Here is a 71,179-nt window from a genome sequence, read left to right as displayed (position 1 = left end):
TGTGAGTCTGAGGTTTTCCTCTGCTACTCCTCAGCCTCTCGTGCTTTCTGTTTGTTCATCTCTTTCCTCTCTTGTAGCTGAGACAGGCTGTCTAGACATTGCAGATGTGGACAGATGTTGGGTCTGTAATTTATAACAACGGCCTCCAGAAGGCAATTCCAATTTGTTTCGGTAAGGCTTTGAGTTACAGGCAGAAAAAATATCCTGTAAATACCGTTGACTTACATGGTAACTACACCAAGGGTTTACTTAGTGAACAATCACTAACTATAGCATAATTACGCATCCCTGCAGATTACTGGGGAATTTAGTGTCACTGAGCAGGCAATGACCACCAAATCGAAGTCCTGGCTGTGGGAAGGGCTGGAAAATAAGGGAATTGACACACACTTAGTAGGAATTTATTTCTATTTCTTCAAATTATCAATTATCCTCTGTCCTGAGGATCCTTTCAACCTTATCTGTGCCATAGATAACCCCTGACTATCATACCAAACTGCAGGCAAGTGCATGCTGGTCATAGTTTTCAACTGATATAGGTTTAGTATCTGGGGTACTCACAAAACCCTCAGACAAGCATGAGGCTAGCGATTAACTTCCCTGTTATTGTAATGAGCTCCACAGTCAGCAGCAGGGCTGAAGGGCACTGAGCCATCTTCACTTTGTCCTGGTGACCGATGGTTCAACAGCTGTCCAGGCCAACAGTGAAGCCGACTGGACCACCCACATTGTGAAGTCTACTCTGGTTGCTCTAGTTGGAAATGAAAAGGCATGGTTTTAGAATACTTTCTGAAGAATTTCAGGTTGCTTTTTACTCCCACCTGGGGTGAAGTGAGTGTGTCAGGGGGGGTGGGCAGGCCGCTGCCAAGGCTTATCATATGCAAATAAGTTAAGTAGTCTAACCTTGATCACAATGCTGGCATCAGAAGTCACATGTGCACTGGGGGTCTGTCATTCTTGAGAATTCTGACCAGCTGGTCCCTTTGGGATTAGGGGATCAGGATTGGCTGGCAGCTGGGAGCTCCGGCTTCTCTGGATGTATAGGGTTGCAGCTGAAATAGCCATCAAGGTATCATTTGTTTCTGGCTGGGTGTTGGGGGAATGAAGGTGGGAATAAGGGAGGGGTAGAGAAATGTGGAAATCAAATGAACACATTGGCAGTGTTGTATACCAATACTTAATCCATGGCCAACCTCTTTCAGTTGATTTGTTTCATATAATCTCCCCCTCCCCTCTCACCTGCCCAGAGACGATCAAATAAAACTTAAGCTTAATACACTTCTAGTCACAGACCCCTCGGTTTCCACAGACCCTGAAATGGATGCCTCCTGCCTCTTTAAGAACAGATATTGCCTAAAGAATCCCAATTCTTTTCAACTGTTTTCTGGATTCTCTCTTTCTTCCTAACATGTTTATGGCATGTTTGGTAGCCACCCAACTAGAGTGATATCTTGCCCTCACCTAAAGAAGTGGTCTACTTTTCTGTGTTAGTAGAACTTCGGCACCAAGTGCTGGGAGGGAAAGCTACTAAGTCAAAGGAAGAGAGGTAAGATTATAACCAAAAGCCCACTGCCTTGGCAAACACTGGCCACAGTGACCTCCATCCTCCCAGGAGGAAAGATGTCATCTGCAAAGGATGAGTTAGAAAGCAATCTGTGCCTTCCAAGTTTAAAGTTTTCAGCCTGGGCTGCATGGTGACTTTAAAGCCATTTTGGGAGACAGTGAAACTATGTCTCAAATGAACTAACAAACAGAAAAGCTCTGGACCTGTGGATGTAGCACTGTCAGTAAAGTGGTTACTTATTACCCTGCAGATATGAAGAGTTCCATCCTCAACATCTGCATGAGCCAGATGTGTTGGCACATACCTGTAACCTTAGCACTGAGGAGGTAGGAGCAGGAAGGTAAGAATTCAAGGTTATCCTAAGTTATGTAACAAGTACAAAGCCAGCTTTCTATATAGGAGATTCTATTTAAAAATAGAATACCATTTAAAAATTAGTATTTGCTGGTTGGAAAGACGGCTCAGCGGTTAAGAGCACTGACTGATCTTCCTGAGGTCCTGAGTTCAATTCCCAGCAACCACATGGCCTCTCACAACCATCCGTGATGGAATCTAATGCCCTCTTCTGGTGTGTCTAAAGACAGTAACAGTGTAGTCCTATACATAAAATAAGTAAATAAATCTATTTTTAAAAAATTAGTATTAGAGCCTGGTGATGGTGGTGCACACTTTTAATCCCAGTACTTGAGAGGCAGAGGCAGGGGGATCTCCAGGCTTGAGGCCAGCCTGGGCTACAGAGTAAGTTCCAAGACAGCCAGGATTACACAAAGAAACTCTGTCTCCTCCTATGCCCTACCCCACAAAAAATTACCACCAACAACAAAAATTAGTATTTGATCCAGGCATGATAGCACATGCACTGTAATCTTAGCACTTAGTAGGCAGATCCAGGAACATCACAAATTCAAGGACAGCCTAGGATACATAGCGTAACCCTGCCCTCCTCACAAGCAAAGCACTTTAAGGTTTGGAAAGCAGTATTGAGATTCCTGGGGCACGTTTTTATGGAGATATGGAGACTTTGGAAAATACAAATGCATACTGCCTTCCAGGGACCTGTGAGATGTGGGTGGTAATAGCAGGGCACCTTCAAACTCCAGAGATGCTTCTGAGGGCACCAAGCCTCATACAGCTTTCTGGTACAGTGGATGTGGTACTTACAGCCCTGTGGGTGGAAGGAAGGATGCTCTCTGGTTAGGAAGGATGAATGAATGATAACGATGTAAATGGTGGACGAGACTAGAGAGGTTATTGTGTGTTAGGTGTAGATTGTCTCCTTGGTGGTTCATCTATATACATTAGTTCCTTAAAAAAAAAAATGTACCCACTGCTAGACAGCAGAGCTATCCTCAGAGTGAGAGGAAGCACACCCCCACAATCCCACTGTGTCTTCTGTGAGCATTAGCTGGAAGGTCAGGTACAGTTTTCAGGTATGAAAGATAGAAGTGAGTGGGAAAGGAAGCTGCAGGGGAGTGACTCCATAGATGTCTGCAGGGAATGAGGTTCAAGGTGCAGACTTGGATGCTGCAACTCGAGTGGAAATATCACTGGACTAGGAGAGACTTAAAGCAAGGATGGACTAGGGCTGGAGAAGATGGCTCAGAGGGTAAGAGCAGTGGCTGCTCTCCCAAAAGACCTGGGTTCAATTCCCAACACCCACATGGCAACTCACAGCTGTCTGTAACTCCAGTTCCAGTGGATCCAATACCTTCATATAGACAAACAGGCTGGCAAAAAACCAATGCATATTTAAAAATTTAAGAGGATAGGATGAATTTCCTCACATATATAAATAGGTACATGAACATATATGGACATATATGAACATGCATACCTATGTAGCACCTGGTACTTTTTAAAAAAAAGATTTATTCTTTTATTTTATGTATCTGAGTTCAATGTCTTCAGGCACATCAGAAGAGGGCACCAGATCCCATTACAGATGGTTGTGAGCCACAATGTGGTTGCTAGGAATTGAACTCAGGACCTCAGGAAGAACAGTCAGTGCTCTTTAACCTCTGAGCCATCTCTCCAGCACATCACCTGGTACTTAAAAGTATCTGAACTACTGAGGAAAGACCAGATATCTGAACAACAAGGAATTATTTCAGGAGCTGCTCCCACATCACAATCTTCTGCAGGCCTCTTCATCAGCTAATCCAAGCCTGGGTTGTTGGAGGGAGAGGGGTGGGACAGGATGAGAAAGAGCTTACCTTTTGCAGTGGGTTTAATCATGTCTAAGGCAGGCCTGATACCTTCAATGCCACTTGTCTGTCTGAGAAGGTCTAGAGCAGTAGATACCCAGATTCAGAACTGAACATTACGTATTTTTCTAATACTGATCCCAAGGATTCCAAACTATTTGGAATATACTAAAAGACCGGGAGCTTTGGAGCCAGGATGCCTAGGTTCAAATCCTATCATTTTCTACGCATTGGTTTCCCATATGTGGTGGTTTGAATGTGCTTGGCCCAGGGAGTGGCACTATTAGGAGGTGTGGCTTTTGTTTGTTTGATAGAAATATGCCAATTTGGGGATGGGCTTTAAGATTCTCCTCCTAGCTGCCTGTGAGATAGTCTTCTGTTTGCCTTTGAAAGACGATGTAGAACTTTCAGATCCTTCAGTGACTCTCTGGATGCTACAATGCTTCCTGCCTTGATGATAGTGGACTGAACCTCTGAAACTGTAAGCCAGCCCCAGTTTAATGTTGTCCTTTACAAGCATTGCCTTGGTCATGGTGTCTGTTCACAGCAATAGAAACCCTAAGACACCATCTATTCACTCACAATGATACTTAGTGAACAGCTATTATGTGCTAGGTGTGTATCCTCTTTGGGGCAAGATGTTTGAGTAAGCTCAGCTACTTTCAGTTCTTCCATCTCTCAGGCAGGAATAATATAATTACACATCACAGTTGTGGACACAGTTGACAGTCGATAAATGCTTGAATGTTTCAATTACAACTTAAAAAATGATTTATTTATTTTATTTGCATTGGTGTTTTGCCTGTGTGTATATCTGGGTAAGGTTCTCAGATCCCCTGGTAATGATAGTTACAGACAATTGTAACCTGCCACATGGATGCTGGGAATTGAATCCAGGTCCTTTGGAAGAGTAGCCAGTACTCTTAACCTCTGAGCCATCTATCCTGCTAGCCCCCATTTATAGCTTTGTAACACTGTCTTTGCTGATATTTTCCTTCAAAGGTAGCTAGCTGATCTGCACCTTGGGGAGTTTTGTTGAGAATTTTATAGCATTCCAGAGGATCACCATTTTTTTTTTTTATAGGCAACATTACATTAACAATGGGCGAGCATGTGATTCTTCTCTGGCACAAGACAGCATGGCACAGTGGCCATAGTATGTTTGACGCCGTTACTGAAAAGGCTGGTGTGAAATGAAAGTAATGGCTCAGCAGTTACCTGTAGCCACCTGCGGCCATGGACCAACTGGGTTCTCCTAAAAACTGGGCTGGAAATGAAGAAAGGAACAGAGGGTGAGAAAAGATGAAGCCAAGACAAAGTTCTCTGATCAAGGCTCGAAGTTTAATGCTCAGCTCTCAATTTAAAGGGAAAGGCCCCACCCAAACCCTTTCTTGTTTCAGCTGGAGATGGGTGGGGGAACCCATCCTTGGTCACAGCCGGAGATATCTCAAGTCAAACCCAGCGAGCAGTTATTCTTTTAAGTTCCATATAGCCAAGGTGGGTAACTCCACCTAGATCCTATCACTAGGTCTATTGTGGTAAACAAGGTCTTTCAGGCCTGCTCAAGGCTGGGGGAAGGACACAGTATATTGCCCTTGTAGAGGATCCAAACTTGGGTCCAGCACCCACATCTCATGACCACCTATAACTCCAGGTTTAAGGAACCTAATGCCCTTTTCTGGCTTCAGCAGGCACCTACACTGTGCAACCCTGACCCCTACCCATATACCTTTAATTTTAAAAAAAAATTAGTTGTTTGTTAAATGGATGAAGGGAGGAAGAGGGATTCCAGTATTGTGGTGGTTTTGGAGGCCTCTGGTTGCTTCATTCAGCAAATATGCCTATTACCTTCAGTGCCTCTGGGGCACTATTCCAGGTGCTGGGGAGTATAGCATTGAGCCAAACAGACTGGGCCCTTGCCTTCATGGAACACAGAGAAGGTGGGCAAATAGAAGCTATGATCAAATTGTTGAGGAAGGAAGCAAATTATGCTAAAAAAGCATACACACACATACACACATGTATGTATGTATGTATGTATGTATGTATATGCATATATATGCATGGGTAGTGGTTTGAATGAGAAATCTCCCCATAGGTTCAGGTGATTTGAACACTTGATTCACAGTTTGTGGCATTGTTTGGGAGGGTTTAGGAGGTGTGGCCTTGTTGGAAAAACTGTCACCGGAGCTAGACCCTGCACCATGGCTAGTATGTGCCCTTTCTGGTTTGTGCTTGTGGTGAAGGACATAAGCTATCAGCATTGGGCTCCTGAAACTGTGCCTGCTGCTTGCTGCCCAGCCTCCCATCATGGTGGACTCCTATCTCTCTGGAACCACAGGCTCAAGGAAACTCTTTCCTCTATAAGTTGCCTTGGTTATGGAGTTTTATTACAGCAACAGAAAAGTAAATAAGACAGAGAGGGAGATGACCACAACTGAGTAATCACAAGGCTTTCCCACAGTGCAACACGTCTGCCAGGAACATCGAGCAAAGAGGCTGGAGAGGTAAGTTCTGGTCATCTCGCAAGAGCGAGAGGACACTTTAAAGCACTGCAGTGCTTTTAAGTTCAGAGACATGGTGGCACTGAGTTCTCCAGGCAACAGATGGCAGTGACCTTGGGGTGGGTGCGGTGGGAGGGAAAATAGAGTGATGAGCCCCATATTCTACAGTCAGCTCGATGGTAGTTGGACCTGCAATTACAGGTGGAGATGAAGGAGGTGCATAGCTGGCTTTGGGGTCTGTTTTCTTTCTTTCTTTCTTTCTTTCTTTCTTTCTTTCTTTTTTTTTTTTTTTTTTTTTTTTTGAGACAGGGTTTCTCTGTATAGCCCTGACTGTACTGGAACTCACTCTGTAGGTTGGGGTCTGTTTTTGTTGTAGTTTTGTTTTGCTTGTTTGTTTGTTTGTTTGTTTATTTGTTTTTCAAGGTAGGTCTTCCCTGTGTAACCTTGGTTATCCTGAAACTTGCTCTGTAGACTTGGCGGGCCTGGAACTCTGGCATCCACCTCTGCCCCCCCACCCCAACGAGCTGGGGTTAAAGGTGTGCTCCACCAGTGCCCAGGCTGACTCCTGGGTTTGTAAAACTGGCCCTGAGCATCTACCTGCTTCTTGAAGACTTCTGTGAAAGGTCTTCCTTCTCCGTGCCTGGTGTATTCAGCTCTGATGCCTTCAGAGGTGAGTGGATTTCCATTTCCAGAGAATGAAAAAAAAAAAAAAAAAAAAAAAAAAAAATGAGCAGAAGCCCTGCTGAACCTGGGGGGGGCACTGAGAAAGTCATTTCCCCCCAAGCAACCCCTTGATATTCAAGCACTCAAATTCATCTCCCAACTCACCCAAATCCAAACACTCATCCTCTCCCTCTCTGACCTCTCAGACCTACACAGACTTCCAAACACTCCCCACAGGCCACTCCATTCTGGCCCTATTTATCCTCATCTCCCCAAAGCTCCTGCACCCCTCCTTTCTCCTCCCGACCTACCCCTCATTCTAACCCCATCTTCCCTCTGCCTCCACTTCACCCTATTAAGAAGAAACAACCGCCCCACTGAAGCCTCTGCCCCTGGCGGCAGCTCCCTGAGCCCCGCCCGCCCTCCCTCCTCCTGCAACTGCTCCTCTCCCTGACAGATGCCTCAGAGCCCCGGGCCGCAGTTAAGGTGACGAGATGCAGCAATTCTTTATGAACATTTCATTCCTGCTCGCTACACGACGTAAATTAGATGGTGTGTTACATTCGGGCAATAAGAGAGATATGTCACCACGACGCTGGCCCATTGGATGGAGAGGGTAATCCTGCCGTGAATTTCATTACTGCTTTTATATAGACAGAATTAGCTCGGTGACAGCGAGCCTGATTGTCTTTCACTAGGGGTTTGGCGAAGAGCTGAAAGGATTTCACCCTGATGTGCACACTACTGAGTGACCCCGCTCACCAGCGGCTCGGTTGATTGCTTTGCACCTTGCAGACTCTGCTACTGGCTCAGTCTCTTGCCGGCCTCGGCCTTGCTCCCTCCGGGTCTCCAGCTCACCGCGCCTCTGCCTGGCTTTCTCTTGAAGCCAAAACCAAGAGACCTAACAGAGGAGTCACAAAGGTCATGAAAGGATGTGTCTGTGGGGAGAAGCAGGGAGGCGGAACTAAAACCAAAATAAAACAAAAATCCTTCTGTGACTAGGCTCTCGTAACCGAGTGCTGGGGGTCACTCACTCTCACCCTGCCCGGGAATGGATAAGAAAGCCTATGTCCCTCTAGGCAGTAGCTGGTATGCCCTCTTAGGTGTCTCCAGCAGAGACCGCAAAGCTTTCATTGGGTTCCTGTGCCGTGGCCTCCTGTGTTTCTGGAGTGGATTCCCTTCCATCCACTTTCTCCTCATATCTGATTAAGTCACCCCAGCTCTACATTCATCAGACTTCCTCAATTCTAGTAGAATTTAGATGGCCCTGAACCAGCAGTCTTCTGAAGAAGCCAGGCTTCTTCCCTAGATCTTTGCCATGGACTGGCTAGTCCTGGGAGAGACAGAACGTCCAGCCCCTCCCTGGAACTTGGCTTTCTGTCCACTCCCTCCCTTACCTCTGTTGACCCCTCAGCCATGGTTTTACTGCCAAGGCCTTTCTGAAGCAGCTGGCCACTCCTGGGGTTGGCCAGGGACAAGACCATTGCTAAGCCCCTGATTACCACTCTGGTCCTTTCCAGAAGCCCCCCAGAAAGACTCTCTGAGTCTTTCCTTGGGGGATCAGGGACCAGGCCTGGAACAGACAGCATAATCCCCTCAAATCCTTTTCTTTTGGTCAGTCTGACACATCTGTCAGGAAAGCTTCTCTAGGACCCAGTGCAGTGAGGGTTGTGGCTGGGTTGAGAGGCATTAAAGGTCACAGTCTCCACTTTCCAGTGGGGGAGGGGGTCCCCTGGAGCCCAGCAGAGCTGGGTTGTGAGGTGGTTGCTAGAGGTCTGAAATAGGGTTCCCACGTGCTGACAAGCCTCCAAGTGACACCCAACTGAGCTTTCCCTCTCAGTTGCTGCCATTACCTGTCAGTCTGCCTATGGTCACATCCCTTCCCCAGTACAACTTCCTCTGACAATTCTCACCAGGTCAGGACAATTCCAAAGGGTCGTCCTGGCTCTTGTGATAGGCTAAGGCCTTTTTGGAGACCAAGACATACCATAGGCTAACCTTTCCTTCCTTCTTCCCAGCCCTGCTTCTTCCTAGTTGTTTCTTCTTCTTCTTCTTCTTCTTCTTCTTCTCCTTCTTCTTCTTCTTCTTCTTCTTCTTCTTCTTCTTCTTCTTCTTCTTCTTCTTCTTCTTCTTCTTCTTCTTCTTCTTCTTCTTCTTCTTCTTCATCATCATCATCATCATCATCATCATCATCATCATCTTATATGTATGGGTGTTTTGCCTGTACCATACTACCTGTGTGCCACATGCATGCCTACTGAGGTCAGAAGAGGGTGTTGTATCTCCTTGAGCTGGAGTTACAGATGGCTGTTAGCCTCCATGTGGGTGATGGGAATTAAACCAAGGTCTTCCAGGAGAGCAGCTGGTCCTCTTAAATGCTGAGACATCTCTCCAGTCCCTTCTTCCCAGTTTTACCTCCACACGGCATAGTAGAATTCTTTCACAGAATGCTTCAAACCAGTCGGCTTCCAGAGCCAACCTGAAATGAGTTCCTAGCTTGTGTGTTAAATGGGGCCACCACAGGATGAAAGTGTGTAAAATATAGTTCTTGGGGATGCAGCTGCGGCCTTTGGTCACGAAGGCTGACATTGTTATTGTCATCATCGTCACGGCTGGCCCCACTCAACTGGTTCAACAGGGGTCAGCATATAGATAAATGCCCAGCCTTCTTGCTTTACCCTAAGGACAAGGTCCTTTATATTTTACACTTTGTCTCTTTATCAGAATAACCTTTCCAATTGCCAAACTTGTTATTAGGGAAGACAGCCACGATCTCAAGGATTCACAGGTTCAAACTGCTGCAGTTCTGTTATACACATACTCAGTTTTAGTTTAGTTTGGTTTTTAAGGAAGGGTTCATGTAACCCAGGCTGGCCTTGAAATTGCTGTGTAGCCAAGGATAACTTTGACTTCCTATCTTCCCACCTTCTACCTCCTGAGGGATGGGATTGCACGCGTGAGCCACCACACAAAGTTTTAACCGTTTTATGCAGTGCTGGAGACTGAAGCCAGGCCGTCCTGCATGCTAAGCAAGTTCTCTACTTACAGAGTCACCTCCCCAACCAAAGCAAGAGTGAATGGACTATACCCATCACACTCTGTGGGTGTGTTCCTAGTTGGCTTCCTAAGCATGCACTTCCTCATACAGACCAGAGCTTCCATCCCTGGAGGTAAATGAATAGGTTCCCAAGGAAAACCCGAGGGGACAGTATCCCCTGTTTTAAGCTATGATTTCCTCCTCCGCCTTGTCTGCAGAGCCCCAAAATGACAGGCCAGTCAGATAGCTCAGCAGGTAAAAGCGATTGCCCAGTGTCCTCAGTTTGCTGTCCAGAGCCCCATAAAGGTGGAAAAGAGGGAGCAGACTCCATGAGGTAGTCCTCTGATCTCCAAGGAGCACTGTGGTACGTGCCTCTTTCCTCACAATAATGATAGATTTTTTAAAAAGTATTAAATTAAAAAGTTCTATGATCTTGTTCTCCCAGGAGACAGGGAGGAGGTTGGCAGTGGCCCTGTTACTGTTGCTTTTCTATGTCTTCTCCTGGGTTCACTGCTTTATCAGCCCCTTAGAATGGAAGGCTGGTAGAGGCCCTGCCTGTGGAGCTGGACCTCTGCCCCGGGCCTTGCTGCCGGGCTCTTCTGGGAGCCATGCTTCTCTGAAGGGCAAAGGCCTAGTTCTGTTGCTCTGGAGCTTTCTGTACAAGGCTACAGATGCTGAGCAGAGCCAGGGAGCTGGGGGATGGAGTTTCTCACCCTACCCCCACCCTCTTCTGACGTCACAGCCCTCACTTCCTGACACTAATTGGTTGCCTTGGAAACAAGTTCCTTAAAGTGCAGGATGACTGGATGTAGTGGGAGGGAGAGCTGGAGGAGCCAGCTTTGTCAGGAAGCTCTCCTCCTTGGTATGGAGGAAGAGGGGCCAGCTCAGGAAAATGCTGTGGGCATTGATGGTCCAGAGTTTTCTAACAGGACTACACAAAGGTAGTCCTAAATTACCATGCCTGCCATTTTTTTTGAGGGTATCTTGTTTTTGAGTAGGGAAATCTTATTGGAAAGTCAGAGTCCAAGGCAAAAAGGAGGAGGAGGAAAGGAAGGAAGGAAGGAGAGAAGGAAGGAATGAAAATCAGTCACTTGGGCTGGAGAGATGGCTCAGTGGTTAAGAGTACTGACTGCTCTTCCAGAGGTCCTGAGTTCAATTCCCAGCAACCACATGATGGCTCATAACTATCCACAACGAGGTGTAGAAGAGCGCATTGGTGTATTTATATACATAAAACAAATAAATAAATCATTATAAAAAAAATCAGTCATTTACTCTGGAATACGTGAATATCAGTAGTGATAAGGGCTCTCTTTCAGCACCTGGTCAGATGTGACCTCTTCTAGGAACTGTCATTAACCAAGCAATCTCCCATCCACCCTCATCCGCGCACACACACATGTGGAGAGCTTTTGGGGCCCCTTGGCAGGGAATCTGACATGGGCCAAGGACAAGAAAATGGGCTTCAGGCGGGAATCTGACATTGGGCCATGACAAAGAAATAAGTTCAGGCAGGCATGTCTAATTTTAGGTTAAAACAGGGAAGTCATTTCAGGCGGGAATCTAAATTTTAGGCTAGAACAAAGAAGTAAGCTTCAGGCATGAATATGACTTTGGGCTAGGACAGGGAAGTAGGCTCAGATAATTTGATCATCCTGATAAGCTCTTAGAAATAGTGATCACGGGAGTGATCATGGGAGTGATGACTAGAGTGATCTCAGGACTTTGTTTATTGCTTTGCTTGTTCCTTGACTATTTCCATCTATTGCATTGCTAGTTCCTCAACCTAGAACTGACCTTAATACTCGCATGTAATTAAAATGGTTTAAAAGCAGATTGGAAAAAAAAAATAAATTCACCACACCCACACACCCCCACCCACACCCTTCACCACTTACTCCGGAAATCATCTATACTTGACTTAACAAACATTTATCCACCTTTGCTATGTTACAGAATCTGTACCAAGCCCAATGGTTGATTCCTATGCTCATGAGCTGACAGGGCTCTTCCTTTAAAGGAGCAAACTCTCACAAGCTGTCCTCTGACATGTGTAAATGGCACACATGACATTCCCATAAATGAAGACATGCAATAAAAAAAATATTTTGAGACAGGGTCTCTCTACATAGCCCCCACCGTCCTAGAACTCACTATCCAAACTGTCTTCAAACTCAGAGATTTACCCACTTCTGCCTCCCAAGTGCTAGTATTAAAAGCATATGCCACTATGCCCAACTCATGACAAAATATTTTTTAAATAACTCCCTGGTTTAGAGAGATGGTTTAGTGGTTAAAAATATAAAAACATGCTGCTCTTTCATTTACCACAAACTCCACTAGCCTTTCAAGGACCCCAGAGTCTTCCCTCTTCTCTCAAGGCCAAGGAGCAAAGGTTAGGACTGGAGGTGACAGCAGAAAGGAGTCCTGACGCTGTGTGTCTTCTGGAGTTCCTACACCAACACCAGACACACCCCAATGCTTCTGTGACTTGCGTCCTGCTGTCACACTTACACACATTTCTAGGCCAGTAGCAGGAATTTTGACTTCTTATAAATTGTCATGTGAGCATGCGTGTGGCTCCATTTATGATCTTGAGAGTGAGCACGTGTTCCAGAGAAGGGGGATGTAGGTGTGTGTGTGTGTGTGTGTGTGTGTGTGTGTGTGTGTGTGTTTTCCAAATGCTTGGCTTTTTTCAAAATGGCTTAGAGCACTACTGTCATTTATGGGGTTTAAAATGTCAGAACAGGGCCCGAGGGGAGGCAGGGGAGATTAAACTGCAAACAGTGAAGGTTATAGATGACGTTTCTGATATGCTGACAGGCGAACTCAAATGATGCTGCACTTTAGCAATCATTTACACACACACACACACACACACACACACACACACACACACACACGCCACACTCCCTAGTTCATCTCTCCATAATCGGATGGAATATTCTGAAAGCTAAAATCATAAAAGTCTATATCTAAAAAAACTCATGGCTCTCCTTTCAGAACCTACTCTCAACTCCTTGTGGTTTGTGTACACATGCAAGGACACTACCTTCCTGATGTGTGCTTAGTTTCTGTCTCTTACATACATATATGAGACAAGGTCTCAAGTAGCCCAAGATGACCTTGAACTTAATACATATCTGAGGATGACCTTGAACTTCTGATTCGCCAGGCTCAACCTCCTGAATACGGGGACCACAGGTATTACCACCACACCTAGTTTATGCAGGGCTTGGGATAGAACCCAGGGCTTTGGGTGTGCTAGAAGAAATACTCTGCCAACTGAGCTATATCCCAGACCCCTTTCTATTACTTAATTCTACCACATTTCCACATGGGATCCTAATTTAACAAATAGCAGACTTATATAATTAACCATATATATCACACCCAACTGTCTACCTGAGCTTATTACTTTGTATAATGCAGCAGGTAAAGCTGAGATTGCTATTTTTACAAAGATAAGAAAACTGAAGTTCAGTGAGGTCTGATGTGTTGGCCAAGACCACGCAACTAGCAATGGACAGAGGAGAGCCTTAGAGTTTTCTTTTTATATTGACCCAGAGTCCTCTCCACAAGGTCTACTAATGTAGTCCAGGCTAGGCTTGAACTTACTAGGTAGCCCAGGCTGGCCCTCCTCTTGATCCTTCTGCTTCAGCCTCTCCATTACAATTAATTATATATAGGCTTATGTCACCAGGGACAGCTTCCAGAGTTCTTTTCCACAGGCTGTGGCTGTAACATGGAGAGACATTGGAATCGGCTGGGAAGCTTTAAATGCCACCAAAGCCCGGTCTCCACAGAGATACTGTGGTCCAAAGGTTCTGTTTATTTTGTTTGGTTTGTTTGTTTGTTTCAGTTCAGGCTGGCCTTGAACTTGCAGCGAGTTTGCCTAGCTTCCCTAGTGCTGGAACTATAGGTGAGCACACTTTGTTGTTGTTATATTGTCCTTTCATGACCTCAGTGGTTTCAGATTTGCAGAAATTCTCCTGCCTCAGCTTCTCCACTACAGGCCTGAGCTACCATGTCTAGAGTGGGGTCCATTGCTTTTTTGTTTTGATTATTCGAGACAGTCAGCCCTGGCTGCCCTGGAACTCAGTTTGCAGACCAGACTGACCCCAAACTCAGAGATCTGCTTGCCTCTGTCCCCCAGTGCTAGGATTAAAGGCATTTGCTACCGTGCCTGACCTGAGCATTGTCTGTTTTTTGTTTGTTTGTTTGTTTGTTTTGTTTTTCAAGACAGGGTTACTCTGTGTAGTCCTGGCTGTCCTGGAACTCACTGTGTAGACCAGGCTGGCCTCGAACTCAGAAATCCACCTGCCTCTGCCTCCCAAGTGCTGGGATTAAAGGTGTGCGCCACCACTGCTCGGCTTATTTTTTTTTTAAATGTTTTTATTTATTTATTATATGTAAGTACACTGTAGCTGTCTTCAGACACCTCATAAGAAGGCATCAGATCTCATTACGGGATGGTTGTGAGCCACCATGTGGTTGCTGGGATTTGAACTCATGACCTCCAGAAGAGCAGCTAATGTTCTTAACCACTGAGCCATCTCACCAGCCCCCCGGCTTATTTTTTTTATTATTTATTATTATTATTTGGTTTTTCTAGCATTGTCTGTTTTTAAAGGGCCAGTAACTCAGGCAGGTTGAGGTCCAGGTCTTAGAAGTCAGACCCACATCTCATGGACATCCTCTTGCAGGTCTGTCTCTCCCTTTGATTCCCTGTGTGGTTTTTCTCCAGATGATCAATCCTCCCTTTCCTTTACCCCACCTGCCTCCTTCCCCTCCCAAGTGCTCAGTGCTCATCTACCTCAGGCTGGTGAATGAAGAAGTTGCTTTCTAGATGCCCCTCAGGTGGCCATCCTAAACGGGTGGAACTTTTGCCCCACTAAGAATCAGGATAGAGGAACAGTTCCACTTAGCCGGTGGGCCAGAGGAAGGAAAAGTGTATGCAGCAGCTTATAGGACTTAGGAGAGAGGAAGAGGGGAAGAAGACCAAAGAAGAAAAGGAAGGCTGGCTCCTTAGAGGACTGCCCTGGCTACCTAACAGCTAAGCCTCACATGCAATACTCTCTCGCTTGGCCCTCTACAAAACATGGAACACCAAAGGCTAGCTGAAGTCCACTGGGGCTTGAAGCTGGTTCTTGCTCACCTGCTGTGTAAGCCTGGGAAAGTGTTTGCCTTCCTGTGCCACAGTTTCCTTCATTTTAAAATGATAACAATGAATGTTAGGTATGAGGGTGTGATTTTTTTAATCCCTGCAGTCAGGAGGCAGAGGCATGTGGATTTCTGTGAATCTGAGGCCAGTGTGGTCTACTCAGTGAGTTCTAAGATAGCCAGGCTTCATGATAAGACTCAGTCTCAAAACAAAACAAAGCAAACAAAAGTAAAAGTTAGCATCACACACACACACACACACACACACACACACAAAACCCTATTACTTTGCATTTATTTATCCTACGACTGTTCTATGTCTTCTAGAACATGTCCTCATCAAACCATTCACTGAGGCAAGAATGTGATGGGTGGGCTGAAGAGATTGCTCAGTGGTTAAGGACACTTGTTCTTGCAGAGGACCTGAGTTCAATCCCAGCACCCACATGATGGCTCACATCACCTGTAGCTTCAGTTCCAGAGGATCAGACACTGTCATCTGACCTCTGTGGACAACAGGCACACAAATCAAACAACCATATACATCAGAACAGAATAGAATAATGCCCTTCTCCTCTCCAGGCCTGCCTCCTCCAGGAGCCCCTCCTAGAAAGGACAGCTTCTCATCTCCTTGTACCCTGAACTGTGAGTGGCTCTCACTCTGATATTTATCCTGAGGCAGCCTTTGTGTGTGTGTGAAGGTGTTTCAGAGATTAACTAAAGAGGAAACTGAACAGTGTTGGCACCATCCCCGTGAACTGGGTCTTGAAATAAAAGAGGAAGAAGGAAGAGCTGTGTGCTGGCATTTCCTCTTCTTGACTTTCAGCCCACCACAAAGCATAGAGCTCTGCTCCTCAGAACACTACTCCCTTGCCCCAGGATGGACTGAACCCTCTGAGCCCATGGGCAAAATAGCTCTTTCTTCCAGTAAATTGTTTATGTCAGGTGTTCTGGTCACAGTGACAAAAAGCTAACTAACACTCTTGCTGTGTTCTGAATTGCCTGTTTTCATATCTGCCTCCCTCACTGAACTGGAACTTCCTGGAAGGGGTGGACCCTGTCTTACTCCTCATGGAGAAGAGGAGAAAGGAACAGGAAGACCTGACCCTTAGTCTTCTACTGAATTCACAGACTGTCCACTCCTGTAATGGTTTGTATATGCTCATCAGACCAGAGAGTGGCACTATTAGGAGGTGTGGCCGTTGGAGTAGGTGTGTCACTGTGGATGTGGGCTTTAAGACCCTGGAAGCCAGTCTTCCACTAGCAGCCTTCAGATGAAGATGTAGAACTCTCAGGTCCCCTTGCACCACACTTGCCTGGATGCTGCCATGTTCCTGCCTTGATGATAATGGCCTGAACCTCTGAACCTGTAGGCCAGCCCCAATTAAATATTGTCCTTATAAATATTGCCCGAGTCATGGTATCTGTTCACAGAAGAAAAACCCTAAAACAACTTCACTTGCTGGACTTGAAAGGATGGCATCACCCTTCTTATAGTGAAGGCAAAGACACTAAGTACGAGGGAAGGGACTCAGATTAGTCTCTAGCTGGGCACTGTGCCCTGGTTCTTCTCTTCCTCAGTGATGCCCAGCTCTAACATTGGCAGCCCTGACACCTGTTCCTGGCCTGAGGGAGCTGAAGATGACTCTTCTCTTCCACTGGAGATTCACACTGGAGTTGTTCCTGACTCTGTCTCTCTGTATGTCTGTCTCTCTCGGCCTCTGACACACACACACACACACACACCCATACCCCTTTCAGACATTTTTGCCCCTGTCTAAAATAAAATTGTCTGCCCAGGGAGGTGAACAACTGAATGTGGGAGCTGAGCCAGGCGGTGGTGGCGCGCACCTTTATTCCTAGCACTCAGAAGGCAGAGGCAGGTGGAGCTCTGAGTTCCAGTCCAGCCTAGTCTACAAAGTGAGTTGCAGGACAGCCAGAGCTACACAGAGAAACATTGTAAGATTGGGAGTGGGGACAAAAAAAAAAAATATGGAAGCTGAAGAAGTTCTCATCCTCATCTTGCTTAGGTCAAACCAGTAATGAACATAAAAAGTTAAGGATCCAGATCCCAACCCACATAAAAGGTGGCCCCTGGGGCACTCATGTGTTCACCCCATCTTCAGCCAGAACCACAGTGACTGGCCCTTGCTCACTAGTATTCCTAGAGCTCTTAGCACATGCCAGCAGAGTATTAAGGCCGACCCAACCCTGTGTTCCGATTATGTTACAGTTGAGGAAATGGAGTCCCAAAGAGTCTGTGACACTTCCAAGACTACCTTGCTATAAACTGCTCTAGCCTCAGGCTCCTAACCCCTGTGGTAACCTGCTTAGCTTAAACATAGGAAGGTAATGTTCAATATTTGGTGGAAGTAATAATAACAGCTAACACTTATTGAACATTTAAAAATGTGCCAAGCTTGTCACCCACGTCATATAATTCAGAGAGTAGATGGTAGATACCATCATCATGCCCTTTAAAGACAAGGACTCATGTAGCCTAGGCTGCCCTTGAACTCTCTGTGTAGCTAAGATGACCTTGAACTTTGATTTTGCTGGACCCACCTTGTGCTATCAGGCTATGTTTTATGTAATTCTCATTTTATAGATGAATACACTGAGGCTTAGGGGAAAAAAAGCAAACAAACAGGAGCCCTGTCCATGGTGCCACAGCTAATATTTGGAAAGAAGTCGGGGGTGGTGTGGGATGGTAAGGGAACCGAGAGGTTCAAAGTACCATTCCTCTATCAGAGTCACTACTGACCTGCGAGGTCCCCACAAAGGAGAGAGAAGCCCTCTTCAGGAGCGGAAAAGGTGGCTGGCACCTCCATCAGGATCTGCATGCTTTTTCTCTCCAGGTCCTGCCAGAGACACCTTTAGCCTGGGCAGCTCTGCAGGGGACCAAGCTGAACTCAGGAGAGATTCTGGAACGACTGGACCTGAGTCTCCCTTTCTCGGGCTTCGCTGAAGCACCTTCTCACCAGCTCTGTGTGACACAGTTGTCTGGCACTTGAAATGTCTGGGTGTGCGTCCCCCAATGTACAGAATACCAGAGCCTCCTGAACCCTCCCTCTGCTAAGTAAGAATATCTTGTATCTCCCTCGCTGAATCCGGTGGTCGCTGAATCTTGACTTGGGCATTCTTGTTGGGAGTCCTTTGCCAAAAGCCATCCTGGTACCTAAGGGAAGGAGGAAAGATTTAATTCATAGCCCCCCTCCCCACGTCCACGTCCTCACCCCCTTCTGAAGCTTAGCAACCAGCCATTCTCACCGCCGCCGCCCCCCCCCCCCCCCCCCCCCCCGCAACTCCCCGTCCCTGGCAGATTCTCACCTTCAGGCAAAGGCAGATGATGGCAGAGCTGGGGATCAGAATTTAAAACAACCCCGAGGGCACTGCAAATCCCCACCATTAGTATTTAGGGAATGTGAGTCCCAGAGGAGGGGCGGGGGCAGAGACTAAGAGAAGACTGAGATGCTCAGAGGTGCAGAGACAGAGATGGAGATATTTCCAGGAGGGCTGCAGAGACAGAGAGGAAGGCAAGAGGGAGGAAAAGAAACGAGAGTCAGGAGGGTGGGGAGAGGCAGAGAAGGGGGGTGGGGAGGAGAGAGGCAGAAAGAGCCAGTTGCTTTATTCATGGCTGGTGATATTATAGACTGAGTGAAAATCACATTATCGTAATGGGAAAGTTAGAGTTGCTGAGATGATGCCCCGAAGCCTCGGCGCTGATTGGGGTGTGATTGCTATCTGTATTTATATGTAGAAAGCAAAGTTCACTGCCAGTTCAAGATGGTGGCGGCTGCTTTATGCAACATAATTCTTCAGTAGGGAGACGCCCCGAGCAAGCCGAGCAAGCAAGCTGGGAGTAGGAATGTGAGCCCAACGGGAGCAAAGAGAGCAAACGCCTGAGCAGGCGCTGGAGAGAGCGATGGAGCCTGGGGTGGAGCGCAGCAGAGCTCAGCTGCCAAGGACAGAGATGGGAGCCAGAATGGAGCCAGAGTCTGTGGCTGGCCGTGGCGAGCCAGAACTAGTGGGCCTAAGGGATGAAAAAAGAGCTGCCTCCTCCATCACCTCCTGGGCTACTTAGAGTTGGGCTTTCCTGCAAGAAAGAAAGAGAGAAAGGAGAAAAGAAACCTAGGAAGAGGGCCCTGAAGAGATGGCTCAGTGATTAAGAGAACTGGATAATATTTCAAAGGACTTGAATTTGATTCTCAGCATCAACATGATAGCTCAGAACCCTCTGCAATTCCAGTGGTGCTCTTTTCTGTCCTCTCTGGGTGTTTCACATACCTGATACACAGATATGTATGCAGGCAACACACCCAAACACATAAAGTAAAAGTAAATAATTATATTTTAAAAATTATTTGTTTTATGTGTATGGGTATTTTGTCTGCAAATATGCCTGTGTACTAGGTATGTACCTGGTACTCAAGGAGGTCAGAAGAGGGTATCAGATCCCCTGTAACTGGGTTTTTGAACCACCAGCTGGGTGCTGGAAACCAAACCTGGGTTCTCTGCAAGAGCAGGGGGTGTTCTTGATCACTGAGTCATTTCTCCAGCTCCAATAAGTCTTTTTTTTTTTTTTCCTCTAAAGTCTTACATATTAATGGAACAATATATTTGACTATCCCTCCACCTACACTATGGAATTCGTTAATGCTAAGCTGTTCAATGAAGATCAGAAAGATAAAGGTTATTTACCTGGTTGGATAGGGTTTAACTATACAAGAGTCCCCTGCTTAGGCCTCCCTATTGTTGGGATTACAGGAATATGCCTCAACAGCCATATTGAAGCTTTCTCCTTCCCGAAAGCTTTTCAGTTTTCCTTGGTAGAAAGAGGCAGGGCTGACCTTGGCTGTGACTCCATCATAAAAGAGCCAGATAAAATTCAATTTCTAAAAAATACAAGTAAATGGCATAAGTACATCCTTTGCACTGTTTGAGATATACTTATATTTATTTATATTATGTGTATGTGTGTGTACCTGAGTATATGTATGTATACCACATGCATGCAGGAGCCTGTGGATATCAAAATAGGCATTGGATCCCTTGGGGCTAGAGTTAAAGACACCTGTTAGCTGCCAGGTGAGTGCTGGGCTGGGAATTGAACCCAGGTCCTCTGCAAGAGCAAGTGTTCTTAACTGCTGAGTCATCTCTCTCTCCAGCCTCACTTATAGCTTTTTGAGAGCATATTGGTTTATCTGAAACTCAGGTTTTCCTGGGAGTCATGTATTTTCATTTGTTAACTCTGGAGCCTATGCTCATTGTTGTAAAACTGTATTGACTTATTCAGGAACGCAATGCCCCTGAAGAAAAAGATGTGTGGCTTTGAATCAGCTCTGGTTCTCCAAGAGCCTCCATTCTCTTATCTCATCGGTAGATAACAACGCTACCTACCTCACTAGATGGCCCAACATTCTAGGAGGTGCAGCACACAAAACTGCTGGCCCAAACAGGGGTGGGTAGCTCAGCGACAGAACACTTACCTAGCATGTGTGAGGCTCTGGTTCCATCTAAGCCACTTTTTCTTCCTTTCCCATCTCTATCCCAAGCTTGGAGGAAGCTTCCTGGCAACTGCCGCCTGAACGGGGCTTCCCAGGGACAGTTCTGGTTTATGATGGGCCCCTCTCTGGTAGAGGCTGGGCCACATGGTTGGCTTGGAGTTTTAGCCTTTTCCAAGAGTGAAAAACTGGCTGTATGATGCTGCACACCCATAATTCCAGCATCAAGGAAGGAAGGAGGGACAGAAGGATCCCTGGGTCTTGCTGACCAACCATATAGCTTACTTGGTTAGGGTTTTAGGCAAGTGAAAAGACGAGGGTACTGTCTGAGAAATGCCATCTGAGACTGTCCTTTAGCCTCTACACGCATGCACACATACCCTAACACATGACCACACACACACAAATGAATTCAAACTCATCCTCAGCTACAGAACAAGTTTGAGGACAACCTGAGGTACACAATACCCTGTCTCAAACATAAAAAAATGAATGACCGGTGAGGTGATGCAACACATTAAAACTTGTCACCAAGTTCAGTAGCCTGAGTTAGACCCCTGGGACACACAAGATAGAAGTGGTGGCGGGTTGTTTTCTGACCTCCACACGTGTATATACACTCACACACATACACAACTAAAAAATAAAATAAATATCTATATTGTTCTTTCTGTTGACCCATTTATCCCTAGCCACAGGGTCACTGATACAGAGAAAATGCCCCTGCAGAAATATACTCACTCGGGACTGGAGAGATGACTCAGTGGTTAAGAGCACTGGCTGCTCTCCCAGAGGACCTGGGTTCAACTCCCAGCACCCACATGGCAGCTCACATCTGTCTGTAACTCCAGTTCCAGGGGATCTGACACCTTCACACAGACACACATGCAGGCAAAACACCAATGCACATAAAATAAAAATAAATCTGAAAGAAAGAAACTCACTCAAGAGGATACAAGGAGTCATTTAGATGCAAGGAATACTTTGTGTTCAAGCATAAAGACTATCCCAAAAAGCTGCAAATCCCTTTCCTGCCTTCCTGTTCACCTCTTCCCAGCCTCCAACTCCCTGACCCTCCCTTTGTGATTACAATCCCCTTCCTGCTATAGAACACTGTAGGCTTAAAGGTTAGGATTCTCTGCATAACTGAGCCAAGGGCAGAACCAAGGCTCATCTGGCCGCAGGACATGCTTTGCCCTGCCCCACCCCCCACACCCTCTTTTACTCTTCACTCTATTTATCTGGTTTGGGCCTTAATATCTCTACTCAGTCACCAGCAAAGAGCAGGAATGCCATCAATGCTCCTCCCAAAGGGCACTGCCCTGCAAACTCAGTCTCTTCCTGGGAGACAAGGGCCAGGTCTGACAAGCAAGATCTACATCTTCCTTGGTTTTGACACCCAGATTTTGATATCCAGATACTCCAGTCCTGGTGATTTAAGTTCAGGAACATTGATTGTTATGTGCTCCACCAAGAAGTATGGAAACCCTTTCTGAAGGAACATCTGGGCATCCCCAAATCTTCCTGGGTTGCTCTCCTGAAATCCTGGTGTCTTAGTTAGAGGTACTATTGTTGTGATGAAACACAATAACAAAAATTTAGTTGGAGAGGAAAGGGTTTATTTGGCTTATAAGTCTGCATCACAGTCCATGATTGAAAGAAGTCAGGACAGGAACTTAAACAGCACAGGAACCTGGAGGCAGGAACTGATATGGAGACCATGGAGGGATGCTGCTTATTGGCTTGCTCCTTGTAGCTTGCTCAGCCCAAAGATGGCAGCACCCACAATGGGCTGGCCCTTCCGCATCAGTCACTAATTAAGAAAATGCTCTACAGGTGTTCTACAGCCCAGTCTTATGGAGGCGTTTTCTCAATTGAGGTTACCTTCTCACAGATGACTCTGCCAGTGTCAAGTTGACATATAAACCAGCCAGCACACCAGGCCATTAAGATGTCCCACTGACCCCAGAAGGATCTGGGATGAGGAATAGAGTATGGGGCTTTCCCATGCTCATTCCAATCAGTGCTAGAACCCCAGGCAACTTCTTGAACTGAATCATTTTGGCAAAACAGTGAGTCCACTGCCATAAATAATAATTTATGGCCTTCTAAGTGATTATGTTTATCCTCATAGATTTATGATGCTCTTAAACTTGGTCCCATAACCTTTTTTGCAGTGGGAAGTAGTGAATGTAAAGACTCCTAACTTGTGAAAATTCTGATATGTGACTGAGAGCATTCAACCCCAAATACATGCCTCTGTATCATTCCATCCACCTCAAGCAGGCTCCAAGAACACATCAGAAGGCGGGCAGAAAGAATGTAGGGGCTGGAGGATGGAAAAGACTGTGTTCTGGACACAACAGGGAAGTTGGACTCATGAAGGCACAGCAGCTGTGGTGGCCTGCACACGACCTGCATACAATCAAGCCAGTCAAAATTCCAGCATAGGTAGGAGAGGGGCCCACAGTGCCCCACATGTAGCTGAGGAGCTCTTGGCAACTGACAGCTTTTGCAGAAGGCATCTTTAAGGCATTCTTTAAGGATGTCACTTGTAGCTTCCTCATGCCCTGGTGAATGGCCCCACATAGATTGGGACATAGGCAACACTAATTGGACTTGGTTACAAAAACAGAACAAAACAACAACAGCACTCCCGCCTCCCAAAAACAAACTAAGACAAAAGCCCAGGGAGTTTAGCAGGGGAGGGGTGGAATTGGAGGGGGACACTAAGGATGGACATGATAAAAATACACTGTAAGATCTGGCAAGATGGTGCCATCTTTCAGAGGATTCGATTTTACTCACAGTACTCACACAGTGATTCACAACCATCCTTACTTCCAGTTCCAGGGGATCCAGTAACCTCTTCTGACCTCCATGTATCATACAGGCAAAACAATCACACACACATAAGACTTTAAAAATTCAATTAAAATAAAAAATACATTGCATGCACATATAAAATCCTCCAAGTATAAATATAAATTTTTTATTATTATTATTATTATTATTATTATTATTATTATTATTGATGCTTTGAATGAAAATGTCCCCATAGGCTCATAAGGAGTGACATTATGCCAGGCAGTGGTGGTGCACGCCTTTAATCCCAGCACTTGGGAGGCAGAGGCAGGCAGATTTCTGAGTTTGAGGCCAGCCTGGTCTACAGAGTGAGTTCCAGGACAGCCAGGGCTACACAGAGAAACCCTGTCTTGAAAAACCAAAAAAAAAAAAAGAAAAGAAAAGAAAAGAAAAAGGAGTGACATTGTTGGAGTAGGTGTGGCTTTGCTGGAGGAAGTGTGTAACTGAGGGTGGGCTCTGAGGTTTCAAATGTTCAAGCCAGGCCCAGTGTCACTCTTCCTGCTGCCTGTTGATCCAGATGTAGAACTCGTGGCTCCTCCAGCACCATGTCTACCTGTGTGCTGTGCATCCCACCACGATGATGATGGACTAAACTTCTGAACTATAAGCCAGCCCCAATTAAATGTTTTCCTTTATAAGAGTTGCCATGGTTATGGTGTCTCTTCACAGAATCCAAAAACTCTACGGCATTATTGAGATTTAGAACTGAATTTTGGGAGATTCGTTAGAATGGTCTATGCCCCCTCCCTTTTCCTTATAGATAATACTGATTATCACCAACATCTTGATAAGGCAAAGATGTGTCCATACCTTAGAGAATGAAGACCCAGTGACACAGAGCTGGATCTGGGTCATGGAAAGACCACAAGATGAACGTTTAGTCTTTCTTACAGGTGTAGAGGAGGAAAGGGATCATGAGACATTTTCAGGAGAGGAGGTTTGGCTGATCAGTTATTCATTCAAATTCCTCTGAGTTCCCATTTATGTCTCATTTGGTTTTATGTCCGAGCAGCTTGGTGTAACAACGTATGTCTCTGATTGTTAGAATCAGCAAGAGAAACTGAGGTTTGGAGAATATTCCACTTGTAAAGGGGAGATGTCACATCTGCCCAACCTACCACCCCTCCCACATCAGAAAGAAAATAGCCCAGTGCCCTTGGGACAAAGGAAAGGACTAATCTGTCAAAAACTGGAGGCAGGATAAAAATGACCCTTGCCTGGGATGGATGTCAAAGAAGTGTCTCTGGGGAAATGTCACTGGGCTTCCTTGGAGGGCTCCTGTAGGTAGCTAAATTGGAAATCTACATGCCTCCTGTTGCCCTGCTCACCACCCCCCCCAACACGAACACGCATTTGCGTGCGCGCGCGCGCGCACACACACACACACACACACACCTTAATTGTGTCCAGGGCTTTTCACAGCATTAATTAATCATATTTAGGGCTGTTTCCAGCTGTTGCTGAGGGAAAGAAGGTCCCACACGCCTGTGACTTAGAGTAAATCCAGTCGGATGGAGGAATTCTTTGATTCTGCAGGGGCCGAGCATGGGAAAGTCACTTGTAATCCCACAGCCTCCTAGACCTCTGCCAGCCTCCTCCCCCACCACTGCCCTCAGAAACTGATCTGGGCTGGAGAGGAGAGGGGAGGGCTGCCGAGGAGCCCAGGGCTGAGGGGAGCTGAGCTGGCTGCTTGACACTGCCTGACACCGCTAGCTAGGGGTTGGCAGTATTCTGAGGCTCAGGCCTGGTGCTGACTTGCAGATTCTGCCCCAGCACTTGGGCCTTTAGAGGGCTTCAGAGAGCTCAGTGGTTTCTGAACAGCCCCTGGGCCCAAGAGTTATATTCCAGGAGGCTTGGTCTGGACTAGTCAGAGCCACACAGCAAGTGGGCACTACTGACCTAATTACAGCTCAGCACAGCCCTGTGGTCTGACCAGAGCAAGGGCCTCTTAAGCCTCTTTCTGCTTTGCTGACTTCTCCCAAAGCCCCTGCAACACGTCTGAGTTCTCAGGCTTTCCTGTTTCCTTGTCTCTTCCTGGCACTCCAGAGTTTGGTTTCAATACCTTCCACTGATCTCTGAGGTCCTGGGGTACCACCTCTTATCTTCACCAAGCCTTAAAGAAATTCTTCATAAGAGGAGGGGGCCAGTCCAATTGGCAAGACTCTTGCTTCTTTGGTTAAGGTTGCTCCCTCATTAGGTGTTCCTATTGAGTAAATACACCTGACGGCATTGCTGAGGAGTGTGGGGGCAGTAAGGGACTGTCTCTACCTTGACTCAAATACTTGGGGGTCCCCAAGGTGAGAGGTGTGAAGGTTACCTGGAGGTCAAGGAGAAGTCCAGTTATTACCCTAGCCTCTCCCTGTGGTGACCTCATCCCAGCGCACATTCTTGTTGAGGCCTTCTGGGTCCTGGCCTAACTGGGCCTAAATAATTGAGAAGCCCATTACAGCCTTGCTGTTTCCTCACTGTCAAGTGTAAACGCTGCACTGGTCGGGTGGGGAGATGGGGCTAATTTGAATTGATAATAGGAAACGCAGGGAAAAGTCATCTATAGTGAGTGAGGAGCGAGCGATCCCTGAGCAGATGCTAAATCTTGTATAATGAAAGAATCTGCCGATGTCAATTATGTACGAGCGTCTTTGCAGTGGTTAGAGGCGGTGGGCGGGTGAGGGAGCGGAGGGCTGGGTGCATCCCATAAACCCAAACACCCATCAAAACCTCATACATATGGAGCGGCGGAGATTACAGCATAAATTTGAATGTTATGAATGTACATGAGGGACAGACAGGAAGCCCACCTCATAAGGGTAGGAAAGGGACTGGTTTTTTGTTTTGTTTTGTTTTGTTTTGTGCGTGTACAAGGGAGCTTTTGTCCTCTGGGCTCCTCAGCTGTGTGTGTCTCCCCTGCATCCAGTTGTGTCTGGGATGAGAAAGAAAGGATGCAGGAGCTGTGGACCAGGGCGGGCCAGCTGTGCCTGTGGGGCTTAGACACAGGGAGTTTGGCTGCTGGGCTGTCCTTGACCCATTAAGAGAGCAAAATATCTCTGCAGTAAGTATAGCTTTCCCTCAAGCCTGATGGAAGAGATGAGAAGAAGACCAACCAATGTGAACAGCAACATCTGTTAGAGATCTGGAGAGGCTCGCTTACCTTGGCTCCTTTTTCTTGCAACACTAGGAACTGAGCCCAGGACCTCAAACACACAAGAGGCAAGAATGGTACCACTGAGTTATCCCAGACCTCCATTATGGGTACTACAATTCTGGAAGACAGCCCGGAGGAGGGAGTCACCATTTGCTACAGACCGGACCAATGGTTCAGAATGGCAATGCGGTGGGTGGAGAGGGGGCAGCTTTCTGTTCTGAGGCACAAGTTCACACTGCACGCGGGGAATGTGTGAGTGTGTACACATAAGCACACCCTGGAACAGGGCTCAGACCCCTCCATCGGTTCCCAACCTGCAGCTGCTCCCAGAGCAGACTCTGTGATTTGTAGTGCAGGCCACCCAGGGACTTTAATCTTCACCGTGACAAATGCAATAAAAGGAACAATTTGGAGATCAGAGCTAAGGAAGACACATTTACAAACCCTTCCCCAAAGGTTGGATGGCGCTGTCACCATGTGATTTGTGCAGGAGATGGAGCAGGGAGGGGGGAAAGGGGGAATCCGGGAGCTGGAGAAAGCAGCTGGGCTGGGGAAGGGGAAGCACCCTGTCACTCCCCGCTCGCTGCCGGATCGTGGTGGGAGGGGCTAAGCCAGCGGGGGAGGGCTAGACCAATGGGCAGCCACTGCCTCTTCCCCAGCATGACCAAGGAGCACAACTCAATTACCCCAGAAACATGAAGCTTCAGAGATTCATCTCAGCAGTTGCAGGAGGGGGTGAGAAGAGTGGGGACAGTGGCTGAAGGAGAAAGACAGACAGGCAGAGACACAGTGGTAGAGGCATTGTAATGAAAAGCAACGGAGCCCCGTCCCACCCCCCAGAAGCCCCAGTCTGGGGAAGGAAAAAGGAGGGGTGTTCCCAACCTGTCAAATAGCCCTGGCAGGATTAAACATAGAGCACAACGCACAGTGAGGTCCAATCTCTGACAAACTTTTGCGGCAGGCAGGCAGGCAGATCAGCTGGGAGCTCCATGGGTCTGAGAACTAGGATGGTGGATGACTCGAGGTGGTGGTGGTGGCAGCAGCAGGGACTAGGGGCCTTCTCCACATTTTTCTTTCTCTATCTGTAAAATAGTGCTAGGCCAGATGACTGGGGAGATGTCTGCCTACCTTCCATCTTGGAATCTTGAAGAAATGACAGGTGACTCAGTGCGAGAGCTAAGGTCAGTCCACTCCCAGCTCCCCAGCCGCCTTTCCTATGGTTATGCTGGTCACTGGCTAGCACAGGATTCTGGTCTGCTGAGGTTTCAATTCTATTAAGCCAAGGTCAGACCCACCGTCCTGCCCTCATTAGAGTTCAAAGTTCTTAGAGTCCTTGGCTCTCTAAAACTTGATCATTCCTGTTTCCCTCTTGGCCTCAAACCAAGGCCACCTGTCCCTACCCCACTCCAACCTTGAACAGGAGATGATCTCTGCCCCAGAGTCTAACTTTGCAGCCTTTTAGCTCCTTAACTATGTCAACAACTGAGATGTTTCCCTCCCCATGTCCTCTTCTCTCCTAACCTTCCTTCTCCACCTGTCTTTGATCTTCCCAAGGCCAATTTTCAATTAAACTCAGGAACCAGAGTGCCACGCCTGGGGGAGGGTGTGGTTTCTAGGCATTTAGGTCCTCCGAATCATCACTGCCCAATGCTGGCTGACTCCCAAACACAGGACTGTCTTCCTGGGCATCCCCGGGGCCAGACCCAGTCCCTGTCCCCAAGGAAGTGAGTCTGCCAAGTGTGTGGATAGGAGTGAAGAGACACCAGGGAGTAAAACTCCCTAGGGAAGATTGGGTATGTTCTGCCTAAAAATAGTCATCATAGAGATGACCCAGTGGGTACAAAGAAAGCAGCTAGACTGGCTCTGTCCAGGCTGGTGTCACAGAGACTCCACAATGATGAGAGCTGAGAAGTATGAAGAACAGACAGAGCTGCAGACAAAAGTGTGTTCTGGTTTGGTTTGTTTGCTTATGAAAGAAATCACTGCTCAGGATGAACAGAGGGGGCAGGAGACTAAGTTGGAAACAGGCCAGCTTTCCCAAGATATCTTTTTTTATCAGAGAAATCAAGTGTGAAAACTTCAAACCACTAAGTGGCTCCCTATTAGATAGAGGACCTGAAGGAACCATATGCTAATAGCTGGATGGGGCAGTTCCCATGGTCCTCTGCTGCCTCCCTCTGGAGAGGGCAGGAGGGGAGCTCCACCCCTCCTTCCAGCCTGATGCATCCTTCTCTTCATCTTATCTGCCCCACCCAGCTGCTGGATTTCTCCCCGAGTTCAGACAAGGAATTAAGGATCTCCAGAGAAGCAGATATGATTGAGATGAGAGGGCAGGAGGAAAGAAAGGGAAGGAGAGAGGCATTGATTTATTACTATGAAGGATTGGCTCAAGGAAGCTGAGAAGTACCAAGATCTGTTGCTGGGAGCCGTCACAGTAGAGCCGGTGGCATAGACTCAGTCCCGAGAACCAGAGGGTTGAATGACTGGTGGAAGTCCTGGTGGGAGGCTAAAGGTCTGAGAACCAGGAATGCCACATCCCAGGGCAGGAGGACAGGCCAAGCTTGATCTTCTTTGGCTCTTTGTTTTATTCAGGCCTTCAGTGGATTGGATATTGTCCCCTCACCTGAGTGATGGCAGATCTTCCTTCTAGAATCCTAATGACCAGAAGTGAACATTCCCCTGGGAACACCCTTACAGACACATCTAGAAATAACATTTTATCTATATTTTTGTCACATCGCAAAGAGAGACAGGCAAGACAGACAGAGACAGATAGACAGAGAGCTGAGATATACCCAGCCTTAATGCTCATACGACAGACAGATCCTGGAGTAGGGACCAGTGGGGGGGGGGGGTTAGAGGGTGGAGTGCACAGCGGGGTGGGGGGTGTTGCTATTGATTGGGCAGGGAGAATTGACAGTCTAGACACCTGTTCAAAGAGCAGTGGTCTAAAAACACTTGAGGAGCATAAAGAGGTAGATATATTAAGTAGAGTCTGCCAGGGGCTGATCAGGGCTGCCTCCTGGGAGGAAAAGATTGAGCAAGGAGCTACTCTCAGTATCCTATAGACAAGCCTTTTCTGATCTGAGTGAGGAGTGAGCCAGCTCAGGCCTCCAAAGGCACCGGAGAAGGAGGCCATGAAGATTCATCTTTCTTCCTGTTGGTCAGTGGGTGGGGCAGGTGGAACCTGGGCTGCAGGTCTTTGTTTCTACCTTTTCCTTTGAAGTCTACAGTGGCTCAGACTCAGTCACTTTCTGATGGGATGCACTCTTACCATACAGAAGTTCCTTACGCGCTCCCAAGTGTGTGAAGAGGCCAGACTAAGCATCTGTAGCTCGCTCCACATCCACAACTCAGAGGAAGAAGGATCAAACCAGCAATGTGACTTCCTGCCCCTGATTTGGTGTTCTGGGTCTGGTCACAGAACCCCTTGTCCTTTAGTTTAAGGTCAGAGTAGGTGGAAGGGTAGGCGTGTTGACCGTGGGAGGCCTGCCTCTGTCCCTATCTTTGCCCTGCCCCCTCTCAGTGCCCTTTGGAAGTTTATAGTCGTATAAATCGCAGAGTCCCATACCAGGCATGGAGCCTGTGACTATAAATAGACATGAGGTAAACAAGGTGGCAGATGCAGGGGCTTGGGACAAGACAGAAAATCTGCCCCCATTCGCTTGGTCAGGGGCCAAGGCACAGCCGTGGAAAGGGATACCTTCTCATCACCTCTCTTCCCCTGACTGCTGGCTTCTGGCTGCATGACTCTGGGCTTCTAGTCCTTTTTCTCTGAGGAGTATCATCCAAGGCAATTTTCCGCTCCAAGTCTTCCTCCTGGCTTGTTCTGTTTCATCTTGGCAAGTCAAGATGAGGGTGGGGTGTCTCCATTACTCTCACTAACCCCCATTGGCTCCTCCACCTGCTTCATACTTTGTACCCCATCCCTCTAACAAGTCTAAAGAGGTGTTGCCCCTGCTAACCACAACTCTACCACCAGGGGTGCCCTGATTCCTCCTCCACTCTAACAGCCAAGTGATGTTAGTGCTCTCAAACAGGCAACTTACTAAGAAACTGGAGAAAGGAAACCAAACATCTCACTTCCTATCCAATAGTTCTTGCCCAAGTACAGACCAGAATAGTGCACAGATTTCCTGTTATTGCTATTGACTGACAGCTGCCTCGATGTCTCATCACTCCCGGGCTTTGCAGGCTGGATTCCAGGGCAGAGGCACTGCTTGGTGATCTATCCTGCCTTTCTTCAGTTCCCAGCAGCGGAGCTGATTTACTGCTCTGCACTGTCCTGGTCACAGCAGTTCCTAGACTCCAAGTGTCCCTTGAGGGATTTCAGGCCCCACTGACTTTGAGTACAATTAACTCTCTATCCATCTCAGAAGTCTGAATATTCAGCCCTGAAATAGCTTTACTCCTTTCCAAGTCCAATTATGCAAACAATACAGAAATTAGAACTGGCCAGGTAGTGGTGGCGCTCACCTTTAGTCTCGGAACTTGGGAGGCAGAGGCAGGTAGATCTCTTAGTTCAAGGACAGCCTTGTCTACAGAGCAAGTTCCAGGACACCCAGGGCTGTGAAGAAAGTAGAACTGAACTGTAGTATTTTCACTTTCCAGGTGAGGAATCTAAAAGCAGAGAGGCTAGGTGCCAATCACAATGATACAGCTAACAGCAGCCTTAATGCCAAGGCTGATGAGGAGGCTGGGAGTTTTTCTCTGTAACGCTTAGATCTTTATCTAGACCTTCAACCTCCCAGCTTCTGGCAACTTTCATTCTGAGAAACAGCCTAACTACCTTTATGGGTCTCTTATCCTTTGAACCCGGATTCCAGTTAGCCTCTCAAGCAGGGAAAGGGAACAGAGGGGCTCTGATCCTCAGTGAATGGCAGACTTTATGTTATCTGCTTCCAGCTCTTTCCAAAGCCCATTCCCCAAATCATCTGATAGCTTGTTGGGCAGCTGGTCCTGAATCACATCCTAGAAGTCTATGTTCATAAGGCCTGGAGGAGTGAGAGATATCCTTGCACCATGTTATGCCACTTCTCTTGCTACCTTTTCTCCCCCAAAATGTTGAGTTTCTAATTTGTTTTTTTTTTTTTTTTTTTTTTTTTTTTTTTTTTTTTTTTGGTTTTTTTCGAGACAGGGTTTCTCTGTGTAGCCCTGGCTGTCCTGGAACTTACTCTGTAGACCAGGCTGGCCTCGAACTCAGAAATTCACCTGCCTCTGCCTCCCAAGTGCTGGGATTAAAGGCGTGCGCCACGACCGCCCGGCTTGTTTATTTTTGAGACAGGATTTTATGTAGTCCAGGCTAGCTTCGAAAGTGCTATGTACCCAAAGATAGCTTTGAACTTCTGATCTCCTGCCTTCACCTGGGATTAGCAAGATGCATTTGTGCTAGCATCCAACCTAGGTCTTCATGTATGTTAGCCAAGCCCTCTGTTAACTAAGTTAGAGCACTGGCCCTGAGGCACAGAACAACCAAAACCTTTAAAAGTGATATCCCCTGTGCTGTAGATGTGCAGGGCCCCGGTGTGGGCACATGCGCATACACTCACTGTACATACACACTATGCTCTCAGCACCAGCCTGTTTGAGAGGTCTTAGTCTGCTCCTGCTGCTATTACAAAATGTAAGTAACTAAAAAGTATTCCCCACACTGTTCAAGGCTAACAGAAGACTCGGGTCTGGTCAAGGTTCCCTCTCTGCTTCATAGATGGTACATCTTGCTGTACCCTCATATAGTGGGGTATAGACAAATAGGCTCCCCAAACCCCTTTTGTTTTGTTTTTTGTTTGTTTGTTTTTGTTTTCAAGACATTTTTTTTTGTATAGTCCTGGCTGTCCTGGAACTCACTATGTATGCTAGGCTGGCCTCAAACTCAGAGATCCACCTGCCTCTACCTTCCAAGTGCTGGGATTAAAGGTGTGTGCCACCACTACCTGATTTCCTCCCAGCCCTTTATAAGGACATTAATTTTATTTTCTAGATTTATTCTTTTATGTACATGAGTGTTCTGTTTTCATGCACAGCAGAAGAGGGAATCAGATTCATTACAGATGTTTGTGAGTCTCCATGTGGGTGCTGGGAACTGAACTCAGGACCTCTGGAAGTGCAGCTAGTGCTCTTAACCACTGAGTCATCTCTCTGGCCCCTGACATTAATTCTATTAATGAAGGCAGGTTCTTACAACCTAGTCATCCCTTATAGACATCTCTCAAGACTGTTTATTGTAGTGAAGATTAAATTTCAATGAGGATTTTAGAGGGCCACAGACATTCAACCCATAGCAGCTTCCTAAATAGGAATCTTAGGGTCCGTATGTCAAATGAGTCACAGGAAAAGAAAATAAAAACAGAGTGGTGGTGGGGGTGTGTGGCTGGAGAGTGAGAGCATGCTTCCTTGTGGTTCTCTGAGGGTAGGGGCTGAGGGAGGCACAGGTGATGGAGGCAAGGAGAAAGGACTAGTTCTTGGACAGCTGAAAAGACACTCCTGTACCCCGAGCTGGCAGATGGATGTAATCTTTAGAGGAGGGGAAAAACGCTGACAAGGATCAGGTGGGGAGAGTGCAGAGAAGGAGTCTAGTTACCCCAGACTACTCCCATCATACAGCTGGACTGGAGTTCCCAGGATGCCATCTGGGAGTGCCTGGGATGTGTGGAAGCAGCTGGGAGGACGGCTATGATCCATCCTGCACCTGTCCTGCCCCAAAGCTGATGATGTAACAACATAACAATGTGGCAGAGAACAGGGGGCTTCGGGGGTGTTGCTCTTGGGGGAGGGGGCAGTCGGTCCAGCTTTCAGTGATGTGATTATGGTAAGACAGCTGCTGTCTGTCCTGTGCTCAAGGGGAGCTTTTCAGTGCGCAGTCGGTGTCAGGGTTCACCGCTCCATTCCGCCAAGGGCTCAAGCGATCTCCTCTTTTTAACAACAGCAATGGTCCCTCAGTTTCTTGGATTCATATCAGAGATCAGGCAACACGTGGGGAAAAAAAACCCTGCTCGTGACTGTAACTGAGGCTTCTGGTGCTAGAGAATCTTAAGTGCACAAGCCGCCCCGCCCCACCCCGCCCCTGCCCCTTCCTTCCCGGCCCCGCCCAGCTTCTACTCCTTCCTACTGTAATTTGTTATCTCAATTCCTCAGAAGGCTCAGGTATTAAAGGTATAATCTATAGTCCCAGGAGATATGACACCCAGTGGAATGGGGGGGGGGGGGCTTGACTACAAAGGAGATTTGGTTTTCTTTTTCTCTCCATCCCTTCATCCCTTCCCCCTCCTTTCTTCTCACCTGACCCCCAATCCGCTTTGTTTCATTCTTTTTTCCTTCAGTGCTTGGAATTGAACCCAGAGCCTTCTGTCTGCTGGACAAGCATTGTACCTCCAGGACTTATTGTTCCTTCTGGACTTAGTTCTTTCTCTTGCTTCCGACTATGAAGGGAGTGATTTTTGCTTTGCCACAGACGCCTGTCGTAATTTTTTGTCTTACCTTGGGGCTCAAAACAACTGAGCTAATTGATCACGAACTGGATTGTCCAAAACTGTAAACCTAGGTAAATGTCTTCCCTTTACATATGGGTGAGGTCTCACACGTTTGGCTTCTTCTGATGTTCCCACCTGTCCTTGTGCCTTCCATTTTGACCTCCCCCAAAGCGTGCCTTACTCGGGTCCTCTTCCCACTGTGTGTTTGGATCCTTGATGAGCCCTCTGGAGTCTCCCACCTTGGATGTGAGCTAGCCCATAGATGCAGTGACTGCTGATAACAAAGTGCTCTTAGATGTTCTGCTACTCAGGCCAGAGTATACCTGAGGGTATCCCCATCTCCCAGCATGTTCAATTTCCTTCCTTCTTTTTCCAAGCTCCCTTCCTGATCAAGTCCCAAAGAAGAAATTTTAACATCACTTTTTCCCCACCCCTGGCCTTTTTTTTTTTTTTCCCTCTCTAGCCCGACTCCTAAGCAGACTGTTCCTGAAGACAAAAGCTATGCCTAACCCACTTACTCTTGTACCCCAAAACAATACTCAGAGATAAAGTTTCCATAAATATTTCCTGAGAGAATTAGCCTTCAAACTTCTCCCATCTTTTTCCTTTTTTTTCTTCTCAGTATCGTGCCTTGCAAAGCCCTGACAAAGACACTTGTATTTCCTTGGAGGAGCTGCTGGGAGGCATTAACCTCTTTCTGTCCCTAATAACGACGGGCAGTGCACGGATGTTCAGGTCTGGGACCCAGAGCAGAGCCCAGGGCCTGCCTGCCTCCTCTGAACCTGGAGGTGGTGTAGGTAGAGCAGAACATCTGGCCTCACTCATCCTTCCCGCCAAGGCTCCTTGCCTGTATTTATATACACTAAAGCCTCTGCCCGAGTAAAACATCCATGTAAAATCCAATTTTCTCAGAATCTCTTTTGGAGCCTGGGCCTGAGAGATGGAGTAGGTAACCCCGGCGGTTACCGCCTGAACCACTCCTGCTGGCTGCAAAGGTGAGGACCATTTTTCAATTATCTATCTGCTGTGACAGCAGCGGTCCAGCCATCGAGCCAAGGCAGAGGGGGGAGGGGAAGCTGATCTGGGGAGGCGGGAGAGAGGACAAATCATAGTGGGGGGGGGGGGATAAACCTAGGCAAATTCATGAGCAAAGACCCTGGAGAGGGGCACCCAGTAGGTACTCAAGAATTATTTGGAAAATGAATGATCAGAAGAGGAAACAAGCAGGGTGGGGGTAAGACGCGGAGAGGGGGAGAGCTGAAAGACACAGAGTGGGTGGAGAGAGGAAGAGAGAAGGGAAGGAGGGGGAGGGGGAGGGGAGGCAAGCGTGGATGGAGCCAACAAGAGGCTCCTGTGTCAATCCGTGGAAACGGGAGGCAGAGTGATGCGGTCACAGCTCCTGCCATCAATATCCTCTAATATAAATGTCAGTGATGCTATTTTCCGCGCAGTCATTTCGCACACTGCTGATTACATTAACGTATAATGGAGGGGCGCCGGCTCCACTGCTTTCTCCCCTAACCCTCCCCCCGGTGATGTGTCAATAGCCGCCTCCATGAACAAGTCAATTTTCTGCAGGCTTGGCAGCGGAATAAATCTGCCCGGCTATGGGGAGAGCTGGAGATATTTATATACCCAGCGCCTGCCTTCCGTGTGCGCGCGTGCGTGTGCGCGGCAGGCGCGGGCCCGGACCCCAGCGACCTGGGAGGGGGATTGGGGGGATCTGGGGCGCGCCGCCGAGCTGAATGATTTCCAGCCTCGACTCAATAAGAGGAGAATTTAGAGCGGTCCCCGAGCTGGGCTCCCAGAAACAGCCTTACACGTTTATTTTCCTTAGCTGAACAGGAAAGGCGAGAATTATATGTGGATTTATAGGACAGGCGCCGCTCAACCCAAATGCTCCCGCTCCGGGGGGTTGGGGGGGGTGCGCGAGGAAGGGACTGGGAGGAAAGGAGGTGGCGGGCCCCGCATGGGCCGCTGGGACCCCCGCTCGCGCGCGCTTGCTAGGACGTACCCCCCTTGCAGATCGCTTTAATTACATTTGTTCCTGTCCTTCGTGAGGGCGAGACTTCGGCACAGCCCGCTGAGGGCTGGGGGGCGGGAGAGGGGGTGTTGGGGGGGTGATCTCAGGCCAGGACTGCCTGGAGATGGGAGGGAAGGGAAAAGAGAGGGGGCCGCGGGGAATGGGGACGGGGGGAGAATCGGGAAGGGGGGCACTGTCAGCTTCGGCTCAGAAGCGGATCAATAGTACGAGATCTAATGGGCTAACTGCCAAGCTGGCGCACCGAGGCGCTGCCCGGCGGGGGCGGGAGGGGTGGGCGAAGGACGACGGGGAGGGAGGGAGGGAAGGAGGGAGGGAGAGGAGAAGAGGAAGGAAGAAGAGTGGAGATGAAGAGGGAAGGAGGAGGAGAAGGAAAAAAAGAAGGGAGCAGAGGAAGGGTCAAAGGGAAGGACAGTACAGGCGGTCCTCACGGGGACATCGCTTCAGCATTCTTCGCCCCCTGGAAGCGAGGAAGGAGGAACCTGTCTCTGAGCTGTGCGACCCTCAAGTCGCTGGCTTCTCCAATCTCATCTGTGCTGTGGAACCGCCAGGGGGCGGCGCGACCCTGTTGGTCGCCAAGGGGATTTCCGTGCTTCCTCGTAGAGGCTGTGACCTGTCGCTTCCAATGCCTGGTCCCTGAATGGCCAAGTCCTCTGCTCTCTCCCAGAGGCCTTAGGGTGCAGCTTGGATAAGAGTAGGGAGGCGCCCCTGTCCAGGAATAGGAAGAGCCTTTGACTTTCGCTAATATTGGGCTGGTTTCCCTGGGACCCTGGAGCAGCTTATTGCCCAAAGATTGTGTGTCACAGAGCCTGGGGCTAGCCAGAGTCAGCTCGGCCTGGGTATGGAATTTGGGCCTTCACATCCTGATTGCATATATGGAATCCTGGAAATGTCCCCACAAGAGGGGTCCTTCAACGGGCTGAATAAGGCGCTGACCAGTCCAGCCAAGGTTGCTAAGGATCAATGGCATGAAGCCCAGTTTTAACTCCTTCGGTTCCTGGAAACTGTCTGACCCCCTAATCTCTTGGTCACAGACTTATCACCCCCTTCTTTTCCTCAGCTTGGGGCCTGTCCCTTCCTGGACTGTGAAAAGAACGTGCAGCCAACATCCCTGGCAGCTAGCTGTACCATCCAGAAGAGGCGAGCCTAATGGCAGTAGCACATCAGTGATTCCCAGCTTCTGTTTCTATCACAACTGCTTGATGAGGCTCCTTTAACACAAATAGATTTACTCATATACCTTAACTGTAAGGGGTGTGTATATACCAGCAGGGGTTTCTGGAAACATGTACTTTGTCAGAGCTCCCCCATTTAATTCTGATACATCCCCAAGTGGGTATTACCTAAAGAGAACCATTGCTAATGTGTTGGGTGTTTGTTTGTTTGTTTGTTTATTTTTTCCGTTGAATGTGGTAGCTCAGCACTGGGTATTTGCCCTAGTGAATATGACCATGTCACAAATGTGTAAATGTGGGATATCTGTATCACTGGATAAGCCTTGCTTTATGCTTCTCTTTGTGCATCCTCTCTGGATGTCACTGGATACCCGTTGTCCGGTGTGTCATCAGTGTCAGTCTGTGTTTATTGACAGTGCCTATTGTGTGTGCGCGAGACAGTGTACATGCCTGCCCGGAGTGAGTGTGGGCCCGTGGTATGTTTGTGTCACATTGAGCACATCTCTGTGGGCTCCATGGTGGGGCACAGCCATTGTCTCCATGTCATTGAGAATATGTGCTGGCAAGAGCTTGTGACACAAATGGAACGAAGCCGATCTGCCCCAGAAGCAAAGGCGGCAATGACCTTCTTTTTCCAATTATATCCTGGTCAGAGGTGAGCGACCTCTCCCCAGTGAGGCCTCTGGCTGCTTGCCATGCAAAGCGTGCAGAAGGGCGGAGATTTGAGGAATGCAACCGAGTCACGTGTAAAAACAATCAGCTATCAATGGAGCCAGATCAATGCCCCAGATACCTCTCTCTCTCTCTCTCTCTCTCTCTCTCTCACACACACACACACACACACACACACACACACACACACACACACACTAATCACATAGTAAGAGAGACCCACATGAACCAATATCACTGGGGGCAAGTAGGAAAGAGTGTTAGCCTGGACAAATGAATGGTGTTAAATATGTCAAATGGGTAGGCAACTATTACTTTGGTTGGTGGCTCTGTTTCTTTTTTTCTAAGAGGCAAGCTTTATTCAGCAGTAGCGGGAAGTGAAATGCTTGCACTGAGTGCTTTCTATTTTAGGTCCATGGAGTTAAGATTCTAAGTGGGTCACAGAAGGCAGTGTGGGGATTTGGAGGAAACTCTTGTGTCAGGAACAAGAGCAGCAGAGGGCTTGTGTTGAGGGGGCAGCAAAATAATGTCTGTTCCGATGGGGCCAGGGGCAGGTGGAGGCAGAGGGCTTCTGGCTTCCAGGACAACTTGAACTCAGAAGGGGCCAGGGTGAGGGAGCTTCTGAAGGGTGGACCTGGCCCTAACCATATGCTGCAGGCTGACAGGCACAACGGAACCTGAGCTAGAGGAGGAGTGGCCCCTGAGGGTTCCTAAGGATGCTGACTAGTCTATGGAGGGAAATGGAGGTAGGTATTTGGGTTCTCTAAGGACTAACTATAGAAGTCAACACTGGCTCTCATATGGTCTAAGGGAGTCAAAAGAAGAAAAGGTTCCAGAAAGGCTTAAAGACCAGAAGAGACCTGCTGCCTCTGGTTTCACTGAACCTCTGTCTAGGAGTCAGTGTAGCTGAGTCTAGAACCTACATAAGTCAACGTTAAGAACAGTGTAAATACCTATCTTTGTTCTGGGGTATGGCAGGCAGTCCTCTGAGGTCTTGGGTTGTCTTAAAATTCCCTTGGCATTGTTAATGCATGTCTCACTTTGCCATGCCCTATAGGGATGCAGTGATGGGCAAGGATGTAAGTGTTTAGCCTAGTGCACTATAGAAAAATTGAAGCTGTTATAGCACATGACTTTAATCCCAGAACTTGGGAGGCAGAGGTAGGTGGATCTGAATTCAAGGCTAGCCTGGTCTACTTAGTAAGTTCCAAAATAGCTACAGCTATGTAGAAGGGTCCTGTCTCAAAAAGACAAAACAAAACAAACAAACAAAAACAACAAGAAAAAAATTTGAAAGAGCCTCAAAGCTTCTCTCTCTCCTTCTCCCAAACACCACTCCTCTCTCCCTCCCTCTCTTCCTCTGCTTCAGAAAAACATAGTGTTACATAAGACGGAGCTGCCTGGATTCAAATCTCAGCTGTGCCTTTTACCAGCTTGAACCTCTTCCCCTTCATTTGTAGACTAGGGGTCCCTACCTCTTAGAATTAATGGGAACATTTTAGGCAAAGTCTTTAGGATCAGTGCTTGGCCGTCATAAGCACACATTTGGCTCTTCTGATCTCTCTCTCTCTCTCTCTCTCTCTCTCTCTCTTTCTCTCTCTCTCTCTTTCTCTCTCTCTCTCTGTCTCTCCCCACCACAATGCCTTTGAAGAGTCCCCTCCTTATGTCAGCAGAAACAAGGTGAACAAGAGTTTGTTCCTTGCCAGGCTAAGATAATAGAAGCCCCTTGAGGCTGGACTATTGATGAAAGCGATCAGAGAAGGGCCTTGCTGAAGGAGGAAGGGAGGGAGCTTGGTGTGGGTGATTAGAGTCTCTAGGCCAAGATGGTTGAGGCTGAATTCAGCATACAGGACAATTTGGTGCCATTAACTTTGTCTCCTCGCTCTTGTATGGCACCCTCTGCTGGAGCCTCTGGTCCCTAGACATCCTAGTGGGCTGTCTGAGGAAATACACCTTCAGTCAGAGAGAACAAACTTTGCCAAGTTTCTCTGGCCTCCCCACTTGACCTCGGCTACAGCAGCCCCCTCTGCTGCCCTTGACAACGCTGGAATTAGCCCTGCTTCCACCTCTTTGCCTTCTGGCTGGCCACTCTGAAATGAGATGACAGGTCACAGGGGTCCTATTCCATAACCTGGGAAATGAGGAGCCAGAGTATCCCTGAATTAGACCTCCTTGTTTAGCCGGGCTCCACAACACTCTGGAGAGATCTGTGCAGACTGCTCAGCAAAATGGCCATGTCAGAGCCTCTGGAGACAGAGCACTGGGCTTGCGTTAGAACCTGCTCCTGTCACTCTGTAGCTGACAAAAGCATGGATAAGTCTTTTGACTTTTCTACATCTGGAAAGTGGGAACAATACCGTCACCTAGTTCATGATTTGCTGTGAAGATGAAATATGTCAGTACATTTCATCAAGTGTTTAGTGTCGATCACCAAGTAATCAGAAAATCCTCCAAGAATTTGCTCAAAGAGGAATTTCCTCCTTTGGCAGGACTGGGGTTTTTTAGGGATCGTAGCCACAAAGTATGGGTTACTAAGGGCCTCACATAGTCTCAATTTTTTTCTTGAGCCCTAAAGTACTAAAGGACTGAGTTGATGCCTGAGTCTGACGTTTTGATTTTTTATATCTAGGATGAGCTAGAGGGATGACATGAGGGTGTCCTGATTACAATGCAGGAGAGAAAGGGTTAAGACAGGTGGGGGTCCTGGCATGGGATTGAGTCACCCCTCCCACTCCCATTGATTATTCTCCTCTCCAGGTGTTTTTGTGGCCTTTTTTTCCTTCCCAGGGGGTGTGAGTGGGGGCTGCTGGGTCCACTTCGGGCTTAGTTATTGTTTTAATTTTGGTGCTGGCTCCCTGGTGCCCGGGAGTAGATAATGAAAGAGGAAAAGAGAGGTCAGGGTGGTGCCCAGGCAGCAGATTTCTGCCCGTCAGACTGGGCTAGGGCGAGCAGGGAAGTGGTGGTGGGGGTTAGGTTAATATCAATAAAGCAACTGGAGTCTCAGAAGTGAGGAGCTGCAGAGCCAAGCACAATGGCTTTGTGCTCTGGGAGCCTAAAGGGGCACTTTGCCTGTTCACAGTGAATTCTCAGAATGGGGACAAAAGCTGGATGGGCACAGCTCAGCAGTAGCAAGGAGTGACCATAGAGCAAGGGAGGAGTTGGGCTCAGGCTAGTCACTGACTTTCGGTTCTCCACTGCCCTGCTGAGGTTTCATCCCCGAGTGAAGTGGATTGGAGGGGCGTGGTGCCTTCCTGCATGAAGAAAAAAATAGAAAAAGGAGGCAGGAATATAGAGGGGTTGAGATCACAAGCTTTGGCCATCGGACAGACCCAGGTTCCAGGCTACGTTTTTTTAGTATTTGGCCGCAACTTGAGGCAAGTTATTAAGCCTTTTCAAGAGTCATTTTCTTCTTTCATAAGGTGTCCCTAATAATGACGCTGACCTCACATTGTCACTGACCTTGTCTCTGCACAGGACCTCGTGCTCTGCGAGCATATACAGCTATCCCTACTAAGCCTGTTTTCCTCAGCTGTGAAATGGGGCTATCAGTTGTAACTTCCCCATAGGGGTCTTAGGGGGAACAAATTAGATAAAGCCTGTAACATGCTTAGCCCAATGCCTGGTACATAAATAAGCCCTCAACACATGTTAGCTGTAGTTATTATATTATTTTTATCTTTATTGTTCCCTGCTGTCTTGGAACTGGTGATTTAGTTGAGGAGACTGAGGCCAGGCCACTCCCTCCTTGGCCATCGAAAGTATGTGGTTCCCTCCACAATGGCTTCCTGAAGCCCCAGCCTACCTACACACTTTTAGTTTCTCTTTTAGAGCTGGGTAGACAGACTGACACAATTTCTAAGAAGTTGAGGTGGTGGGGGAATGCTCCTAACTCGTCAAAAGAATGGACCCCTGTGACTCTCTCTGCCACCACTGGCTTGGCTCTCCTTGCCCTGACTCTGGAGTTGGAGTTGACTGGATGGCAGCAGGAAGATACTCAAGTTTCTCTATGGGAGACTTGTGGGTGGGTGGCAGTTAAAGAAAGTGTCTCAGAAACCCTCAACCAAACTCTGTCCATGCCCCCACCTTCAGAACATCGAAGGGGTAAGGGAATGGGGCAGACCGGGGGAAAAAGGATAGTTTATGGCTCCCACTTGACCTTTCCTCTGCCACCCCCATCCCTACCCCCACCCCCAGCAGGCAGGCAGGCTGAGGGGATGAATGGAGTGGAGGGTGAGATTTTCACATTAATGGCAGCATATGTTGTGTTTATTGACACCGCAGGGTTGGTGCTTGTGGTGGTTGGGGTGGGGTGGGGGGAGCGCCTGGGAGGCCATAGGCAGGAGGGGCAGGGGAAAAAAGGAGGCAGAGAGGAAGGCTGCCTCAGGCAGGGAGGGGGAGAGGACAGCCTGGGGCCTGGGGGGGAGGAGGCAGGAGCAATATTGTAGCAGGAGCACACCAGGTGCTCGCTGTCAGCCTGAACAAAAAGAAGAGTCAGCAACTCTGGGGGGGTGGAGGCGGGGAGCCACCGCCTGCTCCAGCCTTGCAGCCTCTCCCCATTAACCCCTGCTCTGCCACACAGCTATGTGTGGATGGGGGATCTGGGGCTCTCCCCAGGCTCAGGAGCTCCCTCCCTACAAACCCTGGTCTCTTCAGAAACACCAGACGGGTCCTTTCAGTCTTGTGGGAAATGCTGTTTTACCTTTGTGGTCAGCAAAGGCCCGAGTTTTCCCTTGCCTGGAGGAAAAATCTGCCTGACCCTCTGTCTGGTCTGTGCTTTCAGGGATGGAGGGCTTACGCAATCCTTGAGAAGTCAGTAAACCAGACAGACTAGCTGGGGTCAAATGACCTTGAGCATCTGAGGTGGGGCTTGTGTGAAGAAGGTCATATAAGGGGGCGATGAGACCTCTGCTGACCCCCTCCATTCCCCTGCCCTGCTTGGTTGGACTACAGATTCCTGGCCTCCTGGCTAAGCCCTCAAAGGAGGGAAAGGGGGAACATTCTGCTCTCAGTTGAGAGCATGGGCAGGGCCACTCGCTTTTCAGTGGGGGAGAGCTCTGGGGTTCATCTGAGAATACCCAGTTGGTGTAGACAGCAGAATGGGTTCTGGACCCCTTCTGGTGGGAGATCCTGGCTGGGGAGCACAGATGCAGGTGGACATCTTCCCAGCCTCTCTTGTTCTTGCTCTAAGGCCCCCAGAAAGGGAGGCAAGATGCTTAGGGCTCTGTGGACTGGCTGTCAGCAGCAGTGTGTGTTAATTTGGGTACTTCCCTAAGTGTGTGTGTATGAGAGAGAGAGAGAGAGAGAGAGAGAGAGAGAGAGAGAGAGAGAGAGAGAGAGAGAGAGAGGCTGTGCAGCATTGATGAGAAGAAGAGAAAAAGACAGGGCAGACAGGAAGGACAGAAGGACAGGACAGAAAGACTGAAGGACTGAGCTCAAACTCCAGAGAAGCATGAGTTGGGGATTATGGTTCCACTTTTGGCTGCTAGTACTCTCCTGTCAAACCTGACATTCTGGAATCTTCCACGTGGACATTAACTTTCTTGTTGCCTATTCTAGAGTCCGTGCCTGGGTTCCACATATTTGTACAATGGATAGGCCTGCTAGGCGCAGAAGCTGCCCCTTCCATACCCCCATCCTCTGATCCCATCTCTATCCAGCTGTTAGAGTGAATGGCAAGCACAGAGGCCTAAGACTGCTGGGCCTGCAAGGCAGTGGGAACCTTCCTCAATCCGCCCCTCTGGCAGACAGGGCCAACTCGTGACCTGGTCCTTGCAGGCCCTCTTCCGCGTCTCAGCACTGGCTGCCAAAGCCTGGCAGCTCTTAGTCCCGACCCACCTTGGGCTCCGGGCCGGCCCACGCCCCCCTTCCACATCCTCTCGCCCCGCTCCAGCTGCGTGCAGAGCAGTCCCCGGCTCGACTCCAGTTCCTCAATGGCCCTACTCCCCCATTACCCTGATGTCGGCCCCTCTCCCCCTCGGCTTTATCGGCTCTCAGCCGGCTCCGCCAGGGTAATGAGGGCCCTCCTAATTACCATTGCAGAAACTCCACTTACATTAACAGCTCCATCCGAGGAGCTGCAACATCTGCTGTGCGCAGGCAGGCGCCCCTCCCCCGCCCGCGCTCCCCGCCCCTTGCCGCTCCCCTAGTTCCCGGCCCTCTTCTCCACCTTCTCTGGCTCCCTTCTCCAATCCTCTTTTCATTTCTCTTCCCGGGCCCTTCTATTACCCTATGCCAGAATGAGAGCAATAGCAGACACAAGGCCCCAAAGATAATGAAAGATGGAGACACGCACAGAGACTGGACCAGAACTCCAAGAGACCCATAAACTCAGGATCTCAGAACATTCCCAGGAGCAAATAGAAAATGAAAGCAGCAGAGATTGTGAAAGAGTTGGAGCTTGGGAAGGGGCCAATTGCCTGTATGTATGGAGGGCGGGGTTCTGATGTGCACCGGTGTGCAAAGGTATGCGCATGGGAAGCATGTGTGTGCATGCACATATGTCATGTATTTTGTATACTGATGTCTCCAAGCATTATGTATGGAGTACTGTGTGTCTGCCAGTGTATTTTACTTTCTTGTGTCAGTATCTGTGGTCATTCATCTGCATATTTATAATGCATTTACATCATCTTTATGATATTTGTCTACACGAACCTCTGTGCTTGCATTTTACAAATGTGTGGTACTGTGCATATGAATGTACTTGTCTATCATGTAGGCAGTTTTGCACATATATCATTTGAGTGTGACTTGTGCATGCACACAATCCAGGTTCAAAGTCCACTGTGCGCATGTGTGGATTCAGGGTGCCTCTGGGAGCCTTTGCGTCTCTGCATGCATGCCTATGCATGTGTGTATCATCTGTGTAATTATTTGATGAGACTGGGAGCATGTGTGTGTTCCTGCTCCGTGGGGGATGACAGGCAGTTGGGAAGCCGCTGAGCCCATTTTATCTGAGGTTAACAGGGGTCAGGATTCACTCCTGGAAGTCCCCCACCCTTCTCCCCATCCTATACAATTAAGCCTCAGTGTGGTGGAAAGACAGCCAGTAGACATTAAGAAAGGTCAACAGTATTATCAGCTCCTAATCCAATTAGTTACTGTTTATTTGGGAATCCAGCTCCAGGTCAGCTTCTAGAGAGGAGGCCTGGAGAAAGAAAGAGAGAGGGGGGGGGTGATGTAATAAGGATGGGCTGAAAGAAACTGGAAAGTGCCAGGACTTTGGGGGCATAGGTCCCCAAAGCACCAGCACATATGGCATGTCCCATTGAGCTGGGCAGCTCTGGGAATTACACAGGCTTGCCAGGTAGCATTGGCATCTTCAGAGGTTGTTGGAGGTATAGAAGAGTCTCCCTCACCATGAGAAGCTTTCTTTCAGCCTCCAAAATAAAGGAAGGTAAAGATATTCAGAGGGGGCTGGACCAGGACTCCAAGAGACAGGCTGCCTCAAGTTGTGGCCGCTTCCCCCAGGATGGGAGAGTCAGAGGAGGAGATGTTGGTAAATGCGCTATTAGCTTTTGAAGCCACTTCATTAATCCTGCCCTCTATTTTATTTTCCCTCTTCTCTTCCCACATACTCTTCCCAGCAAAAGCAGGACCTGTACTCTTCCCAGCAAAAGCAGGACCTGTACTTGAGGACATGCGGAGGCCCTAGGTAAGCCCTATGGGGTTCCCTGGTTTATATTCTACTAAATATAAGAATAAGGGTCTCCTGGCCTTGGGGAAAGAGCAGCTTAGTGGATCTGAAGACCTGGGCTGGAGGGAATCAGCTGGGTGACCTTTGCCCTGCTCCAAACCTCTTCAGCTTCTCAGACATTGAGGTAGGGAAGGGATTAGCAGGAATAAGAAAAATATCAACTGATCTCATAGTTCAGATCCCAGGGAGCCCACCACCATCTTAGAAGTCAGGGCAGGCAGGAACAGGATCACTGCTATGAGAAGCTAAATGACTTTAAGGAAACGGTCAGCTCCTTGAGGAGCCAAGTCCTGACAGCGTGGACCTACTCCTCCATCCAGAGCCCCCACTCCCTGTGGTTTCCAAGCACATTTTCACACACACTTATGCACATAGCACACACTCCTGAATCTGCCTCCTCCTCTGAAGCTCCAGGTCGGAGGTGAGCAGGCTGCAAAGCCATTGGCAGTGGTTTCAGCGCTTTAGAGGAGGTTCCCCTGAGAGTACTCTTCATTCCACCCCCAGAGAGGCACTGGGTATGCCTTAGATCTGTGCCTTAGCTGCTCCTACCCTTAACCCGAATGTGATATTCACCCAGAAAAATTGGGCAGTGGTGGTGCACATCTTTAATCCCAGCACTCAGAAGCTAGAGGCAGGAAGATGTCCAAGTTCGAGGCCAGCCTGGTCTACAAAGTGAATTCCAGGACAGCCAGGCTACACAGAGATACCCTGCCTTGAAATAAGAACAACAAAAAAAGTTATAAATGCCCAGGTCCCACCAGATTAAATCAACTTGGGTCTCTAAGATCAAGCATCTGGAAATGATATATTTTATAAAACTCCAAAAAGGGATGGCTGCGATTAGAAAAATTCTATCAAACTATACAGTGTGCAAAAAGTGAGAGACTTGGGAGCACTCAGGTCTCAGTGGGATGATTTCATTACGTCTCTCCCTTCAGGGTTCTGGGATTTATACAGAAGAAGAGGCAGAAAGTAAGAGCCAGAGGTGATGGGCGATTGCAAAGAAACAATGTATTCCAGACACAACAGGACAGATGTATTCACATAGACTATTATGGCAGGCATAAGGCATATACAGGTTCAAGCCAGACAGGGCCCCAGCACTGAGAGGAGGAAGTGGACTCAGGCTCCTGCTCCTAGCAAGAAGCTAACAGTAACTGACATCTGCTGGTAAAAAAAAAAAATCAGGTTTGTTTTGTTTTTAGATTAATTTATGGGTCAGAGAATTGGCTCTGTGGTTAAGAGCATCTATTTTATGTATATGAGTACATGGTCACTGTCTTCAGACACACCAGAAGAGGGCATCAGACTCCATTACAGATGGTTGTGAGCCACCATGTGGTTGCTGGGAATTGAACTCGGGTCCTCTAGAAGAGCAGTCAGTGGAGCCACCTCTCCAGCCCACTCCCCTTTTTAAATGGAGTCTCATTAGAAATATTAACCATATTCTTGGTGCCAGGAATAGTTGACAAACACGAAATGAACCCAATGGTATTTTTGTAAACCTTTTGTCTTTTTGCTTTATCTGAGCTCCCACCCTCAACCCCGCTGGGTTTTGTGGGAATGTGTCTTTAACATGTGTTTGTGTTGTTCTTATTTGTTTGTTTTAAAGATAAAGTCAAAAGAACATAAGCGTGGGCGGGGATCTGGGAGGATCTGGGAGGATCTGGGCGAGGGGAAAACATGATCCAAATATACTATATGACAATTGTTTAAGTTAAAAAAATTTATTTCTATTCCCAGCCTAACTTAAAAGGTGTGACTTTTTCTCCATCTTTTCTCTTGGCAGCTGCTGGCATGTCCCCCTTGAATTCTAACAAAATTGTCCTTGAGTCCACTTCTAAGTTGTTTTATTGAGACTAAGAACTCAGAAAGGGACCCTAAGTTTCCCAGTAACAAAATGAGAGAGAGAGAGAAAGAGAGAGAGAGAGAGAGAGAGAGAGAGAGAGAGAGAGACTTTGAGGGAGGAGAGTAGGGAGGCTTTGAGCAAAATGGGAGGAAGAACATGACATGGGGTTGGGGCATGGAGGGAGCAAGGAAGAGGATCCAGTGAGAATGACCAAGATGAAATGTGTCCGTAGAGACCCTATGTGGAAGCTCTTTCAGCTGGGCAGTGGTGGTGGCTCACCCCTTTCATCCCAGCACTCAGGACAGGAGGCATGCAGATCTCTGTGAGTTCGAGGCCAGACTCGTCTACAGAGTGAGTTCCAGGACAGCCAATGCTACACAAAGAAACCCTGCCTTGAAAAAGAAACAAACAAACAAAAAACCAAAACAACAACAAAAAGACATAGATTAAGTCAATAAAAGTATACACTTGTGATAAAACCAAAATCCTATGAAGTTGAAGATTAGAGAAGGGAAGATTCTAAGTTTCAGGCCAGTCTGGGCTGCGTAGTTAGATCCTGTGTCAAAACAAACCAAAGGAAAAAAAAAAAAACCAAAAAACCAACCAACCAACCAAACAAAACACATCCCACACTATTTTAATTTACATTCAGCATAGCACTGGCTGCCTCTCTTTCTTTCACTTAACCATATTTTCTACATCTTACAGATGAGGGAACTAAGGCCTGAATTGATTAAAGGTGGAATTTTTTTCCTTCTTCATTTTTCCCTCCCTCTCTCCCTTCTTCCTTCCCTCCTTCCTTCCTTGTCAAAGAACAGTTCTGATCTTGGCTTCTATCGCCAGTGGGAACCCCTCCGTGGGTCTGTGCTGATGTAATAGCTCCCTCCTCTGTGATGTCTGCCCCAAGCACAACCGCTTCCCAGGCATCCACTCATCAAACTCAGCAACCCTCTAGCAAGAGCTTCCTCTGGCTCCACAGAGCATCTTGGGAGGAATAAGCAAGACTCTTGCTCCATACTCTATGGCAAGAGAGAGGCAACCCAACACATTTGGGCACAGGAACAGCTGGGTGTTTACATATTGGTTCTGTTACCTATCATCCCTGTCACCTTTTTCAAATCATTAGCCACTGCGAGCCTCACGTATAACATGGAGGTAGTAATGCTTTCTTTTAGCTGGTGTGTGCTTAGCATGAAGAAGGCTCTGGGTTCAATCCCCAGAATGAAAAATAATATTTTTAAAAGATTTAATATGTTCAGAGGGAAAAGAATAAAGAGAAAAATAATACTCTCTAGAGCTGTTGGGACTAAAGACAACGTTCCTGGTGTCGCATCTGATCCAAAGGTGATATGTACTCTCATTATGAAATAGAGAAACCAGCATGGCCCCTGGAATGAATGACTAAGGGGACAGACTGGAAACTAGAGAGCACTGATTGCTGGGAGAGGAAAGTCACTGCAGACCAGTGTTGGGCAGTGCTAAGAGTGAGCACGTGTAGTTGGGCGGTGGTGGCGCACGCCTTTAAGCTAAGCACTTGGGAGACAGAGGCAGGTGGATCTCCGAGTTCAAGGCCAGCCTGGTCTACAGAGTGAGTTCCAGGACAGCGAGAGCTACACAGAGAAACCCTGTCTCGAAAAAACCAAAACCAAAACAAAGAGTGAACACACGTATGTTTTACCCCTAGGCAAATGTGCTCCTGGGAAATGCGAGTTTGTCATCCAGCAAAAGTCCAAGAGTGTTCAAAATAGGAATCATCCAGTCTGGGATAGTCCAGTTTCTCCATCAACAACAAAATGGATGACTACTCCAAAGCAAAGGACAAAGATACAAGAATACAGGTAAGTCTCAGGTGAAGCGTGAAAGCGTTTGTGGAGTGTGGCAGGAGAAGGAACTCAGGCAAATCTAAGATGACACCAGCAAGACCCTCCTTGCACATCAGCTGAAAGGCTTGTGTTTAATTGGGCACCTCAGCACCTACATAAAGGAGGGAAGAAAATGAAGCGAGGGCACGGGAGAGATGACTCAGCTTTAAGAGCACCTGCTGCTCTTCCAGAGGACCTGAGTTCGATTCCCAGCAACCTCATGATGACTCACAACCATCTATAATGGGATCTGATGCCCTCTTCTGGCAGGCAGTTGTACATGCAGATAGAGCACTCCTAAACATAAAATAAATAAACAAGGAGGAGGAGAAGGAGAAGCAGCAGCAGCTAGTGATAGACACATGTCTGGAAGAGAAGCCAAAATAAGTAGACACTGCTATCCAGAAACAGCTCTTTATCCCAGAGTTGGGCAAAGAGACTGTCCCCACAAGCCTGGCTTTGTCTCTTTAGGAGAGATGGAGTCAGGTAGTCATAAGATCTACAGACAGACCTGATATCGTCAGTGAAAAGTCTTCATCCTAGAATAGAAAATAGTGTAGGACAGATTTAGTATTTCATGTGGGACTGGTTTTATGTCATCTCATGGATTCCTGAAATTATTTATATTGAATTCGATTAAGACACAAAGCAAGCTGGCGATAGCGGTGCATACCTTCAATCCCAGCACTCCAGAGGCAGAGGCAGGTGAATCTCTGTGACTCCGAGGCCAGCATGGTCTAAAGAGGGACCATGCAGAGAAGCCCTGTCTCAAAAAACAAAAACAACAACAACAACAAAAAAAAAAAAACACAAAGTAAGTCAGTCCTCTGGTTGCAAAACTCAAAATAATCATGGGAAGGTGGCCTGTTTCTTCTTTCAGAATGGTAGAAGTTCCCTCTCCAGTTCCACATCTGTTTGGAATTCCAGATGTCTAATGTTAGGTTGCCATCCAGCTTGTACTATAACCACTCTAGTCCTGAGTTATCACCGTGTTTCCCCGGTGTTCTCCTTTGTGATTTGGGGATTGCAGCATAGAAATGCTGAACTGACAAGAAGCAGACTTGCTTTGGCATCTTTTTCAACAAGTCTTTCAGTAAAGCCAGTCTGGGCTGGACATATAGCTCACACCTGCCTACTATGTGGAAGGTCCAATCCCCAGAATAAAAACAAACAAGAAAAAAATGAATAAAATCTAAAATTTAAAACCCACTAAGTTCTTACTAGGTGATAGTTTTTATATGTTGCAACCAGTGACTACTACAACCTTGCGGGATACATATTATCATCCCAATTATGAAGGCCCCAAGGAGTAGGTTGCTACACAGGTGAGATCTGAACCCCATATGGAGGTCAAATCTTTTCACCTTCCAGGCCCCTTTATGTGTGAGATACTAGAAATGATACAAGTAGATACAGTTACAGCTAAGGTCTGGGGATTCACATCAGGAGGATGCTCTCCAGCCTGGAATCTTTATTTACTCCACAGGAGGAAATTCTCTAGCCCCGTGGCCCACTTCCCTTCATGGCACATGGGGCCTTCCTTCCTCCAGAGGATATTTACCAGCTGTGTCCGAAAGGCCTGTCTTCGATGGAGCCCCTTAGAAGTGAATGGGAGTCGTGCTTGTACAGTTCATTGATTAATCCAGCTCACGGCTTGGCACATGGTGGCTTCCTGCTGACTTTGCTAAGTGAATGAACATGTGACCAAATGCACACATCACTAACACTCAACACCCTCAAAGATCCAGAACCCATCTTAGGATGTCTCCTCCACTCGCATGCTGCCTCTCTGAATTCTCTATTATTTGCACATAGCAGGGTAGAGTAGAGTCACTTACCTCTGCTAGGGAGCACACATGACACACGCGGAGCTCGTGGACCACTGTGAACAGCTGCGTCTGCTGAACATGGCTGAGAGTACAGATGTGAGTATGTGGATGATGTATGAATGAGTACGTGTGAGCGCCCGCACAGGTTCATGCGTGTTGGTGCGTATGAACAAGCACGTTTGGGTGTCTGAATAAGGATGTAATGCATACCCCCATACGTGTTCACGTAAACCTGGGGGCTCCACAAACACACCTCACACTATTAAAATATGGATATGTTGGGACTGGAGGGATGGCTCAGCACTTAAGAGACCTGGGGGCTCTTGCAGAGGACCTGGGTTCAATACCCAGCACCTACATGGCAGCTCGCAAACACCTGTAACTCCAGTTCCGGAGGATCCAATGCCCTCTTCTGGCTTCCATGGAGACCAGATACATAGGATTCCTATGCATTCAAGTAGATACTCAGACACATAAATATACACAAAATAAAAAATATAGAAACCACCATGGGGCTCTGTTCCAACTCCTCATCTCCAAACCTGCCACCCAGTCCTGATCCTTTTAAAGAAGTTTTCTTGGTCTCCTTATTTTTCTGCAGCCCAGGGAGGTTTGGAAAGAAAAGGGTGGGATGAAAGGAGGGGAAGATTTCTCATTCCAGTCATCTCTGTTTCCATCATCGTGGCCAGTGTTCCAACTTCCCTTTCCTACGCTTCCTCCACATCCAGGAGGAAGTAAAGCCATACCCATCTGTGTCTTTCCCCTGGGAAGAGGGACCCAGGACCCACAGGCCTCAATGGCTTGTTGAGCACTTAAACATGCCACCTCTCTGTCCCTGCTCATAAACTGGTCATTGGGACTCAGTGCTCTTTCTGGTCCCCTTCCTGCTTCTACTCAGGTGCCTCAAGTGGCGCTGTGAAGCCTGCCTTCAGCTGCTGTTCCCAGCTCCCTTTCCTCTCTAGTCAGGGCTTCCCCGGGGACCTGTCCTTATACATCATTTCTCTGGGGGATCTCAGAGATGATCTGCATCCTTGAGACTTAGCCATCTTTCCAAGGGTGGAGCCCTCTCCTGGGCAAACTCGGTCACTGCCACAGTTTCTCGATTCTGAAAGGTTGTGCGTTCTTCTCCAGGACCTCTCTCTCCCCTGCTGCCTGAGAATCCTGCTAATTGGTCCTCTCAGGGTCTCTCCCCCAGCCCACGGCAGTACATAGACTTCGCTTTTGCACCCCCTCCTCAACTTGCCCTCTGTCAGACTCTGCCCTGGCAGTTTGCCTGCTGCATGCCTTCTGCACCCTTTCTTTAGACAGGCTTCAGAGAAGCCACCCACAGCCTTCAGAGCTCCTGGGGGCTTGTTTTTAGAATATCACCTACTCACATCACAGCTAGGTTTGCTACACCCTTCTGCACTAGGAGATAGGTCCAAATCCTTTAAAGGCTATTGGCCTTTACTGACCCCCCCATCCCCACCAGTCTGTTCCTACCACAACCCCCTGCACTCCCTTAGAGACCCAGACTTTCCACTTGGGGCTCTTCATGCCTCCTTGGCAGCCACAGGGTCTTGGGTCCTTGAGTTAAAGTGTGTTTCCTTCTCCTCACCTGCCTAATCTTCTTCCAGAATCTACTCTGATGCCAGTTCTCAACTCAGAACAAGCTAAACGAGCTCCTAAACCAGTCCCCTGCTACTGAATGGGCTCACAATGCCAGAGACACCTCCCTGAGGATTTAACTACACTTGTACTTTGATGTTGATGAGATTCTTGCTTTTAGTCTCTGGCTCACTAGAGAATTGTGAGCTGAGGAGTCTATTTTTATGCATCATTGAATCAACAGGGCAGTGTCTGCTGTCTCCAGGCCTTTGATAAATATTTGAGGGATGAATGAACAGCAAGATTAAACTGGACAAGGGGGGGGATTTTTACCATAAACCAGGTGCTAGCCGCTCAACATCTGAGTTCTTTCAGCACATTCCTCACCTGCTCAAGAGCTTTCTGTGATGGGATGAAGAGATTACTCAGCAGTTAGGAGTTCCACGGGACCCTAATTTGAGTCCCAGAAGTCATATGGTGGCTCACTCACAACCGTCTGTAACTCCAGTTTCAGGGAATCTGTTGCCCAATTCCAGCCTCCTCAGACACTGCATGCAGTCGTGTATATACATAAATTGGGACAAGACACTCATCATACACGTAAAAATTTAAAAACTAGATGAACTTTTGCCAGAAGGTAGTGTAAGTCTGTATTCTCAGCACTCTGGAGGCAGAAGAAAGGAGATCTTCGTGAGTTCCCCTGGACAGCCAGGCCTACACAGAAAAACAATGTTTCAAAACAAAACAAGACTACTGAGAAACAATGTCTCAAAACAAAACAAGGCCAGCCAAGCTTTATTTGTTTGTTTGTTTGTTTGTTTGTTTATTTACTTACTCATTTTACACTTTACATCTTGTCCACTGTGCCCTCCCACAGTCTTTCTCCCATCTCCCTCCCCTTCTCCTCTGAGTGGCTGGAGCCGTCCTCCCCTCACCCCGGCTCCTAGAGGAGCTTTTAATGAGAGAGAATGAGAGGGTAAGAGGAGGTAAAATGGTCCAAGTATACTATGTGCATGCACGGAAGTGTTGCAAGGAAACACCATCATCAAACCCAAGGCTTTGCTTGTTGTTGAGACAAGGTCTTGCTATGTAACCCAGTCTAACTTGGAACTCTTAGTCCTCCCACCTCAGCCTCCCGAAAGCCAAGATTAAAGGCATGAGCTACTACTGTACATGGCTTAAAAATGTTTTCTTATTGTTGTTATTCTGTTTTGTGTTGTGTTTTGCTTTTCTGAGTCAAGTGTCATGTATTCCAGCCTAGTCTCAAACTTGATATGCCACTGAAGATGACCGTGAATCTCTGATTCTCCTGTCTCTACCTGCTGACGTCTGTGATTACAGATGTGAGTCATGGTGCCTAGTTTATTCACGCCAGGGATTAAACCCAAGGCTTTGCCCATGCATTTTGTTAGCTGAGATTCAGTTCCAGTCTCTTCCCCACTTTTATTCATTACACATTATTATTATTTGTATGTGTGTACATGCATGTGTGAGTGAAAGTATGTGTGTGTGTGTGTGTGTGTGTGTGTGTGTGTGTGTGTATGTGTGTGTGCCAGCATGCATGTGTGGCGGTCAGAGGACACAGTTAAGAGTCGTTTCTCTCCTTCTGCTGTATTTCCCAGGGGTCAAATGCAGGTCATCAGGCTTGTGCAGAAAATGCTTTAACTTGCTGAACCACCTCATTTTCTAACCTCAGTTTTTCTAAAGAATTTTCTGAGGCTTGGTGTGACCTCACAAATGAAGGCTCAAGTCCTTTTAGATTTTTTTCAGGCTCTCCAAATAGATTTTCTTCCCTTCTTTACCTCCTTTGCCCTGTTTAGGGACATTTTAAAATTGTATTTATTGAGTGCGTGCTTATGCCATGGTTGATTGTGTGAGGCCAGAGAACTTTCAGGGATTGGTTCTTTCTTTCACATGTGGGTCCTAGAGCTTGACCTCAGTTTACCAGGCTTGGTGCCAAGCACCCTTTCCCCATTGAGCTATCTTACCAACTGTTTTGAGACAGGTTTCAAGAAGCTGAGGTTGGACTTGAACTCTCTAAGTAGTTGCAGTTGGCCGAGAACTCCCGATCCTCCTGCCAATCCTCCTGCCTCTACCGATTGAGTGCTGCTGGCTTTGCAGGCTTGTGCCACCACAGCTGGTTTATTCTTTTCTGTGTTTTCTTTTTTGTTTGTTTGTTTAGTTTTTTTGTTTTTGTTTTTCGAGACAGGGTTTCTCTGTATAGCCTTGGCTGTCCTGGAACTCACTCTGTAGACCAGGCTGGTCTTGAACTCAGAAATCCGCCTGCCTCTGCCTCTGCCTCCCAAGTGCTGGGATTAAAGGCTTGCGCCACCACCACCCGGCTGGCTCAGTGTTATAAACACTCGCTGCTTGTGTTGAAGACCCCGGTTCAATTCCCAGCGCCCACATGGAGGCTCACAATGCCTGTAACTCCAGTCTCAGGGGATCTAACATCCTCTTCTGAACTCCAAGGGAAACAGACATGCACATACATGCAAACAAAAATAAAATAAATAAATCTTAAGAACTCAAAATAAAAAAGTCATTTGTGACCTAATGTCATTGTTAATAAAATTAAAAGCAATGAAAGAATTTTGGTGGGGGGCAGAGAGAGGGTCTTACTGTGTATCTTAGACTGGCTTCAGACCTGGAACCTTCTGTCTTCAGCTTAGAAGCTTTGTTATTACAGTTAAGTGCTGGGAATATACCCGTATACCACCATACCCAGCTGGGAATATACCCATATACCACCATACCCAGCTGGGAATATACCCATATACCACCATACCCAGCTGAGACAGTTAAAGTATACAAAGCACAGGGTTGGAGGCACATATGCACTTGGGAGGCTAAATTAGGAGAATTACAAGTTTGAGACTAGCCTGGGGTATATGATCCTGTCTCAAACGAATATTTTTACATAAAATTAAAAAAAAATAAGTATGAACCGGGCATGGCAGGACATGCCTTCAACCCTAGCACTTGGAAGGAAAAGACAGGTAGATCTCTGTGAATTCATGGCTAGCCTGGTCTACAGAGCAAGTTGTAGCCTAGCCAGGGCTACACAGGAAAAGTACATCAAAAGGAAAGCCAGAAGATGGTAAATACTGGATGTAAGATTTCAGTTACTGTTACAGTTTGTATTGTGAATGTGGGATGGAAGATTTCAGTTACTGTTACAGTTTGTATTGTGAATGTGGGATGGAAGATTTCAGTTACTGTTACAGTTTGTATTGTGAATGTGGGATGGAAGATTTCAGTTACTGTTGCAGTTTGTAACACTGTAGCCAAAAGCAATCTCCATGTTAGAAAAGGAATTTATTTCATTTTATACTTTCAGGTCCATCCTGGCAGTGTCTCAAGTCCGGAACCAAAGTAGAGGCCACAGAGGAGTGGTACTTAAAACTGGCTTGCTCTGTGGCTTACTCAGTGTGTTCTTGTACTACCTCCCAAGGACTACCTGCCTAGGGGTAGTACCACCTACAGTGGGCTGGACCTCCCATACCAATCATTAATCAAGAAATTGCCACCATGAATTTGCCTACAGGACAGTCTGATGGAGGAATTTCTCTTTCCAAATGATTCTAGTTTGTGTCAAAATGATAAAGAACTAACCAGGACAGCTACCTTAAAAGCAAGGATACAATGAAAAACTATTTGGTTAGTTATCAGGTACTGTCAGGGTCTGATTTTCCTTTCCTTTCCTTTCCTTTCCTTTCCTTTCCTTTCCTTTCCTTTCCTTTCTTTTCTTTTCTTTTCTTTTTTTTTCTTTCTAAGATCTCTCTGTGTAGTCCCGGCTGTCCTGGAACTCAGTGTGTGGACCGGGATGGCCTAGAACTTACAGAGATCTGCCTGCCCCTGTCTCTGGAATGCTAGAATTAAAGATACATGCCACCACATCTGACAATGTCTGAGAATTTTGTATATTGTGTGTGTGTGGGGGGGGGAGACTTCAAATTCATGTGAATTCGTGGTATGGATGTGGAGATCAGAGGTCAACTGACTAGAACTGGTTCTTCTATTGTGTGGATTCCTGGGATCAAGTTTTGACTTCCAGGTTTGATAAGTGCTTTTCCCCACTGAGTCATCTCCCTGGCCCTGAGATTTTATTCTATGTTATTGATTCATAGGAAGCATTTACTGTTTTTATTTAGTTTCAGAGACAAGGTCTCACCGTGTAGCCTGTGCTGAACTTGACCTCAAGATCCTCCTGGGATTATGGGCATTTACTGGGATTACAGGAGTGTGCCACCACTCCGAGTCACAGTCACTATCCTTTTTGAACAACTAAAGAAGAAAACTAACCATATAATAAAATATTTTGTGGAGAACTGGTTTTGAGGCTAAGTAATAGTGGTGTATGTCTTTAATCTTAACACTCAGGACCCTGAGGCAGGAGGATTATGGATTCTAGACCCACCTATCAGAACCCTGTCTCACAAACCCAAAACAAACAGAAAAAGACCTGAAATCCCAATGCAGCGATGTAGAGGCTGAAGGAGCAGGCATTCAAGGCTGTCCTTGACTTCAGCCTGAATCTGAGGCCAGCCTGAGCTTCTTGAGATCCTGTCTTAAAAAGAGTCAGTGATGGAATGTATATGATTCAAGAAATATGACTATTCACTTTCTTGAGCTCAAGATCTAGTGGAAGGAAAGAAAGCAAATGAACAAGGGAAACACTTTCTTACCGTGCAATTTAGGATAACTTAGCCTTACCATCCGGAATCACCTGTCCTACTACTAAAGGCTCAGTCATTCCCCACCCCGCTTCCCCCAACTAGGTACAAAGCTCCAAACTAGAGGCTACAAGCCTGCCAACGATTCTCTAACAGGGGGGAACTTTTGGAGGCACTGACCTGGTTAGATCCTGGCACAGAGACACTCAGCCTGTGTCTTTTGCCCTCTGACTTGCTCTCTTTTTGGTGCCTGGCATAGGGCTGGATATAGGTGACCCTGGAATTTGTGTATCCATTGTTTCATGTTTGAGTTGCCACCCTGGAGCAGGAACCAAGGCAGAATTTTGAACTGAAGACAAAGAGGGGAGACTGGGGTATAGGTTGCTTAGTAAAATGTTCACCTAGCATGTGCAACACCCTGAGTTCAGTCTCCATCATTATATAAACCAGGCACACCAGTGAGCCTCAGGGGTCTGCCTGTCACAGTCTCCCAGAGTTAAAGTTAGAACATGCGCAAGGCATGGTGGCCCATATCTTTAATCCCGGCACTTAGAGGCAGGTGGATTTTTGTGAGTTCAAAACCAGCCTGGTCTACAGAACCAGTTCCACAAAAACCAGGGATACCCAAAGAAAACCTTGTCTCAAAAGACAAAACACACACACACCAAAAAAAAAAAAATTATGAGCACTTGTCACCGCACTTGGTATTTGATATATGTTCTGGGGATGAGAGTCAGGTCCTGGTGTTTGTCAAGGTAAGTACATTACCAACTGAGCCATCGCCCAGCCTCTGAACTGCCTCCTTGACCACAGCACTGAAGTGCTCTTCTGACAAACTTCTCATGAGATTCAGAACTTTCTTTCTTCTCAGAGCCTATTCTGCCAATAACAAGTGTTTGAAGGAGCTATTCAGTCCATGTTAACAATGGTCCCCAAAATACCTCTTCCCAGAGATAATCTTGATGGGGTGTCTCATAGACTTCTTCACTAGCTGCAAGACTGAGATAAAGTTCTCCATGTGCTCTCAAATAAGTAGCTCAAAAACCTTTTTGTGTGTTTCCTTTTTCTTCTCCTCTGCTTTAATATAACTGAATCACTGAAGGTAGGCTAGGATTTTGTAGTGAGGGTTTTACTAACCCTCAGCTGGGTTTAACTGAGACCCTGTGTGGCACCATGCCAGCTTGGATCAGTTTACTTTTTACTCCTGATAAAGTCCACAGATCCTGGGAAGAAGTGGAAAGGGACCTCACAGGCCAGAATTCGTCCCCATACATCATCCTTGCTGAGCCTAGAAGTTCACTCCTCTCCTGCAGCTGCAGACAGAACCTGTGACAAGGCAGAAGGTAGCCATCTTTTGAGCAGAGCCTGACCCTGGGGTCTCTGGCTCCTTAGAGACAGAGGTAGGGAACAGCAGTGAACACCGGTCCCCATCCCTAAGCCTGGCTTCCATCCAGCTCAGAAATGAGCCCCACCTCCCATTGGACACGGATTGTCTCTAGACACAGCTGACTCCCAGCTGCCATTCTCTCCTCCCCCATGGGCCAGTCAACGATAACCAGAGCAGTCTGACTGGGTCATAGGCTATGGGCCTGCAGTCTGCCTTAGTTCTACCTTATTTTTGAGGTGTCAACTTGATCCCCAAATTTTCCGCTTATTTTCAGAATTTCTTAGCGGTTGAAAATTTTGAGAGCTAGAGAGGTAAAAAGAAAATAAAATCAACCTAGGTGTGGAGACTCGATCTGGAAATCTCAGTAGTTGGAAGTCGAGGCAGGAAAAGGATCATGATTTTGAGCCAGCTAGGGAAGCATAGAAAGACCCTGTCTCATAAATAAGTAAACTGGCAGTCAAGATGGCTGCCTGAGTAAAGGCACTGGCCTCCAGCACTGATGACTTGAGTTAGATCCCTGAAAGATTTCCTCCATGGTGGAAGGAGATTACTATCTCCCTGCAAGTTCTTCTATACGTGTGCAGCATGGACGTGCATACACCAAGTAAACAAACAAACAAACAAACAAACAAACAAAGGCTGGAGAGAGGATTCTGTGGCCAAAAGTGCACACTACTCTTGCAGAGGATCTGAGTTCGGTTCCCAGCATCCATATCTGATGGCTCACAGCTGCTTGGAACTCCAGCTCCAGTGGGATCCAACCACTCTGGCCTCTGTGGGCATCTGCACACATGTGTACATCCGCATACGCACACATGCACACAGAATGCTTTTCACGATAAGTCTTTAAGGTAGATCTGGTAATGCACACCTTTAATCCTAGCACTTGGGAGCGGGAGGCAGATGGGTCTCTGTGAGTTCAAGGTCTACAAAACAAGCTCCAGAATACCCAGGGCTGTTACAAAGAGAAATTCTGTCTTGCAAAGGCCAAACAAACAAGCAAACAAATCTTTTAAAACGTTACATAAAAATTTAAAAAGAAAGAACACCACATACAGCTCACTCACTGTCTGTAATTTGCTTGTTGTCTTCTTTTTTAATGTGTGGATTTGGTTTTGCTCCATATATGAGATTTTTAAAGGATGTTTATTTTTATTTTATATGTCTGGGTATTATGAGTATGCCTGCATGCCTCATGCATGCCTAGTGTCCAAGGAGGAGTCAGATCCTTCAGAACTAGAGTTACAGATGGTTGTGAGCTACCGTGTGGGTGCTGGGAATTGAACTCAGGTTCTCTGGAAACATCTAGTGCTCTTCAAAGCCGAGCCATCTCTCCTGACCCAGATTTTTAAAACAGAATCTGTCTGCCAACTGGCCTTGAACTCAAACCTGCCACAAGTCTGAGGGCTATAGGCCCATACCACCAAACCCAGCTTTAAATGGGATCATTTAAAGTACCAACTGTATCAACTGCTTTGCATACTATATTTTTTTAAATGTATCCTGAAAATATTCTTATGTGACTAAAAGCTCCTTAAAGATCTAATTAGTGGGTATGGGTTTCCTATGATCTACAAAGCTCCCTTCTTTTCAACCACAAAACTCCTGTTTCTGAGGAGGTCTCTAGGGCTGTTATACCTAAGAGACTTAGGATCTGTTTGCAGACAAAGATAGAACCCAGGCCAGATAGAAAGTCATGTTGGGACAGACTCCTTCAGCTCTAGGTCGATCCTGCTGAGTCTGTTTCCCATGCCCAGGCTTGAAAGAGATTCCAGAAGAATCTTGCCTTTGAACAGTCCCCCTCTCAGCCTGGTCTTATGTGGGGTCATTGTCTCCTTCCTTGTCATTGCCCATTTTTCTTGGGAAGTGGACTTGCAAAATTTCTGAGGCTGCTGGAACATCTCCAGCTATCCCCACCATTTCCCAGATTCCCTTTGGCTCTTGGTACCCTTTCTGGGAAAAGTGGGGTGTGAAAAATGGAACCAGAAAATGAACAGTGACTTGGAGTCAGGTTGTTGTTGGTTTTGATTTTTATGATTTATTATTTTTAAATTTTGTATATGTGCTTTGCCTACATGTATGTCTGGGTACTACCTTCATGCCTAGTGCCCTCAGAGTCCAGAAGAAGGAGTCAGATGCCCTAGAACTGGACTTACTGATGGTTGTAAGCCATCATGTGGGTGCGGGCACTTGAACCTGGGTCCTCTGGAAGAGCAGACAATGCTCTTAACCACTGAACAGACTCTCTAGCCCCTGAACCAATGTTTGATATGTAGTGGTCTTCATTTTTCTTATTGTTACTGTTTTGGTTTTGTTATTGTTTTCTTGAGACAGAGTTTCTCTGTGTAACTCATTCTAGACCAGGCTGGCCTTAAATTCAGAGATCTACTTGCTTCTGCCTCTTGAATGCTGGGATTAAAAATGTGTACCGCAATTCCTTAGCTTGATGTATAGACTTTTAAGAGCCTTTTGCACATGGGAAGCTGGTATAAGGCTCAGAATGGACCCTTTGATGACACCTGGGAGAAGAGGACTGGCCAGGACCCAGGAGGAGCTGGCCTTTATCTGACTCTTCCCCTCCCTTGTGAAGAACTTCTGTCACAGGCTCCCAGCTCCTTGTCCTGACTGTTCACCTCCACATACCCAAAGCATTTCCCAAGATCATCTCCATTGTTGTAGCCCACTGGTACACCTGGACAGACACAGGACCGTGCAAATTCCTTATTTCCTTATAAAGAGTAAGAAATCTTTAGTTAGGCAGTGGTGGCACTCACCTTTAATCCCAGCAGAGGCAGGTAGATCTCTGTGAGTTCGAGGCCAGCCTGGTCTACAGAGCCTCCAGGACAGCCGGGGCTATACAGATCCTGTCTCTAAAACCAAAAACAAACAAGCAAACAAAAAACTAAATTAAAAAATAGAAATCTGTAAGCCCAGACCTTGGTTGGGTGCAGGGCAAGGACAAGTATCCAGCCCTGCCCACCACCCAGTCTGTCCTGACTTCTAGAGAAAGAATGGGGTCAGTGTGAGAAAGTTCCCAGGTTTGCTTCCCAACAAGGCACAGCCGCATGCTTGTGGTGGCTCGCCTTTGCAGTGCTTCAGCAGCACCTGAACACACGCTGTCTCCTCTGACCTGCTCACATCCCTAGCAGGCAAGCAGGACTGTTCCTGAAGTCAGATGGCAATGTCAGACCTAGGTCTTGTAGTCTGTGACCCAACTGCGGCCCTCCATTCCTCTATCTTCAGCTCCCCTGGACCCCAAGAAGCCAAGGTACACCCTTTCTTGGTTTTCCATGACTGTTTTAATACTGAGGCAACCTCTGCTCTTCCAAACTCAAACACTCCCACTTGCTTCCCCCAGCACAGACAGACACCACACACACACACACACACACACACACACACACACACACAGAGAGAGAGAGAGAGAGAGAGAGAGAGAGAGAGAGAGAGAGAGAGAGAGAGAGAACTCCTCCTCCCCCCAGCTTCTCTGGAGAATTTGAGCATTTCTGCCTGCCAGTAGCTTCAGTGGCTTGCTGTTGAAAGGAGGGCCAGGAAAGCCTCATTTCCAAACCTCCCGTAATTGATTTCTCTTTGATGAGGATCTTAATCCTTCCTGGCTTGCCCTTCTAGTGTCCCTAGTGTCTTCAGACACCCTGCCCTCCAGCATGTGACCTGGACTTGAAAACACCATTCTGTATTTTAGTCTTGGCAGCCATTACCCATGAGGGCCTTATGCCCTGTGTACCCATCATGAAAGCCCTGCCTCCTTCACGTGTGTGTGTGTGTGTGTGTGTGTGTGTGTGTGTGTGTGTGTGCGTGTGCGCGCGCGCGGACACAGAGAATCACACACACACACACACACACACACACACACACACACACACACACGTGTTCCTTTTGTAGTGAGGCAGTTTTCACTATCTTTTTCCTCCTTGTCAGCGTTTGAGTTAGAGAATGGTGTTCCTGTTAGACAATGGGGAAGCAGTGTAGAGTGAAAAATTATAAAGGCCATTTTATGAAATATGTGTAGATTTTTCCGCCTTACAGAACTCAGAACTGAAAATAAGATTTCAGGCCTTCACATTCCAGGTGAAGGACACTTGCTGGATTACATTCCCCGAGCCTCACCCAAGGCAGGAAGGCATTCCTGACTACAGATAAAGATGTTATCACCTAGGTGGGGCCATAGCCCTATAGCCGGAAGGAAAAAGTGACTCTAGATCGTTTGGGCTAGATTCTCTGAAATGTTCCACTGTTCTTGGTTACCCCTCCCTTGGTCTTCCCAGTGCTATGTTCAAAATTTGTAAAACAACCAATCATGTGTAAGCGCGCGAAAATGCCTTCCTCCCCCCACCCCATGCTATAAAAGACCCTTTATCCCACCACACGTGGCCAAAAACCCTGCTCTTGGAGCTAAAGAGCTTGTCGTTTTTGACCGCCGGCTCCTCCCCTAATAAACCTCTGCTGATTGCATCCAGGTATGGTTTCTTGTGATTTTTGGGTGGTCGCCATTCCGGAGGCTTGAGGAAGGGTCTCCCGAGTATGGGGGTCTTCATTTGGGGGCTCGTCCGGGATATGCGACCACCTTAATCCAAGAACCACGCTGGGAGGTAAAGGGACACCGCGGTTTTTTCTGTCTAGTTGTTGTGTGACCTTTTGTCTAAATCGTCTGATTTCTCGTGTGCTAGGGTTGCCTAAATCGTGTGCTGTTTTGTCTAGGTTTGTTTAAGTTATTTGGTTTCTAAGTTGTTTGTGCCCGTCTATCTGAATTATTTGGTTTCTGAAAAGTGCACTTCGGTTTGGACTGGCAGCTGTTTCTGTCTCGTGAGGGGCAGTAAACCATTCGTTTCGAGAGGGGACAAATGAGTGATTAGCAGACGTGCTGGAGAGTCACTAGCTGCTGCACCCCCAGAGACGTTTGGGGGTTCATCTAGGTGCCGGAGAGGACGTGGAATCCCTCTTGGCTGGCACAGGTTTGCATCTAGGTGCCGGAGAGGACGTGGAATCCCTCTTGACTGGCACTGGCGATTGGGACGGGTTTTTTGTTAGTCTTTTTGTGTGTTAACAATGAAACTAGAGAGAAATGGTCAGAAATGGCCACCATGGTTGTTATGCTCTCATGGCAGTGTGTCTATTTTTGGTTTGTTCATTGCTGGCGTGTTAGAAATCTGGTAGACTTGGTCCAGCATAGGCTGACCAAGCTGTCTGAATCTGTTAAATCTGAATCTGTGAAGACTGACCGCGTTGTCTGGTTATTGGAGTCTTACTTGGAAGGCGAGAGGCCTTCCAGAGGGTCAGGGAATCTGACCGTCAGGTTTCAAGAGCCTGAGCGCTCCTACTTGGGGAGAAGACGCGGAATCCTTCTCCACCTGGGGTCGTAACCAAATGTGGTTAAGTGTTATTTGTGCCACCCGTGGCAGGGGTGAGCTATCTGTGTTTTATGTACCACCCGTGAGAGGGGTGAGCTATTTGTGTTGTTTTTTTTATATGTGTGTGTCTTTTCTTGGCAAATCATCTGTGTGTTAGCTGTTAATCTACTGTCTTAAACATCTTGAGTTAAAAATAGGTAACATGATTGCCGGCAGAGAGAGAAATGAAGCCGCCGGTACAAGAATACAACTGCAGAAAGGCGGGCAGGTCCTTTAATAAGGGGCAGCTACCTCGGTTCGTGCTCGCGGTTCCTGTTCCTACAGCCCGCCTACCTCATGTAGGGTATGCTTCAGGTAACAGCACATGGAGGGTGCCCTCACCCAGCCCGCTCACCCAGCCCCGCACTTGGCGGGCGACAACTCGTGGTTACCCCGCACAGCAACAGCGTGTAACGGCTACCTAGTTTGGTATTCCTGGCTGTACTGGGTACCTTGAGGTCACTAGTGCAACAAATGGCGGTTTTCCACCTGCCGCCTATGAAGATAGATGAGAACCCAGGTGATAAAAAAGAAAACAGCCGCAGCAAGATTGTTCACCTGAGAGTTACTTAATTTAGTTTAAAACTTACTTGTGAGGCAGTCTTGATTTACACAAGAAAAACTGATAATTTGCCCTGCTCTGTGGCTAGGAGAAAGGCACCAGCAGAAAGCAGAAAAAAAAAAAAGGGGGGGGGGGCCAGCAGTTTTTTAGCTTCTGTAATAAGGAAGTTGATAATGATTTTTCCAGTTTAATACGTAAAGGAGTGCTTTTTTCTAAAATTACAGCTTAAAAGTTATAGGCTGCCCTGAGTCAGAAATATATATATATGAGTCAGAAATATATATATATATATATATATATATATATATATCCTTCAGTTTTGATAAATTTTCTAGCCATTACTGTTTGAGTCAATTTCATTATTTGTATGAGATTTTCATTAAGATTTGGTTCAAAGATGAGAGTTCTGACAAGATAAAATTAAAGAAGTGGTAGAGACTTGTGCTACTTTGTTGTTCTTGTTGTATATCACTTCTACCAAAGTTTCTATTTTGTTAAAAGTTAAATTCAAATAAGTGTCAAATGTAACTCAAGTTGCCTTTTAAAAATTGTTAATACTGTGTAAACCTTTAACATTGTAATAATCCTTGCTGTGAAATGCTATAGATAAGGCTATTCATTCTGATTTGATTTCTTTCTTAGAGCTTCAGAGGTGAGCTCACATTACACCTGTGGACAAGGTACTGTTTACAGACTGAATTAGGTTATGGTCTCTAGTGTGATGTGAACAGCAGTCATGCAGCCTCACAAATGCATCAGTCTACACAGAGTTCAAAGCAATAAATAAGGTAAAAGCCTTGCTTTCACAAGACCTTTGCAGGTTCTGGTCTTCAGATTGGGGACCCCATCAATTGATCAGGCCGTGGTCAGCAGATGTGACTGAGACCTCCATGTGACAGAAGGTAAGGGAAACCCAAAGGCCCACGCCAGATTCCGCTGATAGATCTTGAGAGAGAGGGTTATATGAGACCCCACTAAGTTTGATCGGGACACATGAGGTTAAGCAGAGATCAGATAAGTTACCCACAGCCTTTCTAGACTAGCTCATAGAGACATTCTGTCAGTGTAGACAAGGCTCCAGAGGCTACAGAGACTACAAGATAAGTCATTGAAAGATTTAGGAAGTATACTACATATTAAAATGATTGATGGTAATAGCAAGTGAGAGAAGATTTAAAAGAAAGGAATAGAGAAGAGGAATAGAGAAGGTTTAGTGTAAGTCTAGAAGAAAAGAGTAGAGAAGAAGAATAGAGACCAGTTGCTGTGAGTCCAGAGGAATAGAGAGGAATAGAGGAGACTAGAGAGAGGTGAAGAAAGAGAAAGGTGACAGGAAAGAATTTACAGAAAGCAGAAAAAAGGGATTCCAATCAAAGAGAGATAAAACTCTTTGAAAAAGACCAGTGTGCGCATTGCAAGTAAAGGAGCCAGCTTCAGGGTCCAAGAGGGCCCTAACAAATAGGAGCCAGGGCCAGAAAATCCCAGGCCTCGAAAAACACCCCAAGTGTCGAAGATAACAGCTCTGTGTGAAGACGGCTATTGAGATAGATGGGGCAGCTTGGAGCCACCCAACTTTTGATAGACACAGGGGCTTCCTCCAGGCCAATGGGTCAAAAGGTATTCATGGACTACCCGAAAATGGTGGACTAAGAGATGGGCTGGGTATCCCATTCATTTATGGTCATCCTAGACTGTTCCTACCCTCTGTCGGGTTGAGACTTACTCCCCAGGATTGGGGCCCAGACAGGCTGCAACTAACTGACAAGAACTCACAGGTAGAGGAAAGGCTCCTCCTACTGACTCCAGCCGGGAGCCGAGGTACAGACGGGAGCAGTTTTCTCCATGCTGGTCAGAGGCAAGCCAGCACTACTGTGGTGGACACAAATGTCATCTGGACTGACTCCCTACCCCTGAGATCATCGGTGCAGAGAACAACCTTGGAACTTGGGGCTGACAAGAAGACCAACATCTGCATGGACAACAGGTATGCTTTTGCCACAGCCCATGTCCGCAGAACGACATACCAAGAGAGGAAACCCTGATGAAGCCAGCAACTGTGAGTACTCGTTGCCCAGGACACCAAAAGGGAGGAGACTCAGTGGCCTGAGGCAATAACCGGACAGATCAAGTGTCTTGATACAGCAGCCTGTTCCAGTTGTGGGCCTAAGAGATGGCCTCACTTAAAGCACAGACTAAGAGAAAGAACTCAGATTGCTAGCCATCCTGCCAGATACTATCTAGAGAAAAAGAGAAAATGGCGCACACAAGAAGGGAGAACTATACTCCCCAGAAAGCAAAGGATTTACCAGGCTAAATACACAGATGGACTCTTAAGATATGAGTGCAACCAAGCAGCTAAGAGACTTAAAGCGTATAAGGGACCTTAGGTTCTAAGCCAGAGAAATAATAAGACTTAGAGTAGATAAGAAATACCTAGGAGAAAACAGCCTAGAATAGGGACCTTCCCGAGGTTTCAAGTGTCCTAGGTAATTAGATCAGAGAGCAGTTTTAAGGTAAGTCAGGAATTGAAGATCCACTGTTTACATTGTCTCCGAAGCTCAGGACAGGTAGAGAGAATGAATATACAGGACCCTAAAATTAAACTACCCTTGGGAACTGGCGCTGGCTAGAGTGTCCCTTGTTCTTGCTCCATACCCAGAATGCCCATTTTGTGTGAGAAATGATTTTTCAGGCTACTAAAAGACTGTTCCTGGTGCTGTGGACCATCCGACCTCCTTGAAGTTCACCATCACCACCTGTGACTGATGCCAACTGGAGAAGATCCAGATGCCTGAACAACCCCCTACTCTTTGGCTCCAGGTCTTCTGCTATTCTACAAGGCTAAAGAAGCAGCAGGCTTTGACTCCTGAGACCACCCCAGAGGCACAGGGAAAATGCTGCCTTGGAGGGTGGGACTTAGTGTGCGTACACCCAAGGTTAAATGACAGCTTGTGATTACAAGATTGAAGTTGAAATGTGAATCTAGAGTTATATAGATTTGTTCCTTTTGCAATTTCTCTTTATTATATATGTGATTTTATGTATATGTAGACAGCTATGTGCCACAAAATGTGGAAAAGTCAGAAGACAACTTTGAAAGTGTGCTACAAAGAAAAGGAAATGTTTTGAAACCCCTAGTCAATAGAATAGAGCCCAAGAACCCCTGCTAACAGATACCTATTGCCTAAAATTGATAAATGGTAGACTTACAGCTCCGGGTTAACACCATGTGTTTCCACTGCTATCTTTGATGAAAACAAAGATTATTGTGTACTTGTCCAGCTAGATCCCGCAGGTACTCTTGAACTGAGTTTGAGATACACCCTAGATGATTCTGCAGAGAGCCTATTTTCCTTGACTCTAGCTGTTACATTGTGACTAGGAGTGGCCATAGGTATAGAGACAGGTGTAACTACATTGATACAGACACCTCATTATTTTCATCAGCTGAGAGCTGCCACTGATGTGGATTTGAGAGCCCTAGAACAGTCAGTAACAAAGTTAAGTTGTTACTAGACTTGCTGTTTCTTAAAGGAGAAAGTCTGTGTGCTGCTCTAAGAAAAAATGTTACTATTATGTAGACCATTCAAGAGTGACCAGAGAGTAAATTCAGAAAAAAAAGTTAGACCAGAGACAAGATAGAGATGCACAGCAACTTTGATTCGAGAGTTGGTTCAATCCTCCCTTGCTGGACCCCTTGTGATTTTACTTTTGCTCTTAACCATAGGCCCCTACATTTAAAATAGATTAGTAACTTTTGTTAGAGAAAGGATAAATGCTGTTCAGCTTTTTGTGTTGTGCCACCAATATAAGACTTTGGGTCAAGAAAATGGTAATTATGATGACACTGGAGTTTAAACTTTTCTAAAGATCCTAATCGGAAAAAGTGGGGTGAGAATAGACTTATTAATAATTGAGTTTTTATGATTAAAAACATAACCAAATTGGAAGAGGTGGGGATGTAGAGTGAAAAATTATAAAGGCCATTTTATGAAATATGTGTAGATTTTTCCGCCTTACAGAACTCAGAACTGAAAATAAGATTTCAGGCCTTCACATTCCAGGTGAAGGACACTTGCTGGATTACATTCCCCGAGCCTCACCCAAGGCAGGAAGGCATTCCTGACTACAGATAAAGATGTTATCACCTAGGTGGGGCCATAGCCCTATAGCCGGAAGGAAAAAGTGACTCTAGATCGTTTGGGCTAGATTCTCTGAAATGTTCCACTGTTCTTGGTTACCCCTCCCTTGGTCTTCCCAGTGCTATGTTCAAAATTTGTAAAACAACCAATCATGTGTAAGCGCGCGAAAATGCCTTCCTCCCCCCACCCCATGCTATAAAAGACCCTTTATCCCACCACACGTGGCCAAAAACCCTGCTCTTGGAGCTAAAGAGCTTGTCGTTTTTGACCGCCGGCTCCTCCCCTAATAAACCTCTGCTGATTGCATCCAGGTATGGTTTCTTGTGATTTTTGGGTGGTCGCCATTCCGGAGGCTTGAGGAAGGGTCTCCCGAGTATGGGGGTCTTCAGCAGCAGTTTTAAGGGTGGATTTACATAATTCTGTGCGAGGTGAGGCCTTTCCTGCCAAATCTATCAAGGGCTCGTTGAGAGTTAAGGGGAGGGTTGGAGGTCAGCTGCCTTTCTTCACGAAGCCTTGGGACAAGCTGAGGGAGACAGGCTTGCCTGACCATCCTGACCCCATAGCTACGGAAGCAGACAAGAGGAGCTAATCCTTCACTGATACCGCGCCCACGACGAGACGAGAGCAACAGAGACCCGGACCCACTTGGGCCAAGCACTTCTGGCCCCAGCCTCTCCTCCGGGGCAGAGCTGGATCAGAACACGAGCCTGAGCCCTTCTTTCTTGTCTCCCTTCATCTTCCCAGCGCTGGGGGATGGAAGGGAGAAATTGGCTGGGTGCAATGCAGTGTTTCTGGGGACTGGGGGGGGGGAGGGGGATGGGGCAGGGGAGTCCATTCAAATTGACAAAAATAGAACATCAGCCCCATATCATTTTTCTCAAAACAAGATTTATTGAAGTTCTGTCGGTGAAAACCGCTGCTGTGTGGAACGCTTAACTTATAGATTAGATTACTCAATCGTGCCTTACTACATTTTTCATTAGAAAAATATTGGCTGGGAGAGTTTGACCTCATAATCTCTGCATTTTAAACAATAACCAGAGGAAAACCAAATAGAAGGCACAAGTTAACGGGTTTTCTCCCCCCAGCATTCCCCCCTGGGAGAGATCAGAGCGAGGCCCGGGAAGGGAACGGAGTGGAATCTGCTGCGTGAGCAATTCCCCATCTCCCGGCCCATTCCCCAGAGGCTGCAGAGGTGCTGGCAGGAGGTGGGGAGCTGCACAGAGTCCTTGGGGCGTAGGCCCCAGCAGCTCCCAGCTGGAGGCCCAAGGTGAAGCTGTAGGTTAGTCAACTGGCCTCCCTGCCGAAGGGTACACAGACAGGATGCTGCCAAACAGGGGCTTTTCTCTGTGGCCAGGAGTGTCCATTAGTCTAGCTGGAGAGATGTAAGCACCAATGATCTAGAAAAGTCTATGGAGCCATCCCATTGAACACCTTGAACATATTCAATCTTTTGTTTTGGGAGGGACAGGGTCCTACTCTGTAGGCCTAGAATTCACTATGGAAACCAGATGGGCCCCAGTCTCGGATCAATCCTCCTGCCTCGGTTTCCTGAGCATTCCAGATCACAAGTGTGATTCTCGGTGTCCGAGCTTACTCAGTCTGATTAGACAATTCGACACGTTTTGAAAGACTCAGAAGAATCTAGATCCCAGGACAACTGTGAGATCCTGTGCCATTGCATAAGCGGAGAAGTTTTCCTACCTGTACCCCTGTTGGAGTGGAGTGTTCCTTCTCGAGATACATTTACAGAAGAGAGAGCAATCCCAAGGTCAGGCCAAGATGAGACCCTCTAGATGGCCTTGGGACTTCTGACTATTCCCTAACACTAAGGAACTTGGCCCACATCCCCAAGGCTGAGGACAGGTATGGACAGGTATGGGGGTGCTTGCTGGCCACAGGGCATCATGGTGTGGCAAATGGATTCTGGGCCACTTTTCCAATTGGCGATTGGATTCCTCTGAGAGCGGCACCCCCACCTCATCCTTATCTTGGTTTCTACTTTCCAAAGCTTTGGTGATTTCTAAGTTCTGACACAGTCATTAGTTACAAAGAGCAATTATTTTCTTTTTGTCATTAAGTCATTTTTTAAATGGCTCCAGGCGACATCACAGAACAAAGAAACAAAATATCCATGAAAAGACTTAATCACAAATTACTAATTATTTCACCCCCTTCTCC

General features: G+C 47.1%; 3 long non-coding RNA genes across 9 annotated transcripts in view; 2 read left to right on the top strand and 1 right to left on the bottom strand.

The window, feature by feature from the left end:
* Window positions 1-7,710, top strand: part of LOC143437645 (uncharacterized) — an 8,390-nt gene extending 680 nt beyond the window's left edge. The window contains exons 2-5 of one of the 4 annotated variants that reach the window (XR_013107000.1): window positions 1-6,275; window positions 6,744-6,942; window positions 7,393-7,551; window positions 7,634-7,710. The exon at window positions 1-6,275 is cut by the window's left edge and continues 180 nt beyond it. This is a non-coding gene — a long non-coding RNA (uncharacterized LOC143437645). Of the gene's footprint in view, window positions 6,276-6,743; window positions 6,943-7,392 lie in introns of all 4 variants that reach the window. The other 3 variants (XR_013107002.1, XR_013107005.1, XR_013106997.1) reach the window with 3 other exon arrangements.
* Window positions 619-18,687, bottom strand: LOC143437642 (uncharacterized). Its single transcript, XR_013106995.1, has 7 exons — window positions 18,466-18,687; window positions 17,900-18,313; window positions 7,698-7,836; window positions 6,870-6,934; window positions 4,987-5,035; window positions 904-1,052; window positions 619-751 (listed from the first exon to the last, which is right to left on the bottom strand). It is a non-coding gene; the product is annotated as an uncharacterized LOC143437642 (long non-coding RNA).
* A 19,766-nt stretch (window positions 18,688-38,453) lies between these two features.
* LOC117721762 (uncharacterized) lies at window positions 38,454-56,723 on the top strand. Of its 4 annotated transcripts, XR_004608474.2 has the most exons (6): window positions 38,454-38,749; window positions 45,590-45,657; window positions 49,233-49,386; window positions 50,897-51,335; window positions 54,083-54,169; window positions 56,167-56,723. It is a non-coding gene; the product is annotated as an uncharacterized LOC117721762 (long non-coding RNA). The 4 variants fall into 4 exon arrangements; XR_004608473.2 differs by lacking the exon at window positions 54,083-54,169 and having other exon boundaries at window positions 38,455-38,749; XR_004608472.2 differs by lacking the exons at window positions 50,897-51,335; window positions 54,083-54,169 and having other exon boundaries at window positions 38,460-38,749.
* Window positions 56,724-71,179: the final 14,456 nt, after the last annotated feature.

Source organism: Arvicanthis niloticus, chromosome 1, assembly GCF_011762505.2.
Source record: "Arvicanthis niloticus isolate mArvNil1 chromosome 1, mArvNil1.pat.X, whole genome shotgun sequence".
Lineage (NCBI taxonomy): Eukaryota > Metazoa > Chordata > Mammalia > Rodentia > Muridae > Arvicanthis > Arvicanthis niloticus.
This window is presented reverse-complemented; position numbering and strand designations above follow the sequence as displayed.